Source organism: Ceratotherium simum, chromosome 7, assembly GCF_057802395.1.
Source record: "Ceratotherium simum simum isolate JZ-2026a chromosome 7, ASM5780239v1, whole genome shotgun sequence".
NCBI classification, from domain to species: Eukaryota; Metazoa; Chordata; class Mammalia; order Perissodactyla; family Rhinocerotidae; genus Ceratotherium; species Ceratotherium simum.
The window spans coordinates 68869460-68923515 of NC_141906.1; the positions used below are offsets into that span (position 1 = coordinate 68869460).

At 40.4% G+C, this 54056-nt stretch overlaps 2 protein-coding genes across 4 annotated transcripts; both read left to right on the forward strand.

Moving 5' to 3' along the window:
- Nucleotides 1-377: 377 nt before the first annotated feature.
- On the forward strand, nucleotides 378-34413 carry UBE4A (ubiquitination factor E4A). Of its 3 annotated transcripts, none has more exons than XM_014785114.2 (20): nucleotides 378-476; nucleotides 5487-5648; nucleotides 8813-8986; nucleotides 9589-9701; nucleotides 10804-10956; nucleotides 11998-12157; nucleotides 12406-12608; nucleotides 12814-13005; nucleotides 13935-14268; nucleotides 15364-15484; nucleotides 17309-17613; nucleotides 18916-19048; nucleotides 20308-20495; nucleotides 22204-22304; nucleotides 22419-22532; nucleotides 24526-24700; nucleotides 27696-27876; nucleotides 28784-28931; nucleotides 30122-30279; nucleotides 31412-34413. In XM_014785114.2, exons 2-20 carry the CDS (start codon nucleotides 5528-5530, stop codon nucleotides 31539-31541), a joined length of 3204 nt encoding a protein of 1067 aa, XP_014640600.2. In that variant the 5' UTR covers nucleotides 378-476; nucleotides 5487-5527; the 3' UTR covers nucleotides 31542-34413. The 3 variants fall into 3 exon arrangements, with proteins under 3 accessions (XP_014640600.2, XP_087289901.1, XP_087289900.1); XM_087433774.1 differs by lacking the exon at nucleotides 378-476 and adding an exon at nucleotides 4345-4467; XM_087433775.1 differs by lacking the exon at nucleotides 22419-22532.
- A 1782-nt stretch (nucleotides 34414-36195) lies between these two features.
- Nucleotides 36196-43077, forward strand: ATP5MG (ATP synthase membrane subunit g). Its single transcript, XM_004427257.3, has 3 exons — nucleotides 36196-36475; nucleotides 40752-40912; nucleotides 42217-43077. Exons 1-3 carry the CDS (start codon nucleotides 36424-36426, stop codon nucleotides 42313-42315), a joined length of 312 nt encoding a protein of 103 aa, XP_004427314.1. The 5' UTR covers nucleotides 36196-36423; the 3' UTR covers nucleotides 42316-43077.
- The last annotated feature ends 10979 nt before the right edge of the window (nucleotides 43078-54056 follow it).

Below are 54056 nucleotides of genomic sequence, written 5' to 3' on the forward strand. Positions count from 1 at the left end.
TTACTGCTGTTGCTGCTTCATACATAATAATCTATGAACAGTAACAGAAGCTGCTTCAAAAAGGCCTAAGATCGGTGGGAAAAATAGGAAGTAGAAGCCCACGAAATTTGCGAGTACTGCCAGGGATCACGAAGTAATATCTGCGATCCACACACCAATTTCCAAGACGCGCCTCTTATCTCACTGAGCTTCAAACTGCCCAGACCCGGGATTACTTGGACCGGCCCCAACTCGATCCCCACGCCACTTTCAGCCACTTCCGCCCTGACCCAACCAGTTTGCGCGTGCGCCATGGGGGTGTTTGCGCGCCAGTTCCCCGCGAGGGGCGACACACCCTGTTTCCGGCGCCCAGATGAGATCCCACAAGGCGGGGCACTTAGTGATGATGTAAGCTCCGGTTGCCGTGCTGAGTCGGAAGTGGGAACCCTTCGGCCCCTGAGACTGTCGTGTCGTCGCTGCTAGCCCTTCAGGCTCTGGTAAGAGAGAAAATAGCTTGAGGGGAGGGGATCGTTGAGTCTGCAATGGCATTTTTTTTCCCTAGTCGAATGCCAGTCCAGGCCTCTGCACTCTTACCTCCTCCAAATTCCTTCTGTGCATTCCTGGCCACTGACCCTCTCCTTCATGAACTTCGACCCTGTCTGATTTGGGAACCCCTTACAGTGCCCCAGCTTCTGGCATCTCTCCCCCTCTTTGCCATTCGCCTCCTGGAAAGGGTCAATACTGGCCGTGCATTATCTTTGACTTCCTCACTCTAGAACGTGCGCAGAGTGGGTGGGTCTCCCTTTTTGCCGCGAATCCCTTATGGGACCTGGAGGGATAAAATATAAAGAGTAAACGACAGATAGCCAGATGCCAAGGAAGACAGAATTAAGCACGAGTTGCAGTAATCAAACCAGTTGAATACATATGGCAAGGTGTTGACATTTCTTAAGGCAAGTGATCAGTTCACCACTCAGAACTCTTCCTGGCACTCTGCTTCATGCTCCCTCAGCAGTTGGGTTTAGAAGACACTTCTAAAATTGAGTACCCACAGTTCAGGAGCTTGTATTTGATGAGTCTTCTTTTTGGGATCACTTTTTCACTCCCAGAGCAAGGATGTGTTTGGTTTCACCACCATGGACTGTTTTGGTCTCATGTGAGAGCCAAGAAGGGGACCCAGGAAGGAATGCTGCCTGCTTTTTGACTTGATGAGATTCTTCTAGCTTGCTGATCTGTTGCCACATTAGAGGGGCCTGAAGGGATTATTGGATGGAACATCCAACAGTGTAAACATTTTTTTTTATTCCTCTTTTGGTTTGATTTATGTATTACTGACCAGGACAGAGACCATACAGAGTATGACTTAATAGAGCTTGATTTTGATAATCCCAGTTTTACAAAGTATTCCAAATATTTCTGTTTAAAAGCAATACCAAGGGGGCCAACCCGGTGGCCTAGCTGTTAAGTTGGCACATTCTGCTTTGGTGGCCCTGGCTTCTCTGGTTTGCATCCCAGTAGCAGACCTAGGCACCACTCATCAAGCCATGCTGTGGCACGCATCTAACATATAAAGTAGTGGAAGATGAGAACGAATGTTAGCCCAGGGCCAGTCTTCCTCAGCAAAAAGAGGAGGATTGGCAACAGATGTTAGCTCACAGCTAATCTTCCTCACCAAAAAAAAAAGCAATACCAAATCTGATGTTAAAACGTTTGTGTGCTCACCTCTTAAGAGCTGACATTGGCTCTTAAGGGATTAGCAGTATTGTTCATAAACAAAAGGTTGAATCAGGGGAGGTTGAGAAAATTTTGTAGGGGTAGAGGTAACAGCTATATAGATGTAGACCCTTGCAGCAAGTATATCAGAGTGTAACTTGTTTTTAAGGAAGACGTATTTAAAAAGAATCAAATCCAGAAGCTTCTAAGGATTGGTGGTTGTACCATCCCAAAGGCTGACAACAGGATAGTGCTGTATCTCCATATGGCAGTTGAAAATAAGAGATTATAAATTCCCAGTGACATTGTTGAATGTTAAAATATCAAGGTTCCATTTTATCAGACTTTTCTTTTGGAGTGGGTGATATCTAGGTACTCTTTTTACATTTGTGAGCCATTGAACAAATCTAAACTGGCATCTCCACAAAGGTTCCCATCAAGTGATCAGTCCTCCCTTTTTCTGTAAAATTTTTCTGTAAATGGTTACACAGTGTTAGCCCTTTTTCTATGAGAATAGTTTGTGCACAGATTTGAAGCTACATATGAAAAAGATGGGCTTAGTGAGGTAGGCAAAAACCTTTTTGTTTTCCAAAAAGACAGCAGAGATGACAACAGAAATTTATTTCCATTCTCTATTCTACACATGCTGAGGTACCAAAAAGCCACAAGTGTCTGGCCCAATAGTGTGACCTTCCACTGCAACCCAAGATAAATCGTAGAGCCCTTACCTTGAAGTAGGATCATGGATGCTGCTGTCCATTACAGGAGGTCAAGAGTGATTACATATAAGATTGAATCATTCAATAAATATTTATTTGTGACCTGGTGATTGTGATGTGTGATGCCAGACACAGAAGTAAAAATAATCAGATAAGAACCTGTACTCAAATTGCTTTAGTCTAGCAAAGTAGAAGATGTGCATTAGGAATACAATGTTGAAAATTACGAATCCTGTTAACATAGATAAAATGTAATGGGAAGGCAGCAGTTTTTTGTTTTTTTGTTTTTTGTTTTTCTTTGGTGAGGAAGATTGGCCCTGAACTAACATTCATTGCCAGTCTTCCTCTTTTTGCTGAGGAAGATTGTCCCTGAGCTAACATCTGTGCCCATCTTCCTCCATTTTGTATATGGGACACTGCCACGGCATGGCATGATGAGCGGTGCATAGGTCTGTACCCGGGATCCAAACCTGTGAACCCCAGGCCACCAAAGCAGAGTGCATGAGCTTAACCTCTATGCCAGCAGGCCCGCCCCCTGAGAAGGCAGCTTTCTTATGTAATGTGACAGTATGGTATTGAGAAGGGAGGAAATAATGCCATTTATGATGATAAATCCTCTTTATCTCTTGATAGTCTTAATAGCCTGTCTGTGTCATAGGTTCTATATTCCTGGCTTTCAGCTTACTTCCTTTCTGCACAGATGGTACAGGTGATGTGTCTCCTTTGTACTAATCTGAACTCTCTTCAGTTGTGTTTTTAAAAACCCATTCAAATTGGCTTATGCAACATAGGGGAATCTATTGGCTTTTATAACTGAAAAGACTTTCTCTTTCCATCTCTCAACTCTATTTTCCTATATGTTGGCTTAGTTTTAGGCGAGGCCTTTTCTAGATGGTGGAAAGATGGCAACTCCAGGTTTATATCGTACCAGCCTAGCAACCCAAGCAGGAAAAGAAAGAGTTCCCTTTTCTGGGGATTCAGCCAAAGGCCTGAAGCTGGTGTTCACTGACTCTCATAGGCCTTGCTAGGGTCTTGTGCCTGGTCCTAAATCAGTCACTTTAGCCAGAGAATGCTTCATTCTTTTTGGCCAGGCCAGATTCATATGCCCATTCCTGGAGCTAGTGGGTGAGGTCATCTCCTTCTGAACACATGGACTGGGAATGGGATGGATCCCCAAAGGAAAAATGTGGAGTGTCTTGTTGAAAAAAGAGGATGTTTCGGAGACAGAAAATAACAAGAACTCACTACACTTTTTGCATTCCTCTGGACTTCATGGTACCTTAGGATAGAGGTAGGGTGGTGGCAGCTGACAACTCTTGGTGCCTCTACATGAATTAGGGATAATAATTAAGTTTATGTAGTGGTTAGGTGGGGAGAAAGTCCTCTCAAGGATTGTTGTTAATTCCAGCACTAAATATGCTGTCTTTCTTTTTTGCATTATTAAGCTCAACTAAACTATACATAGCAAAAAATAAAATACATAGAGCAACTTCCAACAGTTCAGTTCCTTGAAGCAGTAAAGCCCAACACCATGCTGAGAGGAGACTAGACTGTCTGCCTAAGTCATTACAGCTAATTAGCCATTAGCTCGATGCAGAAAACACGACAGAGGAGCATGAAGCAATTGGTGGAGATGCCTCAGAATTGTCAAGAAGTGTTACAGTCTCTCTTCCTCCAAAAAATAAGGGTAACTCTTCCAACTTGCATTAATTAGCTTTTTGTCAGTATGATTCTGTAAGGAGTCTTACCTCAGTAAACTAAAGGTAGACCAAATGTTCTTTTTTTCTCCTTCCCTTATACCCTTGGCCCCACTCCTTGTGAGGCCTCTGTCCTTGTAGCAGTTCAACATCCTTGTAAGCAGAATATTCAAACTTTTTGTCTCTTCCCGCCCTTTTCAAAGTTGTATATCTATGCTGTGATCTTGAAATTTCAGGAAGGGGAGAAAGCCTTTCGGGGAGCTCCGCTCATCCCGTTGTGCCCCTGAGTGCTTGAATGGGGAGATGTAACCAGGAGAGTGCAAATGCAGGTGCAGTCAGCTCCACTAAGTAGCTTGGAGGTATATACCTATTTCCTATTAGACGTTTGACCTGACCATTGGAATTTGTCTTTCTTCAGTATTGTAAAAAAGTCAGATAAACAGTGCAAGTTAAATATAGAATTAAGCAAAGACCATTTAGTTTTTAGTAGAAGAAGTATCAGTCGTTGTAAGCCTAAGAATAGAGATAGATGCTTAATATATATTTAAAACCCACAACGTGCTGCTTATCTGGTTCCCGTCCTGATTTGCCATTCCATGTCTGAGATCTAGGCTTATATTTAGTTTATATGTGGCTGAGGAATTCCCAGCTCCAACCCTAAGCCATAGAAGCCTGAGCAAGCACTGTCTTATGCTCATGGTGAATGAGAACTAATTGGCTGGCCTAGAGATTTATGAGAAATCCGTAGTTCTTGTACTATTTTTAAGTGCCACACTGTTGTTACAATTAGTAGGTGAGTTCCTTCTTTGACTTCAATAATTCTTTCTACTTAACGTATTTTTTAAAGGTATAGCAAATAGAAACATATCAACAAATAAATGCAGTTCCAACTGAATGGTTTTTTTTTTTTTTTTTGGTGAGGAAGATTGGCCCTGGGCTAACATCTGTTGCCAATCTTCCTCTTTTTGCTTGAGGAAGATTATGCCTGAGCTAACATCCGTGCCAGTCTTCCTCTATTTTGTATGTGGGACAGTGCCATAGCACGGCTTCATGAGCAGTGCGTGGGTCTGCGCCCGGGATCCACGAACCGCCAAAGCAGAACAGGCAATCTTAACCACTACGCCACTGGGCTGGCCCCACCAGCTGAACATTTTTAAGCTTTTTGGTTTTTGCTGCCCCCAAATCAGGCCACCTTGTCCAATTGGCAGGTTTGTAACCTTTTTGCCAAAAGTTGAATCTTGGAACAAGAATTGGAAAGTCTTACCCAAAGCCTTTTTAGATGTATTGTGTTCAAGAAATGGGAAAAGAAACAATTTTGTGTATATTACAGCTGTTGTAGTAGCTGCCCTTCTGTGTCTAATACCTGTCCTTTCCGTAGCCCCTCCCCCTAGGTCTGGATGGAGGATACTTTAAAGTGAAATGACAGACCAGGAGAATAACAACAACATCTCAAGTAACCCCTTTGCTGCTCTCTTTGGCTCCCTGGCTGATGCCAAGCAGTTTGCAGCAATCCAAAAAGAGCAGCTGAAGCAGCAATCCGGTAAGTGGAGGAGCCAGTAGCAGCAGATGAGATGACCTGGACGGGGTCTTCCCAAATTAAGTATTCTTTGGGTCCTTAATTGCAATTTAAGTTTGGGACAGAAGTTGTTTTTTGTTTGTTTAGGGCGGAAGTTGTTTTTTTGTTCATTTCTGTTGTTTGTTTTGTTTGGGGTCCTCTCCTCCCTCCTGCATAAAAAGAGACCAGATAACAGGTGGTTCCGTAGTAACAGATGCCAGTCGCGATCCCAAAGCTGTCAGGCTGTTTTATTTTAAAAATCACCTAGTAAAAGCTATTTAAATAAATCTGTTTAACATAGGAAACTGAGGTTGTAGGTGTAGGTATGGAAAGCAAGTCACATGCAACTGTAGAAAGGAGATATGTAAAAAGAAGAATTATAAAAGCTTTTTGGCCTATAGACAAATAAAAAAATTTGTTCTTAAGACTAGCACTTCAGAGTCTTCTCTCAAGCAGAATCCTTCTTCCATTCCACCAAGTGGCATCTTTGGTAGCTATTTTGTACTGCTTTTAGGACAGACTTATAGGAAAATCTGATCCTTGGCCTTAATGTGAAAAAAAATGAGAAAAATATCTCACTAATCAGAAAAATGATTTTCCTCCTCAGGGACCAAAATTAAGATGAAGTCTAGCTTCCTCCTATAAGGAGATTTAGGAAAGGAGAAATCTTTATATTTTACCTTTATTTTGTTTATTTCGAAAGTGTTTAGATGCGTAGCTGAGCTGTGGCCTTGCTCTCTGATTAGGATTGAATAAAAAGGAGGTAAGGGTAAGACAGATAAGTAGTAGACAGGGTGATGGATGAAGCAAGGGAGAAATAAATGTGATGCTGACTTTTTAACGTGATAGAAAGAGGCAGCTCTGAGTCTCAGTTTCTGAAATCTCTCCCAGATTTCTAAGATGCAGGCTCAAAATAGGAAACCTTGGATTAGGAGATTGTGGGCAAGAAAGGAGAGTAAAGAATAGGAAAAATAAGGAAATGAAAAAATATAATTCATGAGTATGTGGTTGAGGGAAATTTTGCTAAATAGATTCTTAGCTCCTATCACTCTTAGAATACAGAGCAGAACTGAACAGTATAGGAGTAGAGTGACAGAATGCTTGTCCTTCTGGCTGTAAAGAGCCATAAGGCTGGCTAGAATTGGGAGATTGCAGGCGCCAAGCAGTGAGGACAAATCAGGTACATGCCCTTCTGTTACAATTTTAGCACCTCATCATCTTAGTTTGTTTACACCGAGTTTGTCGTGCCACCAGGTCTAACCTGTTTTTCACGAGCAGTTAGTACCCTGCCAAAACCTTTGGCCTCCTACATTGAGCTTCATGTTTATTAAACTCACCACACTGAAGCGACTCTTGCTTCTGAGAGTTTTGCTTGGACTTCCAGAATAACCATTTTGCCAGTAGAGAAAAGCAGGTACAGACTCATGTGTGGCTTTTAGTGAACAACACTACTTTTGTACTCATTCAACATGAGTGCCATTCTGAGAGGCACTCTTTTAAGTTGCTTTATGAAAAAGTAAAGGGATTCAATTTCCTTTGAAAAGCAAGCTGAAAAGCAGTGTATATAGTATGATCAGATTTTTTTTTTTAAACTAAAAATCATAGTAATAAACATTAGCACCAGAATAGGGAAAAAAAAATCTGGAACTCTTTGCTAAGTTAAGTGGTTGTCCATAGGGAATTGGTTCAGAGGAGACTTTTTAAATTATATTTTCCAGTTTGGAATTATTAAAACAGATATGTTCTCTCAAAATCAGGAAAAAGCCCTATATTTAAAATAATTAAAGGGATATTGATCTATTAGGTAATTCTTTGTTCACTAGGATTCTTTAGGGCAGATAGTATTGCTGTTTTTGGCAATGTGGAGTATAGTTAATTATGAGTAAAAAGATAAAGCTTTTGCTTTGTAAAATGTGGTAGGATTTGTAGCCAGGGATTTCAGAATCCTGTACTTAAGATGCACCTAGTACAACTCAATAGCAAAAACACAAATAATCCGATTGAAAAACCTGCAGAGGATCTGAATAGACGTTTTTCCAAAGAAGACATACAGATGGCCAACAGGTACATGAAAAGGATCTCAACATCACTAATCATCAGGGAAATGCAAATCAAAACCACAATGAGATATCACCTCATACCTCTTAGAATGGCTTTTAGCAAAAAGACAAGAAATAAATGTTGGTGAAGATGTAGAGAAAAGGGAACCCTTGTGCGCTGCGATGACAATGTAAATTGGTGCAGCCACTATGGAAAATAGTATGGAGGTTCCTCAAAAAATTAAAAACAGAACTACCACATGATCCAGCAGTTCCACTTCTGGGTATATATCCAAAGAAAACAAAAACACTAATTCGAAATGGGTATCTGCACCCCCCTGTTCATTGCAGCATTATTTACAGTTGCCGAGATATGGAAACAACCTAAGTGTCCATTGATAGATGAATGGATAAAGAAGTTGTGGTGTATACATACAACAGAATACTAGCCAGCCATAAAAAAAGAAGGAAATCTTGCCATTTGCGACAACATGGATGGACCTTAAGGGCATTATGCTAAGTGAAATAAGTCAGAGAAAGACAAATACACTATGATCTCACTTATATGTGGAATCTAAAAAAAAACAAACAAAAAAATGAGCTCATAGGTACAGACAACTGGGTGGTGACTGCCAGAGGCAAGGGGTGGATGAAATGGGTGAAGGGGATCAAAAGGTACAAACTTCCAGTTATAAAATAAATGTGTCATGGAGATGTAAGGTACAGCATAGTGACTATAGTTAATATTGTATTGCATATTTAAAAGTTGCTGAAAGAGATCTTAAAAGTTTTCATCACGAGAAGAAAAAAATTTTGTAACTGTATAGTGGCAGATGTTAACTAGACTTACTGTGGTGATCATTTTGTAATATACACAAATATTGAGTCATCATATTGTATACCTGAAACTGAAATAATGTTATATGTCAATTATGCCTCAATTAAAAAAAAAAGATACTGCCTGACTTGAGATATTCACTAATTAGATGACTAACTTGTTTTACATCTGAAATTATCCTCCTCTTGGTTACATTTATCATTTTTGGTAGTATACTTGGTTCTCTCTTAAAGAGAGGTGTGTAACCGTTAATGGCTTACATTTTCTGGCAGATGAACTCCCAGCTAGCCCGGATGACTCGGATAACAGTGTGTCAGAGAGCCTGGATGAATTTGATTACTCTGTGGCCGAGATTAGCCGCTCATTTCGTTCACAGCAGGAAATATGTGAGCAACTCAACATCAATCACATGATCCAAAGGATCTTCCTCATTACTCTGGACAACAGTGAGTTACAGACTTGGACCAGTCTCTTCATTACTCTGCCCTTCCTGCCTGGGCCAGGATCTTGCTCTTAGAAACCTGTTGTATCTCATGGTTAAACAAACCCACTGCACTCCCTGGAACACAGGGTTTATATTTCAGTGAAGCTTTTGGTGTGACCTAAAAACAGTTTTTAGACCAGATACAACTCTCATTTCCATTTTGATATTGACTGGGTCATATAGCTGCTTGCCTTTACTACATTTTAAAAGGGAAATGGGAATGGTAGCCAAATTGATTTTCTTCTCAGAGATGACCTAAATATTTAGATGGAAGCCAAGAGATGTCAGTGTTTTCCCTCTGTGCCCTATCTGTAGTTAAACCCCAAAGTTAGTGCTGATGTCTGGGATTTACTCTTTAAATGTCATGATGTTAGGTTTATAACAGAGCCTATGCTCTTTGGGGGCAAAAAAAGATTTAAATCATTAGATACTGGTTTGTGTGTCAAGATCATTCTGATATTATCTGAGTCATTCTTGGAGTACAAGAGAAGTGCTGTCAAGATCAATTGTATGTATAAGACAGAAGCATTATCCTTAACCTACCAGATTAAAACTATTTCCCAGGTGACCCCAGCTTGAAAAGTGGGAATGGCATCCCCAGCCGTTGTGTATATTTGGAAGAAATGGCAGTAGACCTGGAAGATCAAGACTGGCTTGATATGAACAACGTTGAGCAGGTACCATTCTTACCTTTCTTATGTGTGCCCTCAGCATAAATTAGCTGTGCCGCTGAACTCTGCTCAGCTTTCTCCAACTGTGACTGCTTACCTCTGTCTCTTACACTGTGGCGTTCCTCTTTTGGAATCTTCTCGTCTGCTGTGGCCACATGTCCAAATCTACCCATCCTTTAAGACCGAGTTAAAATGCCATCTTATTTACAAAGCCTTACCAGGTTGGAGTCGTTATTCTCTTCTCTGAGTTCCTAGCGTAATCTCGCTGTGCATCTCTTATGGGAATTGTCACTTTCTCTCTCACATAGTGGCTTTTTTATGTACCTGTCTTATCTCTATTAGACTCTAAGATCTTGAGGGCAAGCCCCATCTCTTTGTTCTGTATATCTTTTCCAAAATCAGTACAGTGCATTTTACCTTATACGTGCCTAATTAACATTAAAGAAATAAAAGTTTGGTAGGGAAGACACTAGACAAGTTGTAGTTTATACATTTAAATTATCTTTATATAAGTCTGAGTGAGGTTAGCAATCACACATAGTAGATTTCCCATATAAGTTTAATCACTGATTCCCAACAATATTTAATAAATATTTTAATGCTTACTCTGTGCTAGCGGCTATACTAGACACTTGAATTTGATTTAGGATAACTTTATATATATACAATTATATTTGTATCTATAATATTTTCTAAAGTATTAAGACACTGGGTCCTTTTTGCCCCTTCACTCTATTTCCTGTGATTCTTGCAATAACCTGTGTCAAAATTACCTTTTACATCTTGATGTTTTAAGATTAATTTTGCAGGGCCGGCCCCGTGGCTTAGCAGTTATGTGCGTGCGCTCCGTTGCTGGCAGCCTGGGTTCGGATCCCGGGCGCACACCGACGCACTGCTTCTCTGGCCACGCTGAGGCCGCATCCCACATACAGCAACTAGAAGGATGTGCAACTATGACATACAACTATCTACTGGGGCTTTGGGGGGAAAATAAATAAATAAATAAAATTAAAAAAAAAAAATACTTTAAAAAAAAAAGAAAAAAAAAAGATTAATTGTGCAATGGTTTTGCAATGGCTTAGTATTTTTTGTTTGTTTTTCTTAATAGGCTGTGTTCGCTCGCTTATTACTTCAAGATCCAGGCAACCACTTGATTAACATGACTTCTTCTACAACGTTGAATCTCTCTGCTGATCGAGATGCAGGGGAGAGGCACATTTTTTATTACCTTTATTCCTGCTTCCAAAGAGCCAAGGAAGAGGTAAAGGAATAATCCCATTGAGTACTATATTGTCTTCTTGGGTATGACTTTAACTTGTAAGCCAGAGAGTTAGATCAATGTCTTTTATATCAGTTTGTATACATCATAGTGTATCTGGAACTGGATATCAGAGGCACTGTAGTTTGTCTTCTGAAGTTTTAGTCTCTCCTTTCTGTGGCTTGGGGTCTACCCCTTTCCCCAATTAACCAATGCCTCCTATTCTCTCTACAAACCTGTTAAAAAATCACACCCTTAAAAAAAGTTGTGATATCCCATTTGCAACAACATGGATGGACCTGGAGGGTATTATGTTAAGTGAAATAAGCCAGACAGAGAAAGACAAACACTGTATGACTTCACTCATATATGGGATATAAAGTAACACACAGAGAGAACAGTTTGGTGATTAGCAGGGGGAAAGGAGTTAGGGGTGGGCACAAGGGGTGAAGGGGTGCATTTATATGGCAACTGACAAATAATAATGTACAACTGAGGGCCGGCCCTGTGGCTTGGTGGTTAAGTGCGCGCGCTGCGATGCTGGTGGCCCGGGTTCGGATCCCGGGTGCGCATCGAGGCACCACTTCTCCGTTCATCCTGAGGCCGAGTCCCACATACAGCAACTAGAAGGATGTGCAGCTACGACACACAACTATCCAATGGGGCTTTGGGGGTAAAAAATAAAAATAAATAAAATCTTAAAAAAAAAAAAAAAAATAATGTACAACTGGAATCTCACAATGTTATAAACTATTATGACATAAATAAAAAAATAAATAAAAGCTAAAAAAAAAAAAGTGTGATAAATTCATTTCCACTGAGATGTAAATAATAGAGTAGGCTAATCTTGGTCACTTCCAGGTTTGGAATTCTAACAGGTAAATGGTTCCTTAAATCAAAGAATGAACTCTCATGAATCTTCAAGCATCCACAGGAAAGCAATATTATTTTGAGACACAATGTCTTTTCCATTCTATCTGCTATGTCCACCCTTGTTTGAGGTCATAGAGCTAGACTCTTCTTTCTTCTTCATGCTGTTTCCAGATTACCAAAGTTCCAGAGAACCTGCTACCCTTTGCAGTGCAGTGCAGGAACCTCACTGTGTCCAATACGCGAACCGTTCTCCTCACCCCGGAGATCTATGTTGACCAAAACATCCATGAGCAACTGGTAGATTTGATGCTGGAAGCCATCCAAGGAGCCCGTGAGTACATAAGCAAGATCTGTGAGCTTCTGTATTTTGATTTCTAAATTTAAAATTCCTCTAATTGCATTAGAAAGCCTCAGAGCCAGTATGGTTCCAGTATAAATTATGGAAGAGAACTCACACCTTGGCCTTTGGCATTGAATACCAGTAGAATTATCAAAAGTTTCAGGAGAGTAAAGAGCCAGTGTGTAAAGACATATAAAAATTCCTGTGGCCTCCTTTCTCTCTTATTTGTCTACGGTTAGATTTTGAAGATGTAGCTGAGTTTCTGGAAGAGGTCATTGAAGCCTTGATATTGGATGAGGAAGTTCGAACATTTCCAGAAGTCATGATTCCAGTGTTTGATATTTTACTGGGCCGAATAAAAGATCTGGAACTCTGCCAGATCCTGCTGCATGCATATCTGGATATTCTTCTCTATTTCACTAGGCAAAAGGATATGGCAAAGGTAGGTCTGAAAGGTGGTGTATATTCAGTTGGGTTGGAGATTTAATACTTGATGCCTGCCTATCCTGAGGGCACTGTAATATTACCTATTGAATAAGAGAAAGATGTATTGGTTGTTGTATAGACTTAACTCTTCGAGGTCCTCTCACTGCATCCCCTTCATCTCACCATACAGACAAATAAGTAGGACTTCTCTTCTCCTACAGGTTTTTGTAGACTACATTCAGCCCAAGGACCCCAGCAATGGGCAGATGTACCAGAAGACTTTGCTGGGAGTAATCCTGAATATCTCCTGCTTATTAAAGACTCCGGGTGTAGTAGAAAATCATGGCTACTTCCTGACTCCATCTCGTTCCAGTCCCCAGGAGATAAAAGTCCAAGAGGCCAACATCCATCAGGTGGAACTGTTTGCCAGTGTATCCCAGCCCCCTGATCTTAGATTAAGCAGAGTTTCCTCAGGAAGCAGATGCAGATAAGGCTGCTTGAGCCTCTTTGGGAAAGCAGATTTATCTGGTTGGCTCTCTACCATAATCATGTAAAGAAATTGCCCTCTTTTTAGCATGCACCAAGAGCAGAGGATAAACCTTTGTGTGGTTTAAGAATAAGCTGCCGCTGTTCTTTGCCCTGTGCTGTAGCACAGCCACTTCCTCTCAACCTGGTTCTTCTGTTCTTCCAAGCTATTTCTTATAACTTTAGCTCCTAAAATCTTCTGACTGAACTCTAGCTTATACACCAGTTTTTTCCCCCTTTCCCTCCTTCCACCTTTGTCTTCTCTATTTGGGCTTCTTAGCATAAATTATAGTAGAGGTCTGGCCAACATGATGCAGTAAATGGTTGAATTGGGAATAGTTTAAATCTCCCATCATCACAACTCTCTAAAGCAGGGGTTGGCAAATTACAGCAATAGCCATATCCAACCTGCCACCTGTTTTTGTAAATAGTTTTATTGAACACAACCATGCCCATTTGTATATGTATTGTTTGTGGCTTCATTTCATGCCACAGTGTTACAGTTGAATAGTTGCTACAGAGACCATATGGCATGCAAAGCCGAAAATATTTATCATCTGGCACTTTGCAGAAAGAGTTTACGGACCCCTACTCTAAAGCTATGTAAATGCTATCAGCAGTTTGGTAGCTTATCAAGAAATCTCTCATAAGTGCCCAGAAATTTTTTTTTTAACTGGAGGATAAGGCACAGGGAAAGTGAGGGAAAATATTAGGATTAGCATATTTTTGGAAATTGCCAGTGGCTAAGGTTTGGGAGTAACAAATATTAGGATTGTGAAACTGGAATGTTCTGTGGTTGTGTTTTCTGATTAAACAGTTCATGGCTCAGTTTCATGAAAAGATCTACCAGATGCTGAAGAACTTACTCCAGCTCTCTCCAGAAACCAAACACTGTATCTTGTCCTGGCTTGGAAACTGTTTGCATGCAAATGCAGGCCGCACCAAGATTTGGGCCAATCAGATGCCAGAAATCTTCTTCCAAATGTATGCCTCGGATGCCTTCTTTCTGAATCTGGGTGCTGCTCTCCTGAAGCTATGCCAGCCATTTTGCAAACCCAGATCCTCTCGGCTCCTTACCTTTAATCCCACTTACTGTGCCCTGAAGGAGTTGAATGATGAAGAAAGAAAAATAAAAAATGTACACATGAGAGGTAGGGGGCAACTGGGCTTCTCAAAACTGTGTGTGTGTGTGTGTGTAACATCTAAGGTATTCACTTCCTTATCCTTTTTCACAAAGGTGTGCTTTCTCAAGGTGAGGCAGAAAGAAGAGCTACCATAAATTTTAAAAAGACAGACTTTAAAAAAAAGTGGTAGCTTTTAGCTGGTGTGCTTCAGTGAGACCTTTTCTCAGAATTTGGCAGCCTTGGGTATTCATTCATTCATTCTTTATAAAAATGAATAAAACACAGCCCCTCCCTTTTTGAACTCAAAGGCTCCAGCAGAAGGCAGATATATTAACATAATCATGATATGGTATAGGGCTAAGCTATGGGAGCACAGAGGAGGGAGTGAGTAATAATTTCTACAGAAGTTGGAGGTCTTCATAGCTGAATCTTGAAAGATGAGTTGGGTTTATCAGACAAAGGAGTGAAAGAGTCCCTTTATACGGAGGGAATAACAAGTATAAAGATACAAAGCTATGGAAAAGCTTGACTGAGGAAAACTGAGAAGCTCAGTGTGGCTAGAGCAAGGGGTAGGTGGGGAAGGGGTATGGGAATTGACAGGAAATGAGTCTGGGGAGGAAGATTAGGGCCAGATTGGAGAAAACTCGAACAATACAGAAAAGTGAAAAGAAGAAAGTCACTCATAATTCTACCAGTGAAAATGCATCACTCTTAATTTTGGTTTATTTCCTCCTAGTTTCATAACTCTTATAATTATAAAAGTAATACATGCTCAAAGCAAATAATCTTAAATACAGAAAAGCACAAAATAGATACAAATGATCCATTATCTATCACTTAGAAAAATCTACAGTGTTATCTATCATTCCTTTTAATTTTTGGTGATTTCTTGGTCAAGCTAAAGAGATTTAACTGCATTTCTGGAGACAGTGAGATGCCAAAAGACATTTTTAGACAAGGGAGTGGTAATGTGACAAGATTTGTTTTTAAGAAGATATTAACTAAAGGAAAAGAAGATATCACTGGTAGCCATATGGAAGTTGAACTAGAGTAAGAGCACACTGGAGACCAAGATAGATGTCTGTGGCAAGCCATTTACTGTTCGTTTTAACTTCTTTTGAGGTTTGGACAAAGAAACCTGTTTGATCCCAGCTGTGCAGGAGCCGAAGTTTCCCCAGAACTACAACCTTGTAACAGAGAACCTTGTCCTGACAGAGTACACCTTGTACTTGGGATTTCATAGGTAACCAACTATTTAGTCGTGTTGATAACCAGAAGGTTGAAAGTGAGTGTTACAGATATAATCTCTCACTTTATTTTGAAGGCTCACATTAGGATCTAGTAGGAAAAGGGCATTATATGCATTTATTTGTGTTTACATGAATTGGCTTTGTCCAAATAACTTGAATTTATTTTTCATTTTTGACCTGTTAAACTTCTTTAAAGACACTAATATTTTTCTTTAACCTTGCAAATTTTTAAATCACTATCTTCCTGTTGTCATCTATGAACATGGAATTGTTTTCATTTAACATTTCACTTTGTGCTCTTACATTTTCATTACTTGTTACTCCTGATGAAAAAAGACCAAGCTTTACTCTATAGTGGAGAGACAAAATTGGCAAAATTAAAGAAATGTTTATAAGAGATTCCAATAAGATCAGTAGGACCACAAAAGATCTATGTATCAAAGATAAAGAGGATTCTAGAAGTGTGAAGATTTGAGAACTAGAGTGTATGACTTCCAAAAATGGTTCTGATTCTGGCTAGCCATGTGTCATTCTATGATTTTTTTTCCCCCTCTGATTTAGCTGAGTCTGACTATAAGTAGAAATAAGAGGAGGAAATGGCTACTCACTCATAGTTATAGTCTATAAGAAGGGATAGCAATTTTTTTTTTTTGAGGAAGATTGGCCCTGTGCTAACATCTGTTGCCAATCTTCCTCATTTTTTTTTTCTCCCCAAAGCCCCAGCACATAGTTGTATATCATAGTTATAGAGTTGTAGCTCTCCTATATGGGATGCTGCCTCAGCATGGTTTGATGAGTGGTGAGTAGGTCCACACCCAGGATCTGAACTGGCAAACCTCGGGCCACCTAATGGGAACGCGCAAATTTAACTGCTACGCCACTGGGCCGGCCCCAAGGATAGCAATTTTTAATGCCTTCTCAGGATACTTTAATTGACACAGCATTTTTCAAAACTCAGCAAATTTCTGGAAAAATGAAATTATATCTTTACTAGAGAGTTTTTTAATCCCTGTCATTGATATTTTAAATGAGACTAGAGATAAAATTCAGTGTATGCTTAACCTGTTCAACTGCCTAGATTCAAACACAAAAATGAATGTCATCTAGTTTCGCAGTATTGGCTCGCTAACCCTAGGCATTATCTACAGGGCCAAGGAAGGTGATTTTTGACTATACACGTAGAGACAACTATTCATAACATTGAGTTATGGGTCTTCCTTTCATTAGAGGACATTTCGCTGATCCTTTGTGAAGAATAATTTAATTTTATATTAAATAACAGAGGACTGGAAGCTGTTCTTAGGTTGCGTCCCAGGTGGCTACTAGTTTATATGTGGTCATTACTAATCTGTAGTCCTTTTTCACCAGCTTTAGTTCTCTACTAACCATAGAAAGACTGTCAATATAACCACATCAAGGTACAATCATTGCACTTATGTAGTGTCAAACTATCCTGCTGGGTTTCTTGTACTTTGCCTAATAGTTATTTATTTTACATAATAACAGCCCAATCTACACTTTGCTCGACCAAGCTACTGTTCTTTGGATGGTGCATTTCAGCTGAAGGCTGCTAACTTTTCATAATTAGCTTCAATAATGTTGAATATTTGGTAACATTTTCCCAGTGCTATGCCCCCACCTCTGTCCTGTCAATCACTTTTGTGAGTGCCTTCTGTGTCATCACAATTGCAGCTCCCTACATTCTCAAAGAGAATACTAGAATAAATAAATGAGGATTTGTTTTTCTAGAACAGTCTGTACTCGACTGTTCTATATGAGCCTCCCTGACCCAGTCTCTTCTGCTTTCTTGGGGGCAGGTTACATGATCAGATGGTAAAAATCAACCAAAATCTGCATCGGCTGCAGGTTGCCTGGCGGGATGCTCAGCAAAGTTCTAGCCCTGCTGCTGACAGCCTCCGTGAGCAGTTTGAACGACTAATGACCATCTATCTTTCCACCAAGACTGCCATGACTGAGCCACAGATGCTTCAAAACTGCCTAAATTTGCAGGTGTCCATGGCTGTTCTACTAGTTCAGCTGGCCATAGGCAATGAGGGCTCACAGCCGATAGAGCTAACTTTTCCTTTGCCAGATGGCTACAGCTCTTTAGCTTATGTGCCAGGTAAGCAGGCTCTCCCTTGGGAACTTCCTATTTATAGCCATCTAAGTTTAACTGGGTCACTTTGGAAGTTTAATCCTCAAAATACCCTTCCTTAATTATCATTCAACTGTTTTTGGAGAAACAACTCAAACTTTTAGATAATATCTGCCATTCAGAGTATTGGGGAACTGATAGCTTGTTCCTCAGCCTTATGCCCCCACTGCTCTGAATATCAGAAAATAGTCTTAAAAGGATTAAGTGCAGTCAGGGTTTTCAGAGTTGTTAGTTTCTATCATTAATATAGTTTGTTGTTCACCTTATAGACTTATCTGTCTAACTGTCCCTGTGCTTTTCTTTTGGAAAAAAATCATCTCCTGTTGGTTAACCCAGAAGGGAGATTATGTATGTGTGTGTATCAGTGAGGGGTCGGCCGATATATACCATCAAATCAGATTCTTAATCACTGAATTCGTCATCTATTGCTGAGTAACAAATTACCCTAAAACATAGCAACATAAAACAACAAACACTCTCTCACATTTCTGTGGGTCAGGAATCCAGGAGCAACTTAGCTGCATGGTTCTGACTCTAGGTCTCTCAGGAGGTTGCAGCCAAGCTGTCAGCCCAGGGCCATAGGAATCTGAAGACTCGACCAGGAATGGAGGATCTGCTTACAAGCCTAGTCATGTGTTGTTGGCAGACCTCAGTTGCTTCCTGGCCTCTTTTCCAGGCCATACAGGTCTCTCCATAGTTCATGATATGGCAGCTGGTTTTCCCCAGAGCAAGTGACCAAAACAGAAGCTGTAGGCTTTAATAACCTAATCATGGAAGTGACATACCGTTGCTTCTGTATGCCTCAGGGTGTATCTTCTACGCAGGAAGAATGTAGGAGGGGACACACAAGGGCAGGAATACCAGGAGGCAAGGACCATCCTGGAGACTGGTGACCACAGTCCTCTAGTGTATTCATCTATATTCAAGATTCTTCTTACATCTAAAGGGTTAAAGCACAGTTATCCTTGAGCATGGAAAAAAAAAAATATATATATATATATATGTATATATCAGTATACTTTCTTAAATTGCACTGGTATGTTACCAATATTTTATGTCACAACTATTCTTAGATTTACTTGGATAAAAATAAAAATTGACTTACATTTAAAGGAGATTCTACATTTATTAATTTATCACCATTCCTAGTACCTATAAGACATTTGGGTTTTTTTAACCATTAAGTCAAGTGAAAGGGAGGAATTTAAATATTGCTTAGTACCAAGAGACAGATGTTTGGCTAATTCCAATGAATATTTTCTTTTTCAGAATTTTTTGCAGATAATCTGGGTGATTTCCTCATTTTTCTACGCCGCTTTGCCGATGACATCTTGGAGACATCAGCAGATTCCCTGGAACATGTCCTTAACTTTATCACCATTTTCACCGGAAGCATAGAAAGGTGAAGTACTGAAAGCTTGGCTCTGTCACTATTTAGAGCTACAAAACATTCAGAAGACTTCTAAACCAAAAACTAAACAAGCCTGAATCATAGGGGGTTGCCCTCAGAAGTTGTGTTAACATTAACGAATCACCTGACCATCCTTATGGGTAGCCAAACATCCCACTCTTGGGAGTCATCATAAACAAAGGACTTTGCCCACAGAGAATCTGAACCTACATATAAGGTACCTGGTGGGAATTCCATTGCTAGTCTCTGGTTAAAATAGTTACCTTTTTTTTTTTTAAAGATTTTATTTATTCATTTTTTTCCCCCCAAAGCCCCAGTAGACAGTTGTATGTCGTAGGTTCACATCCTTCTAGTTGCTGCACGTGGGACTCGGCCTCGCGTTGGACGGAGAAGTGGTGCCTTGGGGCGCGCCCGGGATCCGAACCCGGGCCGCCAGCATCAGAGCGCACGCCCTTAACCGCTAAGCCACGGAGCCGGCCCATAAAATAGTTACCTTAATGCCAGAAACAGTACCAGTGGCAGCCAGGTGCTAATGATCTTCTCATAATTGTATAACAAAGTTTGCTCTTAAAATTCTAAGTTGGATGCACAGTCAACTTAAGTAAATACTTTCTGATCTCAAGTTTTCTCACTCATAGCTTCTAGTCCTCTTTCCCAGGGGAAGACACTCACTGACCTGTAGAGTTGCTGCTCTGATTTTTTGGTGCCTAAGCCAAAGGAAATAATGTGTGCATAGATGAAGATTTGCGGCACAAAGAGAAGAATGATCCACAATCCCCTGAGCTGTGTCAGTGAGAAGTAGGTAGAAGCCAATCCTTCACTAAGCAGACCTAATGAGACATCACAGATCAACAAGTATTTATTAGGCACACGTGGTATACATTGTAAGTAATGGAGAATAATTATATCCTAGTCCTTAACCAAACTTGCCTTGTGAAAGGCAAGTTTATCACAGATGAAACTGTTAGAGAATAGTAAGCAGTAAATGCATTATTATAGAGAAGTAAACAGAAGGGCTCAGCATTAAATAAAAACTTAAGTACTCACCCTCATGCTTGGTAAGCTATGATCTCAAGAGTTGAATGGTGTACCCTGCATTACCCGCAGAAATTGACAGACGTAAAACTGCAGAATCCCATTTTTTTCCTGTAATGGTGGTGTAGGATGTTTTGACGCCTCATCTGGACAGAACAGTCATAAATTTGAAGTTAAGTTTTCTACCTTCAGCTTGCTTTCTGCCCTATGTGCAGGATGAAGAATCCCCACCTACGGGCCAAACTGGCTGAGGTATTGGAAGCAGTGATGCCCCACCTGGATCAGACCCCAAATCCCTTGGTATCCAGTGTGTTCCACCGGAAACGTGTGTTCTGCAACTTTCCCTATGCAGCCCACCTTGCAGAAGCTCTAATCAAGGTCTTTGTGGACATTGAGTTTACAGGTAAAGCAGTCTCAAACTGAGAAGCTGGAGTTTCGTAGCTTGATTAGTATTTGAATGTCAGAAAAATGCCATCCGCCGTCATTTATTGAATACCTACTGTGTGCCAGCCTTGATGCTAATTGCTTTTTTTACATTGTCTCATTAATTTATCACCATCTGTACAGTTCTTCCATATTCTCCCCATTTTACAAATGAGGACATGGATGCTCAAAAAGATCAAATTATTGTTCTATGTCATACAACTAAGTGGTAGAATTACATCTGTCTCACCTAAAAAAAACATACTCATCAACTTACTATATTGCTTGATAAAATCATATTCAAACAAGTTAGGCTGTCAAATTAAAACGTAGGTCCGGGCCGGCCTCATGGCTTGGTGGTTAAGTGCACGCGCTCCGATGCTGGTGGCCCGGGGTTCGGATCCCGGGCGCGCACCGAGGCACCACTTCTCCGTCCATCCTGAGGCCGAGTCCCACATACAGCAACTAGAAGGACGTGCAGCTATGACATACAACTATCTACTGGGGCTTTGTGGGGAGAAAATAAATAAATAAAATCTTAAAAAAAAAAATAAAATAAAATAAAAAAAATAAAACGTAGGTCTTCATTTTTCTCTGCCTCAGAATTGCAGAATAGTGGACAAGGAGACAATGTGCTGATTGAGATATTCTTTTATCTTTTCCAGACTGTCTCGCTAACAGTCTGATCATTAGATTAAGAATAACAGCAGGCAACATTCCCTTTCTCTCTTGGCCTTTTGAGATCTAACCCTAAGATGCTGTATTGAGTAAAGAGCACCCCATCTTCACCAGTAAACAAGATATGTTATGCAGTTATTTAAGACCTTTTTTAAAGGGGATGTCCTACCATCCAATGATAAATGTAATTAGCATTTAAGAGGCATTTAACATCTTACTGACTCCTTTTCCATATTTGGATTTTGGCTTTGTCATTTGCTCACCTCTGAGCCTTGGCTTCCTCATCTGTAAAATGGGTTGAAGTGATGACTAAGTGAGATAGTGCATGTAAATCTTCATAATACATCAGATGTTGCACAATAAATCACTGTAATTATCTCATTGTATGTATTATAGTTCATGTTTTGTTTCTGAGGAAGTGGAAGTTGAGAAAGGTTAAGAGACTTGTATTAAGTGGAGCCGGAAGGAAAACCTAGGTCTTCTGATTCCAAATCCCGTGTTCTTCCTTGATTATATGACCCAGCCTGTAGAGCTCTAGTGGTACCTTTGGTGTGTCAAAAGTAGTGTAGGCCTCCGACTTTTGGCTCCTGACATTTTTCAGAGTAATCAAGAACTAGTTGGCTACACAGTTGGGATGTTATCTATGAAGAATGTGAGGATTACTTAGTATCCCATTCTGCACATGGCTGTCATTGTCACAGTGGCCAGCTCAGAGACCTCATTCAAAGTCTGATAAGTACTCCACATTTGGATATGAAAGCATTTGTTTCCCTTGGCTTTTATTGTATAGCTTCATCGTCAGCCTTTTCTGTGTAAGGTGTCTTTTACATCTGCCTCCCTCTTGTTCTGTCAGTAAGGAAATAAGCAAACACTTGGCTACAAATCTGGGCCTTTATAAACTCCCAGGGCAGATTTTGCCAGTAGCCTTGACACATCCAGAATAAAAGAATGGCTACACGTAGATATTAGCTCTTACTGTCTCTCCGATTGCTGCTCTTACCTTACTACAGGAGACCCCCATCAATTTGAACAGAAGTTTAATTACCGTCGTCCCATGTATCCCATCCTCAGGTACATGTGGGGAACAGATACCTATCGAGAGAGCATTAAGGTGAGAGAGTTTTTGGTGAAACCAAAACTGACTTATCTGAGTGTTGCTTCAGATAAGCCCCAGTGAGTTGTGGTTCAGTACTGAAATGGTTTTCTATTGGGTTGGGACTTACAGGATTTGGCTGACTATGCCTCTAAGAATTTAGAAGCCATGAATCCCCCACTTTTCCTTCGCTTTCTTAACCTGCTAATGAACGATGCCATCTTCCTTTTGGATGAAGCCATACAGGTAAAAAAAAAAACAAAAACAAAAAACAGATTTAACTGTCTTTATACCATCAAATCATGATCAGTGCATACTTTTTTTTTTTTTTTTTTGGTGAGGAAGATTAGCCCTGAGCTAACATCTGTTGCCAATCCTCCTCTTTTTATGCTGAGGAGGATTGGGCCTGGGCTAACATCCATGCCCGTCTTCCTCGACTTTATATGGGATGCCACCACAGCATGGCTTGACAAGTGGTGCGTCGGTGCGCGCCTGGGATCTGAACCTGCGAACACTGGGCTGTGGAAGCAGGGCTTAACCACTACGCCACTGGGCCGGCCCCAATGAGTCCCCAATAAGTACATACTTTTTACCTGTTAATCATAATAGAGCAATCCTTATGCCCCTAGTACCAGTCTTGGACACCAAAAATTTGCGAGTAGTAGTGTACCACCAACTTTGCCATTACAGAGCTTGATAGGTATTGTTCCATTAGAGACCAAGATCAAGGGTCTTGGAAGCCTCATGAGCTAGGATGATACTTTGGCAGACAGTGGAAAAGAAGTCTGATGGGGCCAAAATAAGGTTCACTGGCAGAACTAGTCAAGCCAGCACCCTGAAAGAAGTCAAAAGGATCTTGCGTTTGGTCAGTGACTTGCAACCTTTTTCCATCCCATTCCAACCTTTTTGCATCAGTAGCAGTGGCTCACTGAGGCAATGATTCTCCCTCTCTCCTAAAAGATTCTGATTTTTGTGCTACTACTTGAAAAAAAAATCTCTGGTCTTGGTTATTTTTTCATATAATGACTCCAAGTCATCAATATTCTTTATCTATCCCACTGCCTCCCATCTTTTTTTTAAAGTGTGTGTGTGAGGACGATCGGCCCTGAGCTAACATCTGCCAATCGTCCTCTTTTTGCTGAGGAGGACTGGCCCTGGGCTAACGTCCATGCCCGTCTTCCTCCACTTTACATGGGACGCTGCCACAGCATGGCTTGCCGAGCAGTGTGTCGGTGCGCGCCCGGGATCCGAACCGGTGAACCCCGGGCCGCCGCAGCGGAGCGCGCACCCCTACCCGCTTGCGCCACCAGCCTGGCCCTGCCTCCCAAATCTTTAGCTATATTTGAAACATGAGTTGCACAAAGTGTACACTGGGTGCGTCTCAGCTCCAGTGTGTCATATCCTTAGCCATCCCTTATGGCGCTGCTTATTGCTCCTATAAAAGCTTCCCTAATCTGCGACAGGTGTAAGATACATAAGGCAGTGACCCAAAGGGCGACGAAGCAGGTAAATAGTGAGGGTAGCCTGTTGGACCGCCACAAGCTCCTCGTATTGATTAGCAATCCCTTCGTAACTTTATATTTAATTTGTGAGAAAAGTTTCTTGCTTTTTTCATAATACTATAAGATTTTAAAATAGATTTTCTTAGAAAACAAGAACAAGTCTTGTAATAAAAAGACCCTTCTAAGCAAGAGCTGTGTGACACAAAGAATAACACAGATGGCATTTTCATGAGACCGTAAGTTTAACACATAGTTTGCTATAACAGCAAGAATGATGAGAGGTAGAGGGTTTTAAATATGGTTTTCCTTCCAGACATCTTGCGTATTTGGTAAAGCTTTGCTTTTTGATAAGTGGTTTTTAGGTTTGTTTTTTTTTTTCATCTTTTAGGAAAGATTTGGCCTGTTTTTCACTCTAGCCTGTTTGTTTTTGCCTAGGTTTCATATATTATACTGTTTATCATCCTTTCTATTTCATAGACCTTAATATTTCTAGGAGAAGTACCCATAAGTCTACCCAGGGTGAAATAAATCTACAGGGAGACACAATTTCTTTTTCTTTTTTCCTACAATTTCTTTTTAAGCTTCAGCTCTATGCTGAGAAATAAAGGCTCATGTCTCTTGTGTAGTCCCTGATTTCCCTAGCTTAGTGGACTAGATTTTAAATAGGACCTCTTAAATATTATCTTCCCTTCAACTATACTTTCTTCTCTGGTATGTTCCACCTCTGGTTTCTGTAGTATTTGAGCAAGATAAAGATTCAACAGATTGAGAAGGACCGAGGTGAATGGGATAGTCTGACTCCAGAAGCCCGCCGAGAGAAGGAGGCTGGCCTACAGATGTTTGGACAGCTGGCACGTTTCCATAACATCATGTCCAATGAAACAATTGGTACCCTTGCCTTTCTAACATCAGGTAAGGACACAAAGCACTGCTTTCCCAAAAATGCAAGGGTCAAGATCAGCTTCATTTGATCAGCCCAGCTGAAACTAAGAATTCAGATTCTGATGACAGTATCCTCCACAGTCTGAGAGGGAAGTGAATCACTATAGAAGCTTCAAGAAGAATGATGATGCCCGTTTTTGACATGGGAATGAGGAAATAGTCACCCTCACACAGCTGCCAAAAAAGCATAAGTTGGTATAATTTTTCTTCAGGACAAGTTAGCCATATAAATATATCTAGGGGTATGTGTGTGTTAACCTGAAAAATATTCTTGAACTCTGGTTAAATGTAGTAGATCAAACAAAGACATTTATCTCCATCTAGAGCTTCACTGTCCAATTCAGTAGCCACTTGCCACATGGGGCTATCAAGCATTTAAAATGTGGCTAGTCTGAATTGAGATATGCTGTAAGTATAAAATACACACTGCAAGACGTAGTATTTAAAAAAGAATGTAAAATATTTCGTTAATAATTTTTTATATTGATTACATATGAAATGACAACCAAGGATCACTGGACATTTGAAGAAATACTCTAATGTGAAACACAGATAATAGATGAAAACTTTTTTAAAAACTTCATAATCTCAAAGGGATAAGAGAAGTTACAGTATCCATGAAACAAGAACAAAGAGGCAATAAAAAGGATTATTCAAAAAACAAAGAGCAGGCCGGCCCCACAGCTTGGCCGTTAATTGCGTGCGCTCCGCTGCTGGCGGCCCGGGTTCGGATCCCGGGCACGCACCGACACACCGCTTCTCCGGCTATGCTGAGGCCACGTCCCACATACAGCAACTAGAAGGATGTATGGCTATATCATACAACTATCTACTGGGGCTTTGGCGGAAAAATAAATAAATAAAATTAAAAAAAAAAAAAAAAGAGCTCTCAGGTGTTGAAAATATGACTTCAGAAATTTTTAAAAGTCAATAGAGGGGCCGGCCCCGTGGCTTAGTGGTTGGGTTCGTGCACTCTGCTACTGGTGGCCCAGGTTCAGATCCCGGGCGCGCACCAACGCACCGCTTGTCCGGCCATGCTGAGGTGGCGTCCCACATACAGCAACTAGAAGGATGTACAACTGTAACATACAACTATCTACTGGGGCTTTGGGGAGAAAAAGGGGAAGAAAAGGAGGAGGATTGGCAATAGATGTTAGCTCAGGGCCGGTCTTCCTCAGCAAAAAGAGGAGGATTGGCATGGATGTTAGCTCAGGGCTGATCTTCCTCAAAAAAAAAAAAAAAGTCAATAGAAAGATTAGAAGATAAATTCAAAGAACTCTTCCATGAAAGTAAAACAGAGGGAAAAAGAGATGGAAATTAGAAGAGAGAGGATGAGAAAATAAAGGATCAATCTAGGAAATCTCCAAAGAGAAAAATGGAGGAGAGGAAATGACTAAAGAAATAATACCAAAAAATTCCCAAAGACTAAAAGTCTCTCAAGTGGAGGGAGCCACCAAGAACCTAGCACAGGGAATTTTTTTAAAACCCACTCGAAGGTATATCATTATGACATTTCAGAAAATCAGGGTAAAGAGAAGATCCTAAAAGGTCCCAGAGAAAAATCAGGTCATGTACAATGGTTTAAGTATCAAAATGTCTTTGAATTTCACAACAGTGACATTTTGAAGCTGGAACACATTCCTGATTCAAAATATTTTTTCAGCCTAGAATCTTACAGGCAGCCAAGCTATCAATTCTATTTGAGAGTAAAATATAAGAACATTTTCAGACGTGAAGATACCGTATTTACTTCCAGTGTACCCTTTCTTAAGAAGCTACAAAAAGATATACTCCATCAAAATGAAAGTAAACCCAGGAGGAAGATGGAATCCCATAAGAGATGCAAAGGAATTTCCCAGGGTAATGGTAGAAGGAGCTTGTGTGACCACCGCCAGCAGGCCTGTGGAGCAAGGTCCAGATTGGCGTGACAGATGGAAGCTTCCAGAAAGAACATTTCCAAAAAATACAGAACTGTTAGAAATGATCCTGTTGAGAGTTTTAAATTTCTGGTGGAGTTTAGAAAGATTTAGTGATAGGTACTCTGAAAATAAATAAACAAAAAAACCCAAAAAGTTGTATTAAAAAGTATATATATTACTTTATATGTATAATCATTAGGATACTACATGGCTCTGCTATGAATGATATTTACATAATCTTAATTATTTAACCAAAGATTTGATTATATATTGGGGGGATCTGTATTTGGGGAAGAGGGGCAGGAAATAAGAGCTAAACTCTCATCAGATAATGACTAAAATTGAAAAATCAAGAACCAGCAGTAGTACTAAGCAAGCCTTATCATACTATTTGGCTTGTTAAACTTGGCATGTATTAATTTATTTTTTTTAATTTTTGGCCTGTGACCTAGCAGTTCTGTATAAATTCGTTGTAAGGAAGTAATAAGTCTACAAGATATGTACACAGTGAAGTTCGTCAGTAAGTGAAATAATTATAATAGGAAAGAATTGAAAACAACATAATGTCCAACAATAAAGATATTGAACACTTGAAATATGGCTAGTATGACTGAGGAACCAAATAGTTTATCATGTGGCTAGTGGCTACTGTGTTGGACAGCACAGGGACTTATATTTACTGAAATGGTAAGATATTTATGATATAGTTAATGAAAAAAGTAAGTTAGTGAAAAGTAAGTAAATAAAAATATGTACAATATGATAATCATTTTGTTTTAAAGATGTATGTGTGTGTAAGTATGGACAGAAAAGCTAGAAGGATATATTAGCAAAATGTTAGCGGTTTATTTCTGGGTGGTAGTTTTTGTATTTTATTTGTTTGCCGTTGCTTGTCTATATTTTCTAATACTACTGCAATGAAAATGTATTATTTATGTAATTAAAGAAATAATAGTCCCCAGAGGTTTCCAAGTAAAACTTTAAGACATAATAAGTAAAAAATTGCTAATAGATTGAATTTTCATAGGCTTTGGCTTTTTTTCCAGAGATCAAATCACTCTTTGTGCATCCTTTCCTGGCTGAGCGTATCATCTCCATGCTGAACTACTTCCTGCAGCACCTGGTTGGCCCCAAGATGGGGGCCTTAAAAGTCAAAGACTTCAGTGAATTTGACTTCAAACCCCAGCAGCTTGTATCGGACATCTGCACCATCTACTTAAATCTTGGGTATCTGAGATTTAAATGGGGCAAGCGAGAGGGGATGCTAATGTTTTCATTTGGGGTTTTGATAATGGAATAACTGTTTGGTAATTATGTGGAATAGGAAAAAAATGGTTTATTTCTAGTTGGTTGATGAAGGAGTCTTCTGTAGTTTTCTTTTTATTTATTTACTTTATAAAGACATAGTCTTTTTTTTTTTTTTTTCTTTCCCCCCAAAGCCCCAGTAGATAGCTGTATGTCATAGTTGCACATCCTTCTAGTTGCTGTATGTGGGACGCGGCCTCAGCATGGCCGGAGAAGCGGTGCGTCGGTGCACGCCCGGGATCCGAACCCGGGCCGCCAGCAGCGGAGCGCGCACACTTAACCGCTAAGCCACGGGGCCGCCCCTGTAGTTTTAAATAATGAGATTGTGTGTGATCTGTGGGACGTTATTTAGAATTTCCAACATTCTGCCCTGATCTGTGCAAAGATAAACTTTACTGGTTTACCATAGTTTGGAAAAGCACTATTCTTTTAAGGCCACAGGATACTTGATAGACTTCCTCCCTAAAAATTAGAAGAAATCTTTCATATCAAAAGAACATTCAGGGCCGGCCCCGTGGCTTAGCGGTTAAGTGCGTGTGCTCCGCTGCTGGCGGCCCGGGTTCGGATCCTGGGTGCGCAGCGCCGCACCACTTCTCCGGCCATGCTGAGGCCGCGTCCCACATACAGCAACTAGAAGGATGTGCAGCTGTGGCATACAACTATCTACTGGGGCTTTGGGGGAAAAATAAATAAATAAATTTTTTTTTAAATAAATAAAAAGAACATTCATGGCATATAAGTGATGGGGACCCTTGTTCCTTAACCCATTCTTTATCTCCCTCATTGACCTGTTCTCTGGTGCTCTTTCTTTCTGATGCTGACCCTCCAGGGATGAGGAGAATTTCTGTGCCACTGTGCCCAAGGATGGACGCTCCTATTCCCCAACTCTCTTTGCACAGACAGTCCGAGTCTTGAAGAAAATAAATAAGCCGGGGAATATGATTGTGGCTTTCAGCAACTTAGCAGAGAGAATCAAGGTGAGGAGGAAGCTAATTTGTTTATTAACACATTCAATAAAAATCACATTGTTGACCCTATTTCAGGGTCAAAAAGAGCATTGCCTTGAAAAAATATAAACAAATGATTTTCCCTGGTCAGTCAATAACTAGAACTACCATATTCTTAATCCTAGTCTTTTTGACATGAGGGTGAGAACAGAAAATTGCTTTAAGAAGCTTCTACTAGAAGAGAAGAATGTACAGATTTTTGTAGGCTGTTGTCATGAAAATTTTTCTGCACAGTGTTACCAATAGATTTGAAAATCTACAATGCTAATACAGAAGGACTTTTTAGAGTAGAATTCAAGATTAGTAGTCTTTAGTCTTTGATTTTTATGGATTTTCTCTGTTCTCTATATTTGTAGTTGGTATTTGGCTTATATGGGAATAGCCATACATTTTAAAGATTAAAATACTATGTTGTATTCAGCTAATCCCTTTGGTTGGAGTATGACAGAGCTCCATTAGCAGTTATGAAGAAGGAAAAGTTATGGCACAGAGTCTAATAAAAACGTTCCTTATTGATATCAGTCATCCCTTCACTGAGTTATTTATTTATTTATTTATTTATTTATTTATTTATTTATTTATTTATTGTTTATTGCAGTAACATTGGTTTATAACATTGTAAAAATTTCACTGAGTTATTTATTGAGTTGGGCTTCATCTTTGCCTAGAGCTTAGCCAGATGAGTGCCTGAGGAGCTAGAGTCATGAAGGAATCAAATGTTGAAGCCACCTTTAAATTCCTACACCTGTTTGTACCTAAAACCGGAAACTGCTTTTCATACACAGACTTCATGAGTGACTCTGTAATTATGCAAATAATAACCCTCCCACCCCCATCCCTTTTTGAATTATGACATTTACAAAAGGACTGTTGCCAGAAGGATGTTGTATGTGATGTGTTTCTTTTCCTGTTAACACTTAAACCCATTTCCAGTTATGACTGCTAGCAACTGAGCCAATACTGAAGTTTCAGAGTTGGGGCTGAATGCTCAATTTGCTCCTATAATATCCATCTTGGCTTGTTTAGAAAATAAAGCTGAGAATTGTCATTGTCACTGTAAAGGATTGTACTTGACCTTTTAAGATTAAGGTATAGTCATTGAGCATTTTGCATTCACCTGCTCTGTGAATTCACCTTAACTACCAGGTGTTTGTGCTCAGTCTCTAGCAGACCTCCAACAACAGGAAGAGGAGACCTATGCAGATGCCTGTGATGAGTTCCTGGATCCCATTATGAGCACACTGATGTCTGACCCTGTGGTGCTGCCATCTTCCAGAGTCACTGTGGATAGATCCACCATTGCCAGACATTTGCTCAGGTATGCCAGCCCCAAAAACATCCTTGAGTACAGATGTATGTTTACTGTCATCTTTTTCTCCCAGATTTCCTAATACAGTACTGTGCACCCAATAGGACCCCATGTTGGTGATTTATTAATGTGTTGGGGAGGCATTTTGGTAAAGGAGTATCTCTTGATTGTTGAGGATTTAAACAACCAAAGCAAGACACCTTGTTGAGAATGCTGGCTCTAACCTTGCCTCCTCCTTCCTTAAGGAAATAATTTATATCAATATGTGTTATAAAATATGTCAACCTGGAACATAAATTGACTTGAAGATTGTTTTAATTTTATTTTAGTTGTAAAAATATAAAAGATAGGCTTTTTTTAAATTCAGGTTTTACACTATATTCATCATGTGGGTTAACCCACATTCTGCTGCTGCTGTTGTACTCAGCCATGGTGACAGCAGTTTTCCTCAGCCTGCCTGCTCTAAGTGCGGCATGAGATAGAAATGGGTACTGAGAGACTCTGCCTACTTAAATTAAGTTATATAAGTTGACCCAAATGTAAGAAAATACTGTTCTTAAAATATTGACAAAAGGGATTTTCTACTTCCTGGTATTTGGTATTAAGCATTCACCATATGTGTGATGCTGTGCTAGGTGATATGTCTTGTGGCCTCACAATACAGAGAGAAACTATATCAGCCCTCAAAATGTGTTATAAATCTTCTTACCTGTCAGGAAACCATAATCTGCATTTAGTTGTGTAGCAGTCAGCTACCTAAATCGTCATTCTACAAGGCTTTATCCCTTAGCATCTTATACTATTTCGAGTCTGTCACTAAAACGATAAACAGCTCTTTATGCTGATTTGAGTGTACAGGGTCTCTGCCTTAGGGAAACTGAATCAAATAATCTGAATAGCAATGTTGAGGTAAAATGTTTTAAGAAGCAGAGAGACAAAGTAGCTACATAATCTGCAAAACAAAACGAAAAACAACCTCCTGAATCACTTTCTCATCTCATTCTTTCTAACCTCAAGTCAGCACTTGACTCAAAGTTATAATGCACTCTAGCTTCAGTGAGATGCCCAGGTGTTCTATTTTTGGCTTAGAATGTTAGAACTTATGGAAATAACCCCATTTCCCTTTCTCTCTTTGTCCCAGTGACCAAACAGATCCCTTTAACCGTAGTCCCCTCACCATGGACCAGATCCGGCCAAACAGAGAACTAAAAGAAAAAATCCAACGATGGCTTGCAGAGAGGAAACAACAACAAAAGGAGCAACTTGAATAAATACTGTGACCTAAACAAACCAAACACCAACCCCAGAGTGTAGATAAACAATTGTTTGTGGTTTCTCTCTTTCTGATTCTGTTCCTTTTCTTTTTCTTTCTTTTTTTTTCTCTGCTAAATTAGAGAACTGCTCATGCTCAAATTATGATAATTAAGATTCCTAAGAACTTTACAATGCTCTCCTGGCTTGCAGGAAATTATACTTATTATAGCATCACCAAGTTTAGAAATCATCACTAATTTTTACTCTTTGTTCTCTTCCTATTCTTTCTTCTTCCTTTTTCTACCTTAAATTACATTAACTTCAAATACTAAAACTTCCTACCACCTTACTATTTTTCTTGCAAGAACTGCTCAAACATCTTTAGTGAGCACTACTTTTAATTATATGATGTCACATATTTCAGTGACAGCTGATATCATCAGAAAGACTTGTGTTATCAAGGTATTTACTAGTCTTCCTGACTCAAACTTCAGCCCTTTTCCATGTTACAGAATAACCTTTCATATAAAAGCAGATACCTTGATGTTTGAGTAGACTTTTGAATAAGATGACAGATGATATGAAAAAAAAGGAATCTTATGCAACTTCTGTTGGTAGTTCTTAATTTTGTGTCACCTCATAACTCAGAGATACCATGGAGGACAAACACTCTCCAAAGAGGTTGTCATTACCACAGAAAATTTAGCCCTACAATATTTTTAGGAGGATTGGTAAGACATACTTGCAGTTTTGACACTTTATTCAAAAAATTCTGAGGTGAAATGATAAAGGGGGCTGTTGGGCCCTTTTTATCTTATGGAAATCTGTTGCTACAAGGACTAGGCTTGAGTAGAAAAGTTAGGCAACAGATATTGTAACCATGAAAAATGTAATTTTAAGACACTAATATCAACAGTATAGCTCAGTATATATATATATATATATATATATATAAATAAATACACCATGTGCTTTTTTATATTGGTCTAGTGTAAACTGAGTACCACTTGATCGTGTCTCTTCCATGGTAAGATGTATGCAGTGTGGCCATGTTTACTAACACACTTATTCTAGACAAAATTCTGAGACCGTAAAATATATATAGTTAATGTTTGTTTGGGCTTGTGACCTGACTTCTAAGAGCTGCTTCTAACTCAGCCTTAGGTCATCAGTTAACAGAACAGGAATTTGAGTGTGACCTTGTCCACGAGCCATTTTAAATATCCACTTAGCCCTATGTAGTTAGTAGGTGGATGGGCCCCATTTGTACAAGTTGAGCTTGAGTCCCTATTCAGTTGTGCAGCTTAACATGCTAAGTGAGGCACAGTCCCCTATGGACTGTCTATATCACTATCCCTCGAAGCCTGAAGATATCCTAAGTGACAAAAAAAGTGATATGATCTAGAAACAGGAGTCATTGCTTCATTTAGAGGACATTATTTTTAACCATGGCCTTTTTCAAATAAGATGGTAGTTTGATGATATTCCAACACAAGTTGCTATAAGCAGTCCTTGATGTGTTTTTGATGGTATTACCTAGAAAACTCCAATCAGAGGGCATCCCACAGTAGATATAAAGTAGATGTTGCTATTGCTGTGCTTATAAATGAAAAAGGAAGTCTAGGACTCTTGGAAATGCCAGAATGTAAGATATTAATTCAGTGTGCTTCCTGGGCCTTTAAGGTGTGGGTTGACAGGATTTGTTTATTTTCTTAAAATGAGCTTCATTTCGTATTTATTATCTTCCTTCTCTGAGAATGAACTGTATATAAAATAAGCTTCTACCTACTTGCATTTATCTTCCAAACTCACTTTAATAGGATGTTTTCATTTTTAAAAGAAGTGGGGGAAAAGACCAGAGTTTTGTAGGAGAAAATAGGAGGAAAAATGGGCACAAAACCTCAGAAGGCAGCTGTTCCCAGCAGCTTTCTAGTTAACAACCTCTATGCTGCCTCTTGCATCTGTGTCTGTATTCTACTTCTGTATTTAGTCTTCAGATTGTAAGCCTTTTCTGGCAAGCTTTTTCTTTTAAGCTCTTTTCCTGAAACTTTTTATGAATGGCTATGGCACCATTAATGCTGCTAAATATCTTGAAACTCATCACAAAGGCAAGTGCGTAGCTTAAGGCCACTGTTGGTAAGGAAACCATGTGGCCTCTGTGCCTTTTTTCTTTCCTTGAAGTAATTTGAGAACATCCCAAAAATGAGACTAAATTATCATCTTGGTACAACACGGTGCTTATTTGCACCTTGAAGCTTAAAGAGGTGTTGTGTTGTCTGGAACTCAGAAGCAGCTCTAAATCTTCTAGAGCAGACTTTCTGACAGAACCTAGTTTTATGTATTGGCTTTGCTGGAGTATGATAGGAAAATGAAGACTCTAATCAGCTCTAGTATTGCTTACCAAGAGGGTAATACTAAACTTGGAAAATTAAGTAGATTTTATAAAGCAATCTGGGTTTTTTTTTTTAAATATAGTTTTTAATGGATATGTGAAAACCAAAAGAAACATCAGAGGTTTTTTAATGGTGCAGGTAAAAGTGCCAGTTGCTGTTTGGTCTCACACTCTACAAAAGCTTCATTACTTTATTTGATGCTGGTTGCTAAGCAGCCATTGCCCAGAGTATAAGTCTACTGGGTGCCTTTACAAGCCGGAGGCTGATGCTGCACTGTTGATGTCATGTGAGGAAATAATGCACATGCTCTAACTGCTAAACAGGAAAACCTAGAAACAAAGAAAATGAAGAACAAAACAACAGAAAGGTTGATTGAAGTAAAACTTGATCAACGTAACTGTATTTTGAAACATTCCAGGAAGGTTACTTCTCGTCCAACTTGCCTGGGGGTGTTTGTTCAAAGCTTGTATTTAATAAATGAACACCTGACTTACAACCTTTGTTATCACTTCCTTTATTACAGTATTAAAAGCTAGTGACAGTTTCAGAAACCCTTCTGAAAACTTAGAGGACTCGGACCTTCACTTCTTTTTTAAGGTAGTATCAAATGTGCATGACCTGGCTGACCTAACCTGCCTTACCAGGCTTCTGGACTCTGGAGTTATCTTCAGAAGATGTGTCTCAGGGCCTTTTTTTTTCCTAATCAGTTCACTTTGGGCTTCACTTTTCTTTATCTGGCCTTAAACCCCAGGTCTTGGATTTTAATCATTCACTATCATGTTCCCCTTTCTTGCCCCTTGTTTCTCTACCTCTGCCATGTAAGACCTCAGCCTAGATTAACCCAATCCTTCTCCTCTGCTCCAATATCCAAGCTACAGACTGCTGTTGAAGAAAAACGACACAATCTTTAGAGCGATGCAACCACAAACTTGTGGTCTCTAACACTGCCCAACAACCCTTCTGTGTGTCCTTAACTTCAACAGCTATTCCAAACTTTAACCTCTTTCCTCAGATTCTCTCCCACCCTCCCACTTGCCCTTCACACTCAGATAACCTTGCCTTCCACTTCACTGGAAAGATATAGACTTCAGAATTTCCACTTTCAAACTTCTCTCCCTTCATCCCATCTGTGGAAAAAGCCTCCCAGTTCCAAGGCTAATCCCTCCAACCTTTCCTGCCTCATCAGGGATCTTGTCAATCCCCCTTCTCTATCTTCAGTCTCGGCCTTGAGTTCCACATCCTTAGTTGGTTTTCTGACTTGTAGTCCTTTATAGCCATATTTCTTCACTTATTCACTCTGGCTTCTATCCTAATTTTTTGAAACTGCTCTAACTAATGTTTCCATATTGCTAAATTAACTTTCCCATCCTTAATTTGGCTTCTCTGGAGTATTGGGCAACTGAATCACTCCATCACTGAAACACTGCTCTTGATATCACTCCTAATTCTTCTTTCCACATGTAACCATTCCATCAGAGTTTTACTTCTGCTCAGGCTTCCCCAGGCTACATTACTTATCATTATGTTTTTCTCATCAAATGCCACTTCCCTACATATATCTTTTCTTCCAGTCATATTAAACTATAACATTCCAACTCTGTAGTATATAGTTCTGTTATACATCAACTCAAGGATCTCCTCCAGGAAGTCTTCCCAGATCAGCACCATGCCTAATCCCATAGTGATGCCCCTTTTTGTTTACATTGCAAGCTCTTCAGATCCCAACTCTGTCACTAGCTATGTGGCCATTTATTAATCTCAGTCTTAAATGGGACACTAACACGCACGCTTTCTTTAAATTCCAAAATGCCTGGCATACTGGAGGCCCCCAGTAAGGGTGACTTTGTTCCTCATATCTGCATAGTTCCTTGTCGCTGATTAGGGAATTATGGGAATTGGATTCCAATCTTGATACAGGATGAGGGAGAGACCGGGATTACAAAACATCAGCTCAAGAAAGGCAACGGCTGAGTCAGGTGACAGGCTATATGGCACCTGCTCTGCCCCTAACTTTACGTGTTTGGCCTAGGACCCTCTCAGCCTTTGTAAGGAGATCGTGTTGGCCTAGAAAAAATCTCAGCGATGCGTTCCAGCCCTAACTTCCCACGTTCCCTCAGAAAAGAGGCGACAGCGCTTTAGGCACAAAACGGGAGGTAGCCGCCGCGGCAAGGGCCGGAGGTTCACGGCGCATGCGCCTTTCCTCCTCTCGCCGGCCTTCCGGAACTCCGTGAGCGGCTGCCCCAAGAAATGCCTGTTTCTCTGCGGAATCCCATTGTTCTCCACGTGTTCTCTGATCTCAATTTTTCATATCTACTTTCTCCTCTGTGCCTAAGAAAATAAGTTGACCAATTAGATTCTGGAAAGATAGTAGGACACCTAAATATTTTGGACCGGCGCGGAAAGAGGAGGCCTGACCTTGGAAGCGGAACGGGGTCCTGCGGCGGGTCCTTCCGGGGGGTGACATTCAGCCTGCCGTTCGAAGCCGCGGGCTGTCTGTCCTAGAATCATGGCCCAGTTTGTCCGCAACCTGGCAGAGAAGGCCCCGGCGCTGGTGAACGGTGAGCGCAGCGGCAGACTGCCGAGGCGGGTATCCGGGCGGACGGGGAGGCCTGCGAGGAGACGCGGGCTGTCGTGACCCGGAGGGCCAGCGGGAGCCGGGGCGGGACGGCCTGAAGGTGGGGGAGCGGGAGGGAGGTTTGCGGCTCGTCTCAAAGTCTTCCGCTCGCCTAGCCTGCAGCTTGGGTTCTCTGTACAGCCTAGAAGTTCTAGCGTCTAACCGCGGCAGTGAAGGGAGGGAGTGTGGAGGGAGCCTGGAGCGGCCCAGCAGCCGCCGCCATTACGCCCCCTTAGGTCTCTAGCAATAGGAATATGGAGGGTATGGTTCTGTTAGGAGAGCTTGGGAAAAGAAAGGTAGAGACATGTGAAAGTACAGAAATTCGGCCTCCTCAGGTTGTCAGGTTCTCGATGGAGTATTTGGAAGGCTACAGAAATTTTAAGGATGAGTGAGCTTTTGAACGTTGACTTTGCTTTCTGTCCTTGCCAGATTTTGAGATACTTTCCGTTTAATTTGAGGGAAATTTTAGGTGAATTGGACTTTATGGACGAGTACCCCTGCTCCAGTAAGCGTAGAAAGGGATGTGTATAAACAGTAATCTTTATTATTATAGCTTAGCATTCATGGAGTTTTTCCATTTGAAAAAGCTGAAGCCTTGTTGGTAGACTGCTGTATCTCAGAGCAGCCCTGAATAGTCACAGCCCTGAGTAGTAGTAGTTTTTTCTGACCATAAATATTTCAGTTGCTTGCTAGGGAGCTAACTATTCATTTTATTCCCGAAGTAAGATAAGTTAAATTGCCGGAAGCTTCTTGACTAGATGGGCTATATTCTAGTAAGCGGTTGAAACGCAGATTTCTAAATAGCTTTCGCTCAAATTTGATTTTATGAAATGTGAATAGAAGGAATTTTTTAAATACATGTAATATTTTCGAATCTGTTTTACTGTGATTGGTGTTTTCTTATTCGTTCTCTCCTCCGTTTCCTCCAACAGCAGCCAAAAAATGAGTTATTGAAAGCCTTACAGGGCTAAAAACTATAAATCCTTGATTCTCTCCTCCTACAGAACCCCACAGTCTACTAGTTTACACTTTCCCAAAGAACTTAAATTTGCAACTTTGCTAAGATCATCAAGGCATCTGTTATGATAAAAGTCCACAGATTTACATAAAAAGAGAAAGAATAGCGGCTTGGCTTCATTCTTTGGACTTTGTGGATGATTTGAGGCAAAATTTTTTAAATTTCAGGTGGACTTTTTTTTCCTAACATGGCTTTCACATCTTTTAGTTGGTGTGTGTTGAGAGATTGCAAGCTAACTTTAGTAATAAAATCCAAAAAGAAAAGTAATATGAAAGTAAATTTTTTTATCATGAAATAGATAAACCCTTTGCTGTATTATTGTGAATAACTGAAAGATAATAGTTGTTATTCTTCCAGAAGTTCTCAGAAGGGAGAACTCAACTGGGGTCAGAGTGTTAAAGTGGAAATATATTTTGCTTTATAACATAACTCAGTGTATTAAATGTAAATGTTAAATATCTAATTAAAATTACTATGTCTGTTAATTCCCCTGGGAGACAAAGCAGCTTACAGAAATAGTAATTATATTGTCAGACTTTCCCAGAAAGGCCATGGAGTCTGATTTTTTTTTTTCTCTTTACTAAATTTGTGACTTCATTTGGGTTTCACCAGTTTTTCCATTAATCTTTCTGATCCAGGAGCCAGTCCAGGGTACCACATTGCATTGAGTTGTCAGTCTCCCTAGTCTCCACTGGTGTGTGACAGTTTCCCAGTCTTTCCTTACCTTTCTTGACAGTCTTAAGGTATATATGTAGGTGTCTGTCTAGGTGTCTTATAAAGACATTCCCCAATGTGGGTTTGTCTGGTGTTTTTCTCATGATTAGTTGAGAGCTATGGGTTTTGAGAAAGAATACCACAAAAGTGAAGTAACCTAATCACATATCAGTATGTACATGTATCCAAATAACATCACTGGTGAAATTTGCTTTCATCACTTGGTTCAGGTAGTGTTGCTTGGTTTCTCCACTGTAAAGTTACTATCTTTCCCTTTCTGTGTGCTATTCTTTAGAAGGGAGTAACTAAGTCTAGCACTGTGGGGGGAGGCAAGCAGCAGCTGCCAACAGCAGAGATTCCATCTTCTGTAGGAGGGAGTATCTGCGTATATTTAAATAGCATTCTTTTTTTTTTTTTTTTGTGAGGAAGACCAGCCCTGAGCTAACATCCGTTGCCAATCCTCCTCTTTTTGCTGAAGAAGATTGGCCCTGGGCTAACATCCGTGCCCATCTTCCTCCACTTTATATGTGACGCCGCCACAGCATGGCTTGACAAGCGGTGCGTCGGTGCACGCCTGGGATCCCAACCTGCGAATCCTGGGCCACCGAATCAGAGCTCGTGAACTTAACTGCTACGCCACCAGGCTGGCCCTTTAGAATTCTTCTCTAAGAAAGATTTGTCTCTTCTTCTCCACTTATTTATTCAGTCATTTATTGTATGGACTCATGTACACATTTATTTCATACTTAGTACCTCCAGTAACGTGTTATTTATTTTGTTGCTCAAGTTGTTGCAGCCTTGGCCATTGGGAGCTCTTTCAGGTTGGCACCTCTGTCCCTTCGACTTGCTCTAACTTTCTGGGTACTGGAAGGTGCTTCAGACTCATCTTGTATTTTCCCTGCCCCAGCCTTAGAATCAGCCATTTCTCCAAGGAGCCCTGGTTCCTTTTATTGGACAATGGTATTTTGAAACTAAGATCTAGGCACTGGATATGTTCCTTGCTACTAGACTACTAGAATATAATTGCTTCTAGGCCCTCTCAGTGGACGAGGATGTGTGTGTGTGTGTGTGCATGTATACTAACCCATGTGTATAGGTGCATACATACAATTGTTTCTATCTTTGCCCATCTGTGTTTCGTGTGAATGTCTCCAACTCTAATCCAGTAGCTAGGGATTTATTCTTGCTTCTTTTCTTGCTGATCTGTAACTACTCTCCCCTACAGTGAGAAACCTGACTCCCATAATCCACCATTCATTTACTTATGTTTTGTTCATCCCTTGTATACATGTAAAGCAGTTTCAAGCTTTTTAACCTATACTCCCTGAGAAACATATTTACCAACTAAAGTACAGCATTTGTGTACACTGTAGTTATTTGTGTTTTTTTTTAAAGGATGAAATATCTGTGTGTTGAAGATAATTTTAAAAACAGTTACACAAGACTTTGTACTTTTTGATAGCCCCATCTTACAGGAATTGGCAGTTCTATTTAGAACTGTATCTTAGAGCTTTGTGTCTGCTTAAAGATTTACCCATGGCCCTGAGCACAGAGGATGATGGAGATAGTAATTCTAAGAGTAGTGAAATACCCAAATTCAGGCAGTTAATAATAGGAAAAGTACGAAGAGCCTTGGATAATCCACTCTGAACAGTAGACACTTTATGGATGTTCATGCATTTGTGCTATTTTTATTAGATTTAGTGGTGTAATTTTTTTGATAAAATGCCTTTTTTCTCTCGCTGAAATCACTGCCATAGTCTCACGTCTACCCCTGGTTGTTAAGAATCTTTTTTTTTCTTGAAATAGTAAATACTTTGAGGAATTTCACTTTACTAGTAGATTCAACTTTTGGCTGCTCTTAACAAAACATGTAGGTTTTATTTTTATTGTTTGTGGTGTTTTGAAAGAGGAGCAGCTGTGCTTTTGTTAAAGAAAGATTTGATCCAGCACATATTGATGAGGATACCAAAAATGGGTACTAATTGGTATAATTCCATCTGGATTTGTGGCTAATATTTTGACAAGTTTTAATCTTATTTTTAAGGATGCCATTCTACATAGCTCCTTCCCTCCGCTTCTGCACCTCTTCCCTCCACATTTTGTGGTCTCTCTCCCAAGAAAATATGGTTACATTGCTGCTGTTTTCTTGTTTTTGAACCCAACTGCTGGTAACTTGACAGTTAACTAGATTTGCCATTCATAAATGAAGTAACAATACTAGCTGGCCACTAGTGGAGTCCTGGCATAATTGAATGTGCTTATAGCTTCCTGCTTGATTGAACGTCCCTGTGACACAGGTGTTCTGCATCTTTAAAAGCCTCTTGTTACCAGGGAGCAGCTTTGACTTTTCACACCGGGTGTACATTTGGTACAAGCAATGAATGAATGTGATGCATGAATAAATATTTGTGTCCAGCCCACACATCTGCTTCTTTCGGTCTCTAGTGAGTTCATCCTGGTTGTTTTGTTTTGTTTTGTTTTCCAGCTGCTGTGACTTATTCGAAGCCTCGATTGGCCACGTTTTGGCACTATGCCAAAGTTGAGCTGGTTCCTCCAACCCCTGCTGAGATCCCCACAGCTATTCAGAGTTTGAAAAAAATAGTCAATAGTGCTCAAACTGGTAGCTTCAAACAGCTCACAGTTAAGGTAACTATGGGCTAAATGAAAACGTATGTGCATAACAGAAAATGTCCTCCCTTGGGATTTTTCTGATTGTTTTGATTAATATATGTATTTTCCAGTTAGGCTGAAACCAACATACTGAGAGATAATCTCTTTCTTGACTGCCAAGGAAGATATACCTTTCTGATTTTGTCATCTGGGTTGAAATAATTGGGCCATTTTATGTCTTAGTTTCCTATTAGTCTTAAAGAAGTGAGCATTTTTACTGGGCAACTTTTTTTTCCTTTCCTATTTTGGTTAGTTTACTAAAACAAGATGGCTTACTTGCTGATTCTGTACTTTTTTCATCTGTAGTCCTGGAACTATCCCCAATTTGGCCAAAAGATCTCTTGGACTGTATCACAATCAGGCAGCTAACAGTCATTTGGAGGATAAAAATATCAAAACCTAGCGAGTATATAATATGATGTTAAGGGTTATCGAATTGTGTGAAGATAAAATCTAAAGGCTGTAAGACTGGAACTTGAACTTTATGTTTGCTTGCTTGATCCAAGCACAGGATGCAAAAAGCCTAAATAGCTAAATTATTGCTGACTTTAGAACCTACATCCTGGAAAATATGGTTATTTTTCAGGAGACTTCCAATATTTCTGGTCTGATTTGAAGGGGGAAATTCACTTCCAGGTGCTAAAAGGAAAAGGCCCAATTTTGTCGTGAAAAGGTATTTTTTTCAACTAGAGTTTCAAGATCTATATTTGCACTTACATGAAACACTGCTTTCTATGTACTTTTTCTCTTCAGGGCAATAAAACATTGATCTGTGAAACTGAATAATTACTGAATACTTGTAAAGAGTTAAGCCAAGTAATAAGTGAATGAAAATGATGTCTAAAGGGGAAGAAAGAGACCTTCATCTTTCAACAGATTTTCTTTGGCCAGACAGAAATGTCTATTCAGAGACTTTCCTTCCTATAGCCATCCTTGCATATGAATGCCCTGTCTAAATGTGTCAGCTGTTTCCAGGATGTGGGTTGTTTTAGGGCTCATAAAGTGTCTCATAAACTAATAATGAAAGGGTTAAGTCAGTTCAGGTCTTTAAAGAATGCTTTGAAAGAATTTATAAGCTCTGGACTACTTACCTTACATAATTGAAAGTTCAAGGGTTCCCAGCAGTTGAAAGAAGTTAACATCACTAATTCTTGACTTTGATTAAAACTGCCCACTAATTTGAATAGCATCCTTATATTCTCTGTCACTTAATCCTGGAAAAAAATAGTTTTAAATACGTAAGAAAAAAATTACATTAAAATTTGTGCTGCTTTTTTCAGGAAGCTCTGCTGAATGGTTTGGTGGCCACTGAGGTGTGGATGTGGTTTTATGTCGGCGAGATCATAGGCAAGCGTGGCATCATTGGCTATAATGTTTGAAGACCAATCTTTAACATCTGTTTATATTTGGTTTATTATTTGAGTGTTGTTGGACCATGTGTGATCAGACTGGTATTTGAATAAAATAAAGATATTGTGTCAAAATCAGTGTTTTCTCTATCAAACACTACATGGAAGGTCACAATTTCTCTTGATATTAAGTTGGGTTGTCTTTTGCTTTAACACATTAATACAGCTCTAAATGCGTGTCTTTGCTTAGCCTGAAATTAGAAAGGATATATGTGAATATACCAACCTGGTACATATATTTATGAGGATAATATTTTAATTTGAAGGTTTGAAATATATCTGTTTTATTTCCAAAAAAGTTGGGGAAAAGGCCCTTGAGAAAACTGAACTTGCTACAGTAGGAGAAATAGTGATACCATGTACCAGAGTGACGTAGTTATCATGTCAGTAGTATAAAGAATAAAATTTGGACGGTTTCTCTTTGTTACAATCAGAGAAAGACCTTTTTGACAACACTTGTGTCTGTAAATGTTGAGGTAATTCGTGGTATTTAAGTATGTATCTTCGTAACATCCTTAAGACCAGGACTGAGTGAATGAGAGCCATGACCTACATTTTTAAGCTAATTTGATTTGCGTTATATTATTAATCTGTCCAGTTTTATGATTTTTAGAACCAGTCTTTGCAAAAATATAATACCATATGGATGTTTAAACAGGGTTATAACTTAGTACCATCCATGGGTCTAAATAGTATAGTATGTCCTGAAATAAATAGAAGTGGTTGTTATCAGTCTGTTGTCTTTAGCCATTTTATTGAGGATATAGGAGAGAGAATCATTCATTGGCTTTTCTGGGGATTTTACCATCTTTGAATGGCTCATTGGTACCTTTCTAAATCCACTGTAACTTGTAACTACTGCAAAACTTGCACTACCCGCTGATGATAACCAAAAGATGCCTGCATATTGGAAAAGCATCATGGCTCACAATCTAGTATTAATCCTTTAATAGTATTGAACATTTATCCAGTCAATCCCAAATTTACCCACTGCTTTTAGAACATGGTTGCTTTAGCTTAATAAAGGGCACAGCTTTTCTAAGTGATGGGCAAGAAAGTCTCCATAGAGACTGCTCCTCTTCTGAAATGTGAAGTAATGCCTAACTTACTGCTTCTGCAATAAACACAGGTGGTCAAAACTGAAACTACTTCTTTTCCAAAAGCATTCAGTAACTTAAAATATGCATAGCAGAAGACTAAAAAGGTACTACTACAAGAATGGTGATCTTGATGAGCTTCTCTACTTCATGCAGTGAATTGAGTATTAAAATTAACCAAAAAAAAACCAATTTAAAGGTAAGAGATCAGCTAGTACTAGTAAGAAGCTACAGAGGCCTAGTTGATTTCATAATATGTAGTGTGAATTTTTTTAACCATGTGGTCACCCCAGAAAGTCCTCAAAATAAACATTTACTACTCGCTTCACTGCTCCTTCCTCCTCTGCCATACAACACACCTTTGATATATGGTAGCTAATAGTGCATGGACAGAATTTTCTTAGGTTAAAATAGCAGTGGGCTCCTTGAAGTGGCTGCTTGACTTCACCAGGCCAATTACTTTTTGCCCTCCTAAACCCCAAATGTCTTGTCTCCTAGAAGAGAACTGTTTAGGCTATCTTTCACTGAATTTTTGTGTGCCAAGTGTTGGCCACTGACCAGAATACCTCAGATATTTATTGTGCACCTCCTAAATGCAGGCACTATGCTAAATGGTAGAAACATTCCTGAAGGAGACTATGTTACCTGTTTCACAGAGTTTGGTCTGGTGAGACAGTAAGCATGTAGTTACAGTAACATGAGAAATACTATAATGAGGGAAATGGAAAGTATGCTTGAAAAAATCTAACCCAGACTTGAAAAGGGGGTTCAAGGGAGGCTGTCAAAGGAAGCAATACCTAAAGTAAACCAGAAGAGGGCTGGCCCAGTGGCTTAGTGGTTAAGTGTGCACGCTCCGCTACTGGCGGCCCGTGTTCGGATCCGGGCGCGCACCGACACACCGCTTCTCCGGCCATGCTGAGGCCGTGTCCCACGTACAGCAACTAGAAGGATGTGCAGCTATGACATACAGCTATCTACTGGGGCTTTGGGGGGAAAAAATAAATAAATTTAAAGTAAACCAGAAGAGTAAGAGCCAAGAAGAATGGAATGAGGTATACTGGGCAGGCAGAACAGCTTGTGCTATTAAGTCAAGCTATTAAGTCAAAAAGTCTGGCACATTGCGGGTTCTGAAAGAATATCAGTATGGCTGAATCACCAGGTACAGAGAAGAGTGGTGAAGTAAGACCAGAAATAGTGGGGACCAGATCATGAAGTGCCTTTTACGCCATATTAAGAATTGGACTATCTTAAGGATAGTGAATGGAAAGCCATCGAAGGATTTTGACAAGGCACAATCTTGCTCTCAGTTTGTATAGTCTTAAGAGCAGCAGGCAATTTCAATTCTGGGTAACAAAAGCTAGGATAGAAACATGCGTGGGGTTCATGTAAGAGTGCACGTGGTCCTGCATTTTTCTCAATATGTAGAAGTACAGATACTCATTTAGTAGTGGGCATTATGAGGAGAGGGGATATTTTAGTTTCTAATGTTCAAGCCAGTTATACAAATATCAGTCACTGTGGTCCAAAGGTATGATTCGTAAGGAAACCGCTATCTATAAATCCTTCAACATAAATGTCAATAAACAGTAAAGCCTTTTTATGAGGCTTTCATTTCAAGACCACATTGAATGTGAAACTGTCCACATTGCACACTTAATCCTTTGTTCTATACACCTCAGCGTTATTCTCCTTGGGTAACAGTTTCTCCTTTCTTTTCCACCCATTTCTTGTATATCATAAGTATTTCTTCTGCCCTGATTTCTAAGGACAGCTCAATATGATTTACTTTTTTAATATTTCATATTTTTATAGCACTTTACATTTTCAAAGCACTGACACTGACTATCTGATTTAGCCCTCAACTTTTCTCTGAGGCACGTGGCATAAATGATAGACCCATTTAACAAGTCAGGAACTAAGCAGCAGAAACCTTAAATGATTTGGCTAGAATCCCATGAGTAGTAATAAGTGGTGAAACCAGAAGTGGGGCCGAGGTAGTGATCCCATGTTGTAGTCTGTGCCCTGACTACTGCTGACTACCTTGTAGACCTCCCTACTTGACATTTTCACAGTTCCATTCTGTATTACTTTCTGTATGTTCTCAGTCCTGTTTTGCTCTACTATCAAGCTATTTAAGCTTTATTGTCCCATCAGATGTCAGCCTACCTAATCTTTTGTAAAGTGATATCCAGCTTTGTTGGACTTAACATTTCCCAATTAGTGTGGTTTTTATTTCTACCAGAACGTGAATTGGGGGCCGGCCCCGTGGCGTAGCGGTTAAGTGCTCGGCTGCTGGCGGCCCGGGTTTGAATCCCGGGTGCGCACCGACGCACCGCTTGTCAGGCCATGCTGTGGTGGCGTCCCATGTAAAGTGAAGGAAGATGGGCACACATGTTAGCCCAGGGCCAGTATTCCTCAGCAAAAAGAGGAGGATTGGCATGGATGTTAGCTCAGGGCTGATCTTCCTCACAAAAAATAAATAAATAAATAAATAAACCTTTAAAAAAAAAAAAAGAACGTGAATTGGTGCAATTGTATTCACTCTTTTTTTTTTTGTTTTTTGTGAGGAAGATCAGCCCTGAGCTAACATCCGTGCTAATCCTCCTCTTTTTGCTGAGGAAGACCAGCTCTGAGCTAACATCTATTGCCAGTCCTCCTTTTTTTTTTTTTCCGCCCCCAAAGCCCCAGTAGATAGTTGTATGTCGTAGTTGCACATCCTTCTAGTTGCTGTATGTGGGACACGGCCTCAGCATGGCCAGAGAAGGGGTGCGCGCCTGGGATCCGAACCCCGGGCCACCAGTAACAAAGCGCGCGCGCTTAACCGCTAAGCCACGGGGCTGGCCCCGTATTCACTCTTGAGATGAATAGAGTAGCCATTCCACCAGAGCTTCACTTAGGAGGGAACTTACACTAGACCTGCTTACCAAATAAAAGGCCCTTGATACTAATAAAATACTGACATGCAAGGCCTTAGACAATCTGCCTTTAGCCTTGCCTGAATCTCATTTTGCTAACAACCATTGTTTCAGCCATACGATTTCTAACCAGTTCCCATAAAAACTCCCAGCTTTAAATCTCATCATCAGATTATACCTCCACTGCCCCTGATTGTTGCAGTTTTCTACCAATCACCAGGCCACTCTTCTTTATTTCTAGACAATTTTTTTTTCTCCTGGCTTACTGTCACTCTACGAAACTAACTTCTATCTTAATTCTTGGCAATTTCAACATAGACGTGGGTCAGTAGTTTTCAAAGTACGGTGGACTTTGGACCTGGACCATAGCAGCAGCAGCAGCAGCAGCATCACTCGGAAACTTAGAAATGGAAATTCTCAGGCTCTGCCTAGAAACTCTGGAGGTGGAATCTGCCAATCTGTGTTTTAATTGGCTCTCCATGTAATTCTGATATATGCCCTTAAAGTTTGAGAACCATTGACACAAATGATCCTTCCAACAAACTGGCCTCTCAGTTCCTTTAAAAAGTCCAATGGTTATGTCTTTCACCTTCCTTGGGCGCTCATTCCATGTAATTACCAATAATTTCAACCACTCCATAGTTTCAATTTCATGCATCCCTTTCTCTGACCACCTATTATCTCTCCAACTCATTCCCTCTAATATCCCAACTATATTAATTCGGGGTCACTGTGACCATCAATAAATTGATACCACCATCTCCCTCACCACCTTTATGTCCTCTTTTCCTTCTTTACCCAACTTATTTATATTCCATGATCAATCATGATCACTCTCTTGAATATCCCCTCAACTTCCTTGCCTCTCCGTCACTTTGTTGTACTCATTTGCCAAAACCACATACTTGGGTAAGTCTACCTGCTCTGCACTTGCACCCATGTAGCTGAGTGTAGCTGGAGAAAACAGCCAAGGTGGCTAGTCTCACTTTATATTCATGATCAGAACCTTAAGAAAGCATTTAATACTATCTGACAATCTCACTATATTTCTTTGGTCCATGATTCTTTTCTGTCAACATATGATCTTGCTTCCTACTTAATTAAGAAAATTGAAGCAATTGGAGAATTTCCATTGAGTCCCTCAACATCATCTACTCACTTACTACTATCTGCCTCGATAAGTGTACTCCATCTTGCCTATACTAGATTGCTCATGCTCCTTTTTTTTTTTCTGGTGAGGAAGATCAGCCCTGAGCTAACATCCATGCTAATCCTCCTCTTTTTTTGCTGAGGAAGACCGGCTCTGAGCTAACATCTATTGCCAATCCTCCTTTTTTTTTTTTCCCCCCAAAGCCCCAGTAGATAGTTATATGTCATAGTTGCACATCCTTCTAGTTGCTGTATGTGGGATGGCGGGCTCAGCATGGCCAGAGAAGCAGTGCATTGGGGCGCGTCTGGGATCCAAACCCAGGCTGCCAGTAGCGGAGCGCATGAACTTCCACTAAGCCACAGGGCCAGCCCTCGTGCTCCATTTTTTTTTTTTTTTTTAATTTTATTTATTTCCCCCAAAGCCCCAGTAGATAGTTGTATGTCATAGCTGCACATCCTTCTTTTTTTTTTTTTTTTAAAGATTTTATTTATTTTATTTTTCCCCCCCAAAGCCCCAGTGGATAGTTGTATGTCGTAGCTGCACATCCTTCTAGTTGCTGTATGTGGGACTCGGCCCCAGGATGAACGGAGAAGCGGTGCCTCGATGCGCACCCGGGATCCAAACCCGGGCCACCAGCATCGCAGCGCGCGCACTTAACCACCAAGCCACAGGGCCGGCCTGCACATCCTTCTACTTGCTGTATGTGGGACGCGGCCTCAGCATGGCCAGAGAAGCAGTGTGTCAGTGCACTCCCGGGATCGGAACCCGGGCCGCCAGCAGCGGAGCGCACGCACTTAACCGCTAAGCCACGGGGCCGGCCCTTGTGCTCCTTTTTAAAGCCATCCCTCCACTCAATGTCTTTGTGTCATCATTTCTCCCTACATCATTAGTTTTCTCCTCTACTCTATTATTCCTAAGAGTGTATACACATGCTATTATCTAGCCTGTCTTTTACAAAATCAGCTCCCTTTTGCATCAAAACACCTCACAAGTTATCAATATTCACTGTCTGCAATTCCTGTTCTTTCTTGAACCCTCTTCAATCAAGCATCCATTCCTACCACTCCACTGAAAGTGCTCTTTTTACACATTAAATTCAAGAGTCCATTCTCAATCCTCATTTTATTTGACCATTCAGCAGTATTTGACTCAGCTGAATATTTCCTCCTGCTTGATGCACTTTCTGACACATTTGACTTCTAGAGCTTTCCTTTGGCCTTCTTTGTTCCTTACTTTTTGTTCACTTCTCAGTTTTCTTTTCTGGTTCCTCTCTTCCCTCGCCTCCTATCTTTGGACTATCCCAAAGATAAGGCTTAGTCCTTCCTCTATCTGTGCTCATTCCATTGGTGATCTCATCCAGTCTCATGGTTTTAAATAACATCTATACGCTGATGACTCTCAAATTTATATCTGTAGTCCATACCTCTCCCCTGAACTCTAGACGTAAATGCAAAACTGCCCATTTGATACCTCCACTTGTGGGTTTTTTTTTTTTTTTTTTTTTTTGAGGAAGACCAGCCCTGAGCTAACATCCTATGCCAGTCCTCTTTTTTGCTGAGGAAGACTGACCCGGGGCTAACATCCACGCCCATCTTCCTCTACTTTATATGGGATGCCGCCACAGCATGGTTTAACAAGCGGTGCGTTGGTGCACGTCCGGGATCCAAACCAGCAAACCCCAGGCCACCACAGCGGAGCGCGTGCACTTAACTGCTTGCGCCACTGGGTTGGCCCTCCACTTGGGCATTTAATAGACATCTCAACCTTAACATGTCCAAAATTGAACTCCTGATTTTCTTTCCCATCCCCATCCCAAACCTTTTCCAGTTTCCTCCCTCTCAACTGATGGCAACTCCATCCTTCCAGCTGCTCAAGCCAAAAACATTTGGGGTCCTTGACTCCTATTTCTCATATTCCAAATCAATCCATCAAGTAGTCCTATTGGTTCAGCCTTCAAAGTACATCCAGAATCTGACCATTTCTTACCACCTCCACTGCTAACACCAAGGCATGATCATCTCTCACTGGGATTGCTGAAATGGCCTCTTAAATGGCCTCCTGCTTCCAAGCTTGCCTGTGTACAGTCTATTCTTCACATAAGTCAGAGTGATACTACCAATTTGTAAGTCAGACCATGTCACTCCTCTGCTCAGAACCCTTCGATGGCTCCCATCTCACTCAGATTGAAAGCTAAAATCCTTGCAGTGGACTACAAGGCCCAAAAAGATGTGGCTTTCCATTATGTCTCTGACCTCATCTCCTGCCACTCTTCCCCTTTCTCACACTGCTTCACTGGCCGCCTTGCTCCTCCTCAAACACACCAGGCAACTCCTGCCTTATCACAGCCTGAAATGCTCTTCCCCCAGATATTCCAAGGGCAGGCTCCCTCACCTGATTCAGTGTTTTCAGTGTGGGCTTCCCCAACCACCCTAATTACAATTGCAAGAAACCTCTCTCCTTGGGCCGGCCCCGTGGCTTAGTGGTTAAGTGCGTGCGCTCTGCTGCTGGCGGCCCGGGTTCGGATCCCGGGCGCGCACTGACACACTGCTTCTCCGGCCACGCTGAGGCCGTGTCCCACATACAGCAACTAGAAGAATGTACAGCTATGACATACAACTATGTACTGGGGATTTGGGGGGAAAAAATAAATAAATAAAATCTTTAAAAAAAAGAAACCTCTCTCCAAATATTCTTTTCCCCTTACCCTGCTTTTTTCTTCCAAAATTTCAACTTCTAACATTCTATATGATTTCCTGGCTTATTATGTTTATTGTTTAATTGTTTTACCTTGCAGAAATAAATGCAAACCCCACAAAGGCAGAAATTTTTTTAAGTCTCTTTTGTTCACTGATCTATCCCAAGCTCCGAGCACATTGAAGTCACTCAATACAGATGTGATGAATAAATTAATTTATCCATTAATGAATCCATACCTTTATAAATGCTGTTCCTTCTGCCTTCATCCTGGGTCTTTCTACCTGGCACACCTCTGTTCCACTTTGAGAAATCTTTTCTGATTTTCCCAAACTGCTTCCCTTTGCCCTTCTGTTGCGCCTCATGTAGCATACATCATTGTACTCTAATGATATATTTACATTTGTTTATTTCCCTTACTAAACTGTAAGCCTTTTAAGGAAGGTACAGTATCTAATTCACCTTTGTAATCCAAGCCTATCACATTATCTGTCTGGCTTGTATGTAGTAGGTTTTCAAACAATGAAACAGCAAACTCTACTTACTGTGTTTGGTACTGGGTTGATAAACAGCAGAGTTTCGTGGCAGTTTGCCACAGAGGGAGATCAGGCCTGGGGGACTCATTTCCTGAAGGCCTGCAGGCTGAGACTGCTACAAAGCTGATGCCAGCTGAGTCACTACTGCATCTCAACCTCTAACTCTGAAACAGAGATTTAGATCCCTGATTAGCAGCCCTTCTCTACCGAGCAAGGTTAGTGCAGGGCTGCCTTTGAACAAGGCCTAGGAGGGAAGAATGACAGGGTGGGCAGCAGAAAACTCTTTACAGAAGACCTAGCCTGGGGCCGGCCCCGTGGCTTGGTGGTTAAGTGCGCGCGCTCCACTGCTGGCAGCCTGGGTTTGGATCCCGGGCGTGCACTGGCGCACTGCTTGTCCAGCTATGCTGAGGCTGCGTCCCACATACAGCAACTAGAAGGATGTGCATCTATGACATACAACTATCTACTGGGGCTTTGGGGGAAAAAATAAATAAATAAAATTATTAAAAAAAAAAAAAAGACGACTTAGCCTGAAATCTGAAAATCCCAGAAATTCCTTAGGAACTGATCATCTTAACTCCCTCTTTCTTTGCCAAGCCGGCATTTAGGGTTTATATCCTAGAAGAGCTGCAAGAAGCACATCATATATAGGTTTACAGCACCACACTTTTCCTCATAGGATTTACACATGCAACCTATGGATGGGTTTTTATAAGAATTGTATGTTGGACTTTTGCACAAAGTAAGAAAGTTTATCTTTAGAGGCTCCAAGTTTTAATGCATTCCAGTGTTGTCAAATCCAAAAGCAATTAGAACACTGTTGTGTGGTTGTGAATTATAGCCTACTTGTTAACATAGCTCTTGTTTCCCCCTAAGGACAGCCTGCATTTTCACCTTGATCACATTGCTCCTGCAGAACTCAGAGTGAGTTCAAGATGATCAAGATGTTCAAGATGATCATCTCACTCTGGGTCTCAAGAGGGTAGGGAACTTAATAGAACAAGTGAATAAATATAGTTCTGAGATAAAAGTGAATTCTAAGGTGATGGTAGAAAAGTGGTTACCAATTTTAATGACATTCGGGTGGAGTAACAGAAAGAAAGCCATGTAAGCCCATGAGTGGTTAAAAATAAAAGTAGTGTTAGTCATGACAATAAATATTAAGTAATAATAAAAGTAATGACAAATAAATATTAAGCGAAGAGTGATATTTTGTTCATCATTGCTTTTCCTTGAACCCTGTTATGGTTTCATCTGCCTTGAATATGCTAGTAGAAATATGCTTTTATTATGTGATACCCATGTTACTTCTACATTGGAGAAACTAATTTCTACTTCACACAAGGCTCCAGACGTCACCCCTACTGCACTGAGGGTAAACACTGAAGCCAAATGGCCCTCGATTTGGGACCCCTGAGTTTGTTTGCTCTACCATCAGCATCTGACTCCCGCATCCACCCGTCCCAGAAGAAAGCTGCCTATAAAGACCGACGAGTAAACCTCTCAAAGTTATCTGCGGAAAGGCCCAAAGAACACAAATCAGCAGCAAAACCCATTTTTTTCTCTCTAAAAACCATATCTATAGCCACATGTTTTCCTTATTTGTCCATCCCGGCAAAGGTCTCTTATAGGTTAGCAAAAGCCACTCATCTTAGAAGATTTGACACAAAATGTTACTCTCCTCACTTTTCAGTGCAAAATGAAATGAAGTGGAACAATTTGCCTGAGGTGAGTGAGTCAGGGCAGAGGACTGGAATGCAGGATTTGATTCCTGGTTTCCTAACTCTAACCACATCCTCTCTACTCTGGGATATTTAAGTTGATTATTGCACTGTGAGGGGCAGGAGGGGGGAAGGGGGATGGTTTGCATTTTATGTTTTATTCAGAAACTTACATCTGAACTCCAACCCACATGTAAGACACTCCATTTCAACTTGAGCAGGAGCAAGTGATGATTCATAAAGTATAATTTTCTTCAGAGCCTAGGACACCATGATTTTTCCTGGATCTTAAGCACTAGGATTGGTTAGATGTTAATAGAACGGGTTCAGAATAGAGAAGATAATAAGGCTCAAGAAGAGAGGTTAAAACCTAATCCTAAATATCTTAAAAGTTAAATTAGGGGCCAGCCCAGTGGCGCAAGCAGTTAAGTGCACGCGCTCCACTGCAACAGCCCAGGGTCAGCAGGTTCGGATCCCGGGCGCACACCAACACACCGCTTGTCGAGCCATGCTGTGGCGTGCGTCCCATGTAAAGTAGAGGAAGATGGGCACGGATGTTAGCTCAGGGCCCATCTTCCTCAGAAAAAAAAAAAGAGGAGGATTGGCATCGGATGTTAGCTCAGGGCTGATCTTCCTCACAAAACAAACAAACAAACAAACAAAGTTAAATTAACCACAGATCGTTTAACTACCTAGTCTGTAACCATAACGTTTCAAAATAAGTTCTCAGTTTTTCAACTTGATGTCAGAAGCTCATATAACCACATATGAGAGACATTAATAAATGTAGCTTTCAATTCAGGCTTACATTTTTGTATCAGAGATTATAAGGTTGCCTTGTGCAGTGATGGCCATGTTCTCATGGTTTTATTTGTTTATTTTTTACTTTAGTTATCTACCAGAAGATAGTGAGTATTTTTTTTTAAGTCTAGGAATAAACAACTAGACACAATGCATGTATTGTAATATAGATTCAAAAACATGTCAAAACCACCTTACCCAACTAGCCTTGAAAAAGATAACCTCTGGGAAATCTTCCAGGCTAATCATGATTACTGGAGAGAAAATAACCAAATGTTTATTACTCAAAGAGCTTCTTCAACTGACAAGAAATACTAGTCTTTCAATACTAACATCTTCACTTGTGGAACTTCATCGCAGGAATTGGTAGCATCTAGTTCCTCTGAGAATATTCCTCAATCAACAAGTTGTCCACCTAGCTAAGGGACAGCTTCCTGGAATTAAGACTGCAGAACCTAGGTTATAATTAACTCACACTTCCTCCTCCTCTTGTACCTTGGCCATGACCTTAATCCTCACCTAGATTTTCCATCCCATCTATGGATAAAAATTTGTTCTAAATTAGATCAACTGAACTCTAGTCCTGTTAGCCTAAGATAAGTTGGCATTGGTGGTTAAAGGGAATCCTAAACCAATTTTAGACCATTTAGTTAGACTTTAAGCATGACTCAAGAAAAAAGCTAGACATCTCAGTGGGAGGATAATATTGCTCAGTTTCACCCTTTTTCTCCCTGGAGTAAAAAAAACATTACTTGGTAATGTCAGGTCTAGTGAATTTTTTCAGTGTCATTTGGAGA

Coding starts and splice junctions, on each gene's coding strand:
- UBE4A (XM_014785114.2), top strand. CDS start 5,528: ATGACAGACCAGGAGAATAACAACAACATCTCAAGTAACCCCTTTGCT. Junction 9,702..10,803: donor ATATGAACAACGTTGAGCAG/GTACCATTCTTA, acceptor TTTTCTTAATAG/GCTGTGTTCGCTCGCTTATT. Junction 19,049..20,307: donor TTCACCGGAAGCATAGAAAG/GTGAAGTACTGA, acceptor CCCTATGTGCAG/GATGAAGAATCCCCACCTAC.
- ATP5MG (XM_004427257.3), top strand. CDS start 36,424: ATGGCCCAGTTTGTCCGCAACCTGGCAGAGAAGGCCCCGGCGCTGGTG. Junction 36,476..40,751: donor GGCCCCGGCGCTGGTGAACG/GTGAGCGCAGCG, acceptor TTTGTTTTCCAG/CTGCTGTGACTTATTCGAAG. Junction 40,913..42,216: donor TCAAACAGCTCACAGTTAAG/GTAACTATGGGC, acceptor TGCTTTTTTCAG/GAAGCTCTGCTGAATGGTTT.